Source organism: Zea mays, chromosome 3, assembly GCF_902167145.1.
Source record: "Zea mays cultivar B73 chromosome 3, Zm-B73-REFERENCE-NAM-5.0, whole genome shotgun sequence".
Lineage (NCBI taxonomy): Eukaryota > Viridiplantae > Streptophyta > Magnoliopsida > Poales > Poaceae > Zea > Zea mays.
The window spans coordinates 169,076,681-169,147,490 of NC_050098.1; the positions used below are offsets into that span (position 1 = coordinate 169,076,681).

A 70,810-nucleotide genomic window follows, 5' to 3' on the forward strand; every position below is an offset into this window, starting at 1 on the left:
AAGACTTAAGAAGTGCAAATCAAGAGTAAAGGTATGTTTCTAAGACTTAGTACATTGTTTTGGAGACTAATGTATTGTGTCTAAGTGCTAGAAATAGGAAAAGACCAATTTGGAAAAGACTTGGCTGAGCAGCCAAGACTCTGCACAGTCTGGGAGCACCGGACTGTCCGGTGGTGCACCGGACAGTGTCCGGTGCGCCAGGCTGGCGTCTGTCAACTGGCTGCTCTCGGGACTTCGAGGGCGGTGTACGGCTATAAATCACCGGACTGTCCGGTGAGCCAACAGTCGGCCGCGTAATCCGCGTGCGACGCGTGGCAGAGCCAACGATCAGAAGGGGGCACCGGACTGTCCGGTGTGCACCGGACAGTGTCCGGTGCGCCAACGGCTCTGAATCTCCAACGGTCGGCTGCGCCAAAATAGGAAAGAGATCCGTACCGGACAGTGTCCGGTGGTGCACCGGACTGTCCGGTGCGCTAGGCGACAGAAGGCAAGAATTGCCTTCCTAGAATGCTCTCAACGGCTCCTAGCTGCCTTGGGGCTATAAAAGGGACCCCTAGGCGCATAGAGGAGTACACCAAGCATTCTCTAAGCATTCCTAAGCACCAAGACTCCAATTCCGCACATTCGATTCTTTGTGATAGCAACTAGAGCTCCATTTGAGTAGAGAACTCTTTGGGTTGTGTTGTGAGCTCGAGTTGTGACTTGTGTGCGTGTTTGTGCTCTGATTTTGTGTCTTGTGTGTGTTGCTCATCCCAGCCTTACTTCTGTGCTTCTTTGTGAACATCAAATTGTAAGGACGAGAGGCTCCAAGTTGTGGAGATTCCTCGCAAGCGGGATATAGTAAAACAAAGCAAAACACCGTGGTATTCAAGTGGGTCTTTGGACCGCTTGAGAGGGGTTGATTGCAACCCTCGTCCGTTGGGACGCCACAGCGTGGAGTAGGCAAGTGTTGGACTTGGCCGAACCACGGGATAAACCACTGTGCCTATGTGTGTTGATCTTCTTGTGGTTATCGTGTCTTGCAAGAACTCCTCTCTAGCCACTTGGCTTTATTGTGCTAACTCCTAATTAAGTTTTGTGGCATTAAGTTTCAAGTTTTTACAGGATCACCTATTCACCCCCCCCTCTAGGTGCTCTCAATAATATGGGAAGTTAGTGCCGTCGAAGTGCGGTGGCCTATGGGTATCCATCCCTTCCTCTAAAAGGCGTCGGCTCTTTTAGCGGTGAAGCTAAAGCGTTTTAAATGAGCCAAACCAGCCTCTGATACCACTTGTAGGAAACAGGTGACGCCTAAGAGGGGGTGAATTAGGACTTCTAAAACTTTCGCTAAACTAGGCCACAAATAAATCCTTAGAGCGAAACCTATGCAAATAAACAAACTAGAATGTGCAAACTAGGTTTTGTCTAAGTGTTGTTATCTCTATGACAATGTCTAAGTTTCAATCTACACTATATAAGCATGAATACAAGATTGAAACTTAAATGCTTAATATAAATGCGGAAACTTAAAGAGCAAAGTAGAGAAGCAAACTCTCGTGGATGACGCCGGTATTTTTACCGAGGTATCCGGAACCGCGCAAGGTCCCGACTAATCCTCGTTGGTGCCCCTACGCAAAGGGAAGCCCACACGAGGGCCAAGCACCTCGGTCGAGTAACTCCGTAGAGAGCCGCAGGCCTTCTCCACGCGCAAGTGGTGCTCCGCTTCCGGCTCCTCTCGAACGCTCCCCGCCGTCTCCACTATCGAGCTTCCGGTCGAAACGTCGCGGGCCTCGTTCCCTCCGGTACACGCGGTTGTCACGGTCTCACAAGACACTCGCCCCACTCGGTACAATTATAATGGCTCACGCAAGAGCCGAGGGGTTGTGAGGTTTATCTAAACTCACTCAACAATCTAGGGTTCACCTAGAGCAAGCGCTAAAGCGGTCTAACTAACCTAAGCACTTCGCAAAGCACCTACGCTAATCACCGAGTGATTCTATTAAGCACTTGGGTGTTTGAGCACTTGGAAATGTCTACAATATGCCTTGATATGTTGCTTGGGCTCCCACACCTTCAAATGGCCGGTTGGGTGAAGTATATATAGGCCCCAACTCAAATATAGCCGTTGGAAAGCAGTTATGCAGCTTTCTGTGGCGCACCAGACAGGTGCACCGGACTGTCCGGTGGTGCACCGGACTGAAAGGGAAATGTGCCCTTGTGCCATTTCTAAGTATTTTGATGATTTAGTGTCCAACACAAGTGCCTAAGTGTAAAATGGTGGACAAAGTACAAATTAAGGATAAAGGTATGTTTCTCAGACTTAGTACATTGTTTTAGAGACTAATGTATTGTGTCTAAGTGCTGGAAACAGGAAAAATCAAATTGGAATTGTCTTGGCTCGAGCAGCCAAGACTCTGCTCAGTCTGGGAGCACCGGACTGTCCGGTGGTGCACCAGACAGTGTCCGGTGCGCCAAGCTGGCTCGAGCGAACTGGCCGCTCTCGGGAATTCACCGGCGACGTACGACTATAATTCACCGGACTGTCCGGTGTGCACCGGACTGTCCGGTGTGCACCGGACTGTCCGGTGGGCCAACGGTCGGCCGCGCAATCTGCGCGGGACACGTGGCCGAGCCAACGGCTAGAAGAAGGCACCGGACTGTCCGGTGTGCACCGGACATGTCCGGTGCGCCAACGGCTCCAAGACTGCCAACGGTCGGCTTCGCCATAGAAGGAAAGAAATCGGGCACCGGACAGTGTCCGGTGTGCACCGGACTGTCCGGTGCGCCAGACGACAGAAGGCAAGAATTGCCTTCCCAGATTGCTCTCAACGGCTCCTAGCTGCCTTGGGGCTATAAAAGGGACCCCTAGGCGCATGGAGGAGATAACCCAAGCATTCCTTGAGCACTCTTGATCACTCACACTTCATTCCTGCGCACTTGTTCGACATTCTAGTGATTTGAGCTCCGTCCTAGTGTGCTAGTCTTTTGAGCTCAAGTCTGGGTCTTGTGTGTGTGTATTTGCTGTGATCTTTGTGTCTTGTGTGAGTTGCTAATCCCTCCCTTGCTCCGTGCTTCTTTGTGAACTTCAAGTGTAAGGGCGAGAGGCTTCAAGTTGTGGAGATTCCTCGCAAACGGGATTAAGAAAAGCAAAGCAAAACACCGTGGTATTCAAGTGGGTCTTTGGACCGCTTGAGAGGGGTTGATTGCAATCCTCGTCCGTTGGGACGCCACAACGTGGAGTAGGCAAGCGTTGGTCTTGGCCGAACCACGGGATAACCACCGTGCCATCTCTGTGATTGATATCTTTGTGGTTATTGTGTTTTGTTGAGACTCCTCTCTAGCCACTTGGTGATTATTGTGCTAACACTTAACTAAGTTTTGTGGCTTAAGTTTTAAGTTTTACAGGATCATCTATTCACCCCCCCCTCTAGGTGCTCTCAATTGGTATCAGAGCCGTTCTCTTCAAGAAGGGACTAATCGCCCAAAGAGATGGATCCTAAGGGAAAGGGGATGGTGGTCAACAACGAGAAGGAGTCTATCTTCAATGAATCGAAAGATGACAAGCCCACCGACTCGGGCTCGGGTCACAAGCGCAAAGACGGGAAGAAGAAGAAGACAAGGCGCATCAAGGAGATCGTCTACTACGACAGCGACGAATCTTCCTCTTCCCAAAAGGATGACGACGACTACGAGAAAAAGAAAACGGTCATTTCGAACTTTTCTTTTGATTACTCTCGTATTCCTCAAAGTACAAATACTCATTTATTATCTATTCCACTTGGTAAACCTCCTCATTTTGATGGAGAAGACTACGGATTTTGGAGTCACAAAATGCGTAGTCACCTGTTCTCTCTCCATCCTAGTATATGGGAGATTGTAGAGAGTGGAATGCACTTTGATAGTACGGATAGTCCCATGTTCATTAATGAGCAAATTCATAAAAATGCACAAGCTACTACTGTTCTTCTAGCTTCATTGTGCAGGGATGAATACCACAAAGTAAGCGGCTTGGATAACGCCAAGCAAATCTGGAACACCCTCAAGATTTCTCATGAGGGGAATGACGTCACAATGCTCACCAAGATGGAGTTGGTGGAGGGCGAACTCGGGAGATTCGCTATGATAAGGGGAGAAGAGCCAACCCAAACGTACAACCGGCTCAAGACACTTGTCAACAAGATAAGAAGAACTATAAGAAGGCAAAGGGCGAGGCGCATCTAGGCAAGGAGTGGGATTCGGATTGCTCCTCTTCCGACTCCGACAATGAAGGACTCGCCGCCACCGCCTTCAACAAGTCATCCCTCTTCCCCAACGAGCGTCACACATGCCTTATGGCAAGGGAGAATAAGGTATGTACTTGAAACTCTACTTATGCTTCTTCAAGTGAGGACGAATCTAGTGATGAGGATGAAATAGATTATTCATGTTTATTTAAGGGCCTAGATAGAACCAAGGTAGATAAAATTAATGAATTGAGTGATGCCTTGAATGATAAGAATAGGCTTTTAGAAAAGCAAGAGGATTTGTTGTATGAAGAACATGACAAATTTGTAGAAGCACAAAAATCTCATGCTCTAGAAGTTAAAAGAAATGAAATGCTTTCTTGTGAATTATCTTCTTGCCATGAGACAATTTCTAACTTAAGGAGCATTAATGATGATTTGAATGCTAAGTTAGAAATAGCTAGTAAATCAACATCTTGTGTAGAAATTGTTGCAACTTGTGATAGGTGTAAAGATTTTGACATTGATGCTTGTAGTGAACACCTAGTTTCAATTTCCAAACTTAATGATGAATTGACTAGTCTTAGTGCTCAACTTAAGACTAGCAAGAGTGAATTTGATAAGCTAAAATTTGCGAGGGATGCCTACACGATTGGTAGACACCCCTCAATTAAGGATGGACTCGGCTTCAAGAGGGAAGCCAAGAACTTAACAAGCCATAAGGTTCCCATCCCCGCCAAGGAGAAAGGGAAGGCTCCTATGGCAAGTAGTACTAAAAAGAACCATGCTTTTATGTATCATAATAGGAGACATGCTAGAAATGACTATAGAAGTTATGATTCACATACTTATGATTCACATGCTATGTTTGCTTCTGGTTCTTCTTATATGCATGATAGAGATAGGTCTAGGAGTTATGTTCATCATGTGCCTAGAAAGAATATTGTTCATGTTTCTAGGAAAGTTATGGATGGTCCTTCTACACTATATCATGCTTTAAATGCTTCCTTTGCTATTTGTAGAAAAGATAAGAAGATAGTTGCTAGAAAATTAGGGGCAAAATGCAAGGGAGATAAAACTTGCATTTGGGTCCCTAAGACAATTGTGACTAACCTTGTAGGACCCAACACGAGTTGGGTACCTAAGACCCAAGCCTAAATTTGCCTTGCAGGTTTATGCATCCGGGGGTTCAAGCTGGATTATCGACAGCGGATGCACAAACCACATGACGGGGGAGAAGAAGATGTTTACCTCCTACGTCAAGAACAAGGATTCCCAAGATTCAATTATATTCGGTGATGGGAATCAAGGCAAGGTGAAAGGTTTAGGCAAAATTGCAATATCAAATGAGCACTCTATATCTAATGTGTTTTTAGTTGAGTCTCTTGGATATAATTTGTTATCTGTTAGTCAATTATGCAATATGGGATATAATTGTCTATTCACAAATGTAGATGTGTCTGTCTTTAGAAGAAGTGATGGTTCACTAGCTTTTAAAGGTGTATTAGACGGCAAACTCTACCTAGTTGATTTTGCAAAAGAGGAGGCCGGTCTAGATGCATGTTTAATTGCTAAGACTAGCATGGGCTGGCTATGGCATCGCCGCTTAGCACATGTAGGGATGAAGAACCTTCACAAGCTTCTAAAGGGAGAACATGTGATAGGTTTAACTAATGTGCAATTCGAAAAAGATAGACCTTGTGCAGCTTGTCAAGCAGGTAAACAAGTGGGAGGAGCACATCACAGCAAGAATGTGGTGACCACATCAAGACCCCTGGAGCTGCTACATATGGACCTCTTCGGACCTGTCACCTATCTAAGCATAGGAGGAAGTAAGTATGGTTTAGTTATTGTTGATGACTTTTCCCGCTTCACTTGGGTATTCTTTTTGCAGGATAAGTCTGAAACCCAAGGGACTCTCAAGCGCTTCCTAAGGAGAGCTCAAAACGAGTTTGAGCTCAAGGTGAAGAAGATAAGGAGCGACAATGGGTCTGAGTTCAAGAACCTTCAAGTGGAGGAGTACCTTGAGGAGGAAGGGATCAAGCACGAGTTCTCCGCTCCCTACACACCACAACAAAATGGTGTGGTAGAGAGGAAGAACAGGACGCTAATCGATATGGCGAGAACGATGCTTGGAGAGTTCAAGACCCCCGAGCGTTTTTGGTCGGAAGCCGTGAACACGGCTTGCCACGTCATCAACCGGGTCTACCTTCACCGCCTTCTCAAGAAGACTCCGTATGAGCTACTAACTGGTAACAAACCCAATGTTTCATATTTTCGAGTTTTTGGGAGCAAATGCTACATTCTAGTGAAGAAGGGTAGGAATTCCAAATTTGCTCCCAAAGCTGTAGAAGGGTTTTTGTTAGGTTATGACTCAAATACAAAGGCGTATAGGGTCTTCAACAAATCATCGGGTTTGGTTGAAGTCTCTAGCGACGTTGTATTTGATGAGACTAATGGCTCTCCAAGATAGCAAGTTGTTGATCTTGATGATGTAGATGAAGAAGATGTTCCGACGGCCGCTATACGAACCATGGCGATTGGTGATGTACGACCACAGGAACAAAAGGAGCAAGATCAACCTTCTTCCTCAACTATGGTGTATCCCCCAACTCAAGACGATGAACAGGTTCATCAAAAGGAGGCGTGTGATCAAGGGGGAGCACAAGATGATCATGTGATGGAGGAAGAAGCGCAACCGGCACCTCCAACCCAAGTTCGAGCGATGATTCAAAGGGATCATCCCGTCGACCAAATTCTGGGTGATATTAGCAAGGGAGTAACTACTCGATCTCGATTAGTTAATTTTTGTGAGCATTACTCCTTTGTCTCTTCTATTGAGCCTTTCAGGGTAGAAGAGGCCTTGCTAGATCCGGACTGGGTGTTGGCCATGCAGGAGGAGCTCAACAACTTCAAAAGGAATGAAGTTTGGACACTGGTGCCTCGTCCTAAGCAAAATGTCGTGGGAACCAAGTGGGTGTTCCGCAACAAACAAGACGAGCACGAAGTGGTGACGAGGAACAAGGCTCGACTTGTGGCAAAAGGTTATGCCCAAGTCGCAGGTTTGGAATTTGAGGAGACTTTTGCTCCTGTGGCCAGGCTAGAGTCCATTCGTATTTTGCTAGCATATGTCGCTCACCATTCTTTCAGGTTGTTCCAAATGGATGTGAAGAGCGCCTTCCTCAACGGGCCAATCAAGGAGGAGGTGTACGTAGAGCAACCCCCTAGCTTCGAGGATGAACGGTACCTCGACCACGTGTGTAAGCTCTCTAAGGCGCTCTATGAACTTAAGCAAGCCCCAAGAGCATGGTATGAATGCCTTAGAGACTTTTTAATTGTTAATGCTTTCAAGGTTGGGAAAGCCGATCCAACTCTTTTTACTAAGACTTGTGATGGTGATCTTTTTGTATGCCAAATTTATGTCGATGACATAATATTTGGTTCTACTAATAAAAAGTCGTGTGAAGAGTTTAGCAGGGTAATGACGCAGAAATTCGAGATGTCGATGATGGGCGAGTTGAACTACTTCCTTGGGTTCCAAGTGAAGCAACTCAAGGATGGCACCTTCATCTCTCAAACGAAGTACACGCAAGACTTGCTAAAGCGGTTTGGGATGAAGGACGCCAAACCCGCAAAGACTCCGATGGGGACCGACAGACACACCGACCTCAACAAAGGAGGTAAGTTCGTTGATCAAAAGGCATACCGGTCAATGATAGGGTCGTTACTTTACTTATGTGCTAGTAGACCGGATATTATGCTTAGCGTATGCATGTGTGCTAGATTTCAATCTGATCCTAAGGAGTGTCACTTAGTGGCAGTGAAGCGAATCCTTAGATATTTAGTTGCTACGCCTTGCTTCGGGCTCTGGTATCCAAAGGGGTCTACCTTTGACCTGATTGGATATTCAGATTCCGACTATGCTGGATGTAAGGTCGATAGGAAGAGTACATCGGGGACGTGCCAATTCTTAGGAAGGTCCCTGGTGTCATGGAATTCTAAGAAACAAACCTCTGTTGCCCTATCCACCGCTGAGGTCGAGTATGTTGCCGCAGGACAGTGTTGCGCGCAACTACTTTGGATGAGGCAAACCCTCAGGGACTTTGGCTACAATCTGAGCAAAGTCCCACTCCTATGTGATAATGAGAGTGCTATCCGCATGGCGGAAAATCCTGTTGAACACAGCCGCACTAAGCACATAGACATCCGACATCACTTTTTGAGAGACCACCAGCAAAAGGGAGATATTGAAGTGTTTCATGTTAGCACCGAGAACCAGCTAGCCGATATCTTTACCAAGCCTCTAGATGAGAAGACCTTTTGCAGGTTGCGTAGTGAGCTAAATGTCTTAGATTCGCGGAACTTGGATTGATTTATAGCATACATGTGTTTATGCCTTTGATCATGTTCCTTATGCATTTTGTTGCTTAATAATGGTGCTCAAGTTGTACAAACACTCCCTGGACCTCACAAGTCCGTTGCAAAGTGATGAACATGTTTAGGGGGAGATGTGTTACAACTTGACCCTTTGAGACTAACCATGTGCTTGAGTTTGCTTGATTTAGTCTCAAAGGAGAATTGAAAGGGAAAAGGTGGACTTGGACCATGCAAGACTTCCACTGCACTCCGATGAGAGGGTAACTTATTCCAAGTTCATCTTTATGACCTTATTGCCTTTGTACTCTTATTTGAAGATTTTGGTGAGGCAATGGGGTTTAAGGGGCCAAGATTAATCCTGTTTTGGTGCTTGATGCCAAAGGGGGAGAAAATAAAGGCCAAAGCGATAAATGGATCAGCTACCACTTGAGAGATTTTGAAAATAGTAGAATAGAGCTTTTCGTTTGTCAAAACTCTTTTATTGTCTCTCTTGTCAAAAGTTGGCTTCTTGTGGGGAGAAGTGTTGATTATGGGAAAAAGGGGAGTTTTTTGAAATCTTGAATCAATTTCTATTGGAATGACTCTCTTTATGTCTTAACATATGTGTTTGACTTAGAGATAGAAATTTGAGCTTGATTTGCAAAAACAAACCAAGTGGTGGCAAAGAGTGATCCATATATGTCAAATTCGAATCAAAACAATTTGAGTTCTTGTTTGAATTGATTTTGTATTTATTCTACTTGCTTTATATTGTGTTGGCATAAATCACCGAAAAGGGGGAGATTGAAAGGGAAATGTGCCCTTGGGCCATTTCTAAGTATTTTGGTGATTTAGTGTCCAACACAAGTGCCTAAGTGTAAAATGGTGGACAAAGTACAAATTAAGGATAAAAGTATGTTTCTCAGACTTAGTACATTGTTTTAGAGACTAATGTATTGTGTCTAAGTGCTGGAAACAGGAAAAACTAAATTGGAATTGTCTTGGCTCGAGCAGCCAAGACTCTGCTCAGTCTGGGAGCACCGGACTGTCCGGTGGTGCACCGGACAGTGTCCGGGGCGCCAAGCTGGCTCGAGCGAACTGGCCGCTCTCAGGAATTCGCCGGCGACGTACGGCTATAATTCACCGGACTGTCCGGTGTGCACCGGACTGTCCGGTGGGCCAACGGTCTGCCGGGCCAACGGTCGGCCGCGCGATCTGCGCGGGACACGTGGCCGAGCCAACGGCTAGAAGAAGGCACCGGACTGTCCGGTGTGCACCGGACTGTCCGGTGTGCACCGGACATGTCCGGTGCGCCAACGGCTCCAAGACTGCCAACGGTCGGCTTCGCCATAGAAGGAAAGAAATCGGGCACCGGACAGTGTCCGGTGTGCACCGGACTGTCCGGTGCGCCAGACGACAGAAGGCAAGAATTGCCTTCCCAGATTGCTCTCAACGACTCCTAGCTGCCTTGGGGCTATAAAAGGGACCCCTAGGCGCATGGAGGAGATAACCCAAGCATTCCTTGAGCACTCTTGATCACTCACACTTCATTCCTGCGCACTTGTTCGACATTCTAGTGATTTGAGCTCCGTCCTAGTGTCCTAGTCTTTTGAGCTCAAGTCTGGGTCTTGTGTGTGTGTATTTGCTGTGATCTTTGTGTCTTGTGTGAGTTGCTAATCCCTCCCTTGCTCCGTGCTTCTTTGTGAACTTCAAGTGTAAGGGCGAGATGCTTCAAGTTGTGGAGATTCCTCGCAAACGGGATTAAGAAAAGCAAAGCAAAACACCGTGGTATTCAAGTGGGTCTTTGGACCGCTTGAGAGGGGTTGATTGCAATCCTCGTCCGTTGGGACGCCACAACGTGGAGTAGGCAAGCGTTGGTCTTGGCCGAACCACGGGATAACCACCGTGCCATCTCTGTGATTGATATCTTTGTGGTTATTGTGTTTTGTTGAGACTCCTCTCTAGCCACTTGGTGATTATTGTGCTAACACTTAACCAAGTTTTGTGGCTTAAGTTTTAAGTTTTACAGGATCACCTATTCACCCCCCTCTAGGTGCTCTCACGGACACGCCACGTGTACTAGCCGTTAAAAGTAGCCGTTGGAGCTTCCAAAGATGGCGCACCGGATGGTCCGGTGTGCACCAGATAACCCATGTCCGCTTGTCGTATTTTGGCCATAACTTTTAGCTCCGAACTCCGATTTTGATGATCTTGTACTTTTTGGAAAGCTTATGAAATTTTCTACATCCCAGAGTTGAATCCATGTCAGTTTGAGCAAATTTGGCACACCGGGCAGGCCAGTGTGCACCGGACATCCTATATGCTACTGCAGTTTTTCAGCAATTCCGACTTCGTATTGTGGGCATAACGTTTAGCTCCGAACTTTGATTTTGATGATCTTGGACTTTTTGGAAAGCTTATAAAAATGTCTACATCTCAGAGTTGAAGCCATGTCAGTTTGAATAGATTTGATGTTGTGAAACACTTCCAATTCAGTCAGCCCTTCCTCTCAACTTTATCAACTTCACTTTTGTTTTGTAGCTTTGTATCTCACTTCTACTTCTTGATGTGTTGGACTCGTAGCATATATAAAGTGTCTTCAATATTAATTTGTAATGTCTTCTATGAGTCTTATAATGTCTTCTTTGAGGTGTTGCATCCTCAGAGCCTCAGTCCAATCCACTTCGCATCATGTGAACTACAACACACAAATACTTGGGAAATACATTAGTCCACAGGTTATGTTGATCATCAAACACTAAAACCTATTGAGCTAAATGGGTCGGGGTCATTTTCCTTACACCGGATTTATCGCTAGTTAAATAAAAAAACGTGAATGTCATTCTAAAATGCAAATCTTTACTACTTATTAAGGCTGCAAGAGTAGTCTACCATTTCCGTGTTCTGCCACCATTCCTGTTCTGCCATTCTCGTTCTGCCACCATTCCCATTTCTTGTTCTACGTTTTCCATTCCCATGTTCTGTCATTCTCATTCTTTATTTTGTCTTTCTCATTCCCCCTTCCCGCAAAACTCATTCTCATTCACATTCACCCGTACAGCTCATGCCTAGCTAAAATTCAAAAAACACACATGTCCTCAAGGGGATTTGAACCCGTGACCTCTCAAGCAAAGGCCAAGAGTAGCTACTGCTACACCATATGTGTGTTTATGTCTACATCTATGACAGTAAACACATCTACTACATTCTTCACCAAGCTCACTTGCTACCCTTGCACAATGCGTACTAGTAGATAAGTATCACCGAGATTCTTGAATTATATTTTTGGATGGAGGTAATATTATTTAAAGAAGAGCTTTGCATGCAATTTCTTTTGTTTGAATAATGTATTATACTTAAATTCTCTTTTTTTGCATGCGTGACATTTTTTCTTCGTAATATTTTGTCCATGGATCATACTCGTGAGTCATTTTCATAAACCAACGCCAAACATGAATCCATGTTTCTTACTTGAAACCCCGAACAAACACCATGAGCAGGAGGCACTCATGTTGGCGTCGCTCATCGATGACGAGAAGAAGTTTGGCGACTGTCAGTTCGACTTTTAAAAGCAGTCCTACGTGGTCGCATGCGCAGCTGTGTACGACAAGCTCACGCGAAGCCGCCGCTTGGACGCGGTCTAGAGCAGCTGCACCGCGCTGTCCATCGTTAAACAGGGGGGCTCATGGTTGTCGCCAACGTCGACAACTCTCGGGTTGTTCTGGACACCGCATCCGACGACGACGTCATCACGCCGTCCAACTCATCGTCCACCTGAAGCTCAACCTGCCACGTAAGTCGCTACTGACCGGACATGAATTCTTGTGCGCTGGGACGATGGACGTTAATGACGTTGTGTGAGTGTCCTCGAATATGATGTATGTAGTGGAGTAGCGCATCCGGTGATGCAACGGCCAGGGGTACTACCTCGCTGATGAGCCCGTGGTGCACTTCATTTGGCAGCCCAACCAAGAGACATCGGTACTCGCCATGTCGCGCGCGTTCGACGACTACTATATCGAGGATTGTGGCGTCATCTTGGCGCCGGAGGTGACACAGAGGAGGATCGACAACAGTGACCAGTTCGTCATCCTCGCCATCGTCAGGGTAGCTTTTGTGCCGGCTTGCCTTTAATTCTCTTCGCAAACATACACACTTACCTTTTTGTTTAAACAAGAACGTATGGTGGTGCGTGTCTGATGACTAACGATGTACGAGGAAATTTCTTCCGGCATGTGTGGAACGTGCTCTCCAATGCTGAGACCATACAAATCGTGACATATATCGAAGTCTGTATGATACTGATGGTTGCATTGTAGTGGTGAAATAATTAGATTAAAATAACAAAATTTATGTATGGCTATGATCACAAATTGATTATGAAACATTTTCTCATAACAATATAACACACATTTTGTATATAAGTTATCGTATTATACTGGTATTATATATTTCCGTTGCAACGCACAGGCACTCAACTAGTAAGATATAAAAATAAAAGTATTTTATGCAAATTACTATTTAAATAATAATTTATGGAGTGAAATTTTGCAAGACTCTTCAAGATACTCTAAATTTTCACAAAATATTGATATTATTATTTAAATAATAATAACAATATTATACTTCCATTTAATAACAATTTTCCTGATTTATATATATTGTTAGATGTAAAAAATCATTATTTGTACTACATTTATATAATAACTGATTTTTCATAAAATAATTATTTATTTTTAATATTAACTAGTATATGAAAATATCGTCATACGTAGGTTTAATTGTTCCGCGGGATTTATAAATTCCCCGATCGTCATCTCTACGTCAGCCAACGACAGCTTGCTCTCGCCCCTGCCTTCTCCTCTCCTCTGGGTGTTCCCGGCGGTTTCTTCGCCGCTCAAGCCGCCTCCACTCTCCCTGCCGCGCTAGCAACTACGTTTCGGACTTCCCCGCTCGACTTTCGACCTCCCCTGCCGCCAACACCGCCCAACCGCCGTCCTCCACCACCCTCGGCCGGCGGCGCCCCGCCTTGCCGGAGGCGGAGCAGACGACGCGTGGCAGCCGATTCCGCGATGGATGCATCCACTGCCGGCGATGGTACCCACCAGCTTTTTTAGGCGGTTTTTTTTCTTCTGGGTTTTGTGTCTGTTGTAATCCCTGGTGTCCCGTCGATTGGGCCATGGAGATTAGGGCGTGATGAGGCTGGGGCCATTGTAATGCATGCTCGATTCCAGTTGATACTGCTTCGATCGCGCTAATGCGGGTGAACTGGAGGTTTTGACCAACGGTTCCGGATATGGTGGTACTTGGATCGGGGATTACGGGGGTTCGTGCCTTGGGTTGATGGTTTTGGGAGGGTTTGGGAGCTAAAGCGCAGGAAAATTAGCTATGCCATTCGTAATGTAATTTTTTTATTCCCTCCTTTACCTGTATATGCTTTTGATTTTCGGACTACTAGTGATGTGTTTCTGTTGATCTCACTTGTAAATCGTTGTTGCATTATCATGAGACATACCCTCCCTTTACCCTGTGTACTTTGTGGGTTATCAACCCTTATCACCTTATGCATTTGGTTTTGGGGAGTACTGATGATGGATTTCTGTTGATCTCGCTTGACAAAGCATTGTTGCATTGGCAGGAGACACGAATACTTTGAAGAGGCCATGCAAAACATCGCCTCCAGAAGGCGAAACAGACAAGTATAAACGGCAGAAGAGGGAATGCCAGGATTTCTCTCCCAGAAGGTTCTGTACATTTGTCCTAGGAATTGTTATACATTCAGGGGTACATACTACAGAGCATCATATGATGGTTGTGCTTTGTGATGTCGAATTGATCAGGTACCAGCTTGATGTCTATGAGGTTGCTACGAGGCACAACACAATTGCGATGCTTGACACGGGAGCTGGGAAGACAATGATTGCTGTCATGCTCATCAAGCATTTTGGGAAGATCAACAAAGCAAACAATGATCGAAAGCTCATCATATTCCTTGCACCAACTGTTCAACTCGTCACACAGGTGGTTTCTACCAAAAGCTGATGATTCTAACTGAAATGAAACAAGTTTGTGCTGATATTTTCTGTAACAGCAATGCGAGGTTATTAAGAGCTACACTGATTTTGAGGTGGAGCATTATCATGGTGCAAAGGGTGTTGATCAATGGAAGGCTCATAGCTGGCAACAGCAACTCTTAAAGTATCAGGCAAATTTCATTGCTATCTTTTTCTCAATCATATTGATTCCTCATTTATTCTAAAGGAATGATCCTCCCAAATCTGTGGCAGTGCTGTTCTGCACTCTTCTGTTAATTAGATTAGATTTTCTGACAGCAGATGTTTAGCTCTTCATTTACCGTACTTGGGTTTGAAAGATCATGACATGTAATGTATATCATGATATAGTTATTCTAGATTATGTGCATAATGAAATTTTCTGATATTTTTTACTGCAAATTTGATCTAGAAAGCCTTTTTTGTGTCTGCGTATCCACTCTTATTTTTCCCCTTAGTAATTTTTGAAGATATGATTGTCCAATTTCCTTCACAGTACCTTTAATATTTTTGGTATCAAAAAATTATGTTCCTAGATTAAACATTAAAGAAAAGCACTGCAGCAAAGTCGCAGAATCCTAGTTTGTGATGCTCCATTTACTTGACAGCCCCCACAAAAAATTTGCAGGTTATGGTCATGACACCACAGGTGTTGCTAGACGCTTTACGCCAAGCTTTCTTGATCTTGGACATGGTTAGTCTCATGATATTTGATGAATGCCATCACGCAACTGGTAACCACCCATATACTAGGATAATGAAGGTATTCTGAATAAAACACTTGTAATACTTACAAAGTTACGGATTACTTTTCTTTTGTATTGCTCCTTTTTAATTAGCAGTTTCTGTTATTTTGCCCGTTTGAACAGGAGTTCTATCATGGATCAGAGCATAAGCCAAATGTGTTCGGTATGACAGCCTCTCCTATCATAAGAAAAGGCAAGTATTGATGATAAAAGATTTAATGTTCTTTTTGCTGTTATCTTTCAGACATCACAAAACTCCTTGATCTTTAAACTAACATCTCAAATGGCAAGCTAATGATATTTGTCAGAAATGTAATTGAGCAGCAATTATTACTGAATTGAATTGTGATTGCTTGTAATAAAATTATTGAGAAATATGACGATTATGTTGGTGGTGTTTTGGTTGTACCAAAATATCACAAATGGTGATATTGATATGTTGGTCACGTACTAAAACCTGTCATGGCCAAGTGAAATAAATATGACTGGTTATCTATCCATTGATAAAATACAATGACACATAGTTCTCCTATGTGGTCAATAAAAAAGTGAAAAACATAGAACTCCATAGAGGAATTCTGTGGGTATAATCTTTTATTTGTAATTCCACCACATGTTGTTAATTCTTGCAATTTTGTTTGTTTCCTACCATGGATTTTGTATCTTCACCATTTAAATATTTTCTTATGCTTTTCCATTTTACCTTTTCATCTTGCAGGGGTCTCCTCTGATTTGGATTGCAAAAATCAGCTATCTGAGCTGGAAAATATTTTAGATTCCAAGGTATGTCCCTTTTTTAACTACTTTATTTATACTGCTTATGTATACATGCTTTTTAGATTATCCAGGACACAGTAGCTGTGTGATTATTCCAATTTATCTATGGAACCTCAAGACATGGCCATATTAGTGGTGGCTTCCCCTGCTGTATTTCTCGTTCAAAAAATACATAGCCATATTGAAATGTGCGGTTTACAACTATACTTGTTTCAGGCTACAATATGAAAATTGTTTACTTGTATGCTCCTATTTAGATCTGTCTTTTTAGGTGAAATATGTCCACTTTGCCCTTACACTACAGGAAAATGCCATTAACTGCTCCTATTTACAATGTAACGCAGATACACTCTGTGGTGGATAGAGAAGAGATAGAACTTTGTGTTCCTTCTGCAAAAGAAGTGAATAGATACTATGAGCCAAGAACTGTTTCTTTTGACGATTTAAGTGAAGAACTGGAAATTTTGTGTTCCAAGGTTTCATACTCTTTAATTCCTGGCTCTGTTGTTGAAGTCTTTACCAAAGCTGTTAAGATCGATGTCTAAAATCATCATCTTTTTATGTGTGCAGTATGATGGGCTGATCATACAATTGCATAACAGATCGACCAATCAGTACAAAGATGCTGATGAAATAACAAAAGAATCACGGAAACGTCTCTCAAATTCTTTAGCAAAGATTTGCTATTGCCTAGAAGATGCTGGTCTTCTTTGTGCTAGTGAGGTATTAGTTACATTGGTTCTAAGCTATTAATGTTTGCCCTTCTTTGTCTTGAGTGTTAATTATTTTTTGGTCTTTAGTTTTCACAGTTCTATGGAATATATTTAGATAATTTATTTTTCTCTTAGGCTACTAAAATCTGCATTGAAAGGGGCCAGAGAAAAGGTTGGCTGAAGGGGGGCAGTGACACCACTGATCAGCAAAGTGGTCAAAATGGACCTATCCTGTTTGCAGAAATTTCAATGCTTCATATGGAGTTTTTTCAGGAAGTGTTGGATATAATCGGCAAACGCGTCCAACAGCAACAAGGTGTGACTGCTTAGATTTAGGGGTGGGCATTTTAAAACCGAAAACCGAACCCGAACCCGAACCGAACCCGAATAGACCGAATTGTGAGTCTATTCGGGTTTTCGGGTTCGGGTTCGGTTCCTATATGTGCTATATTTCGGGTTATGGGTTCGGGTTCGGTTCCTAACCTTTAAAACCCGAATAGACCTAATAACCCGAAATATAAAAAAACTCTTAATATGTGATGGTATTATTATATGATTTATGAACTTATTAGCTAGAAATAATGATATCATCTTAACAATAGTATATATATCTTTGTATGCTAATTTTTATAGTCACTTGTTGTAGTAATAGTACTTTCAATTAATTATTCATTGTATATATTTTAACAAAATATACTAGTCTCTCTACAATTCGGGTCTATTCGGTGGACCGAATAGACCGAACCGAAATTGTGAGTCTATTCGGGTTCGGTTCCTAAAATATTTTTGGAAATTTCGGTTCTCATTTTTCAGAACCCGAAATTTCACAAACCCGAATAGACCGAACCGAATTACCCTAATAGACCGAATGCCCAGCCCTACTTAGATTGAACTAATTAAATGAAGTACTAATTGCTAAGATGTAGCATTGCACCATCCTACATATTAACTATGATGCATCGGTGCTGACATCTCAGGAATTGATGCCCTTCTGAACTCAGAGCGTGGATGTGTGGAAGCAAAAAATATGGGCTATATTTCACCAAAGCTCTATGAGCTCATGCAAGTATTTCTCTCTTTCAGGTGAAGTGATATTTTGGTAACTTGGCCTGTTCATTTTCAACCATGTTCCTTTACACTGACATGACATACATCTGTTCCTAACAGTGACCCTGATAACGTTAGATGCCTTGTTTTTGTGGATCGAAAGATTAGTGCTAGAGTCATTGAGCGGACGATGAAGAAAATAGGCCAACTCTCCTGTTTCAGAGTCTCTTTTCTAACTGGAGGGAGTTCTTCAGTGGATGCACTCACCCCTAAAATGCAAAAGGATACACTGGATTCGTTCCGCTCTGGAAAGGTACTTAACATCTGTCAACATTTGTGTAAATTGAAACATAGTTCTTAATTTCTCATGATCTGGCATTGTTTTCTCCCCCCTCCCCCTTAAATATGTAGGTCAACTTACTGTTTACTACAGATGTTGCAGAAGAGGGTATACATATTCCAGACTGCTCGTGTGTAATAAGATTTGATTTGCCGAGAACTACCCGCAGCTATGTCCAATCACGTGGACGAGCCCGACAGAGGGACTCTCAGTACATACTAATGATTGAACAGTAAACCCTTTACTTTGTAGTGTTGTCTAAACTCTAAACTACTTATGCTTGTGATGGTACTATGATTGCCATGGCAATGACATGATTACAAGAAGCCATATTGTCAATGTTCTTTGCAGGGGAAATGTGAAACAAGATGATTTGATATCTGGGATTATGAGAAGTAAGGCCTCGATGACTGGGATTGCTTCAAACCGAGAGCCTGAGGATTCACACCCCAGTTTCTTACCCACTGAAGAAATAAATGAATACCATATAAGCAAAACAGGAGCCAAAATAACTACTGATTCTAGCATCAGTGTTCTCAACCAGTACTGTGATAAGCTCCCGAAGGACAAGTATGGTGACTACATTTCGTTTTTGTCCTTTTACATGGCTACACAGTACACCTATTCTATACATTCAGAAATTCTGCATACCAAGTTTCTGTTAGGTATTTTTTTATTTTCCTGTGCAGGGTTCTAACCCATTTTTCTGTCTTTCTTGCTCGTTTTGAAGGTACTACACCCCAAGGCCCAAGTTTCAGTTCACTCATTACGGTGATGGTTATGAGTGTACTGTAACACTACCATCCAGTGCCATGTTTCAACTTTTGGTAGGTCAAAAAGCAAGAAACATGCAGAAAGCAAAGCAGCTTGTTTGCCTTGATGCATGTAAGAGGCTGCATCAGCTCGGAGCACTTGATGACCATCTTTCTCCATCAGTTGAAGAGCCGCCTCCGGAAATTTCAAGCAAGTCTAGTATCTCGACACCTGGTGCAGGTTTAGGTATATGATGATTGTTAATTCCTAAAGAGATATCTTATATCACATACTCTTTATGTTCCAAATCATAGGTTACTTTAACATTTTCTGAGTCGAACTTCTCTAATTTTGACCATGTTTATAGAAAAATACATCATCTACATCATGAAATTAGTTTCATTAAATCCACCATGATATAGGTACGGATAGTGCATTCATTTGGTATTGTAGACGTTAATATATATTTTTTAAAAGTTTGGTTAGGACAGCTAAAACGACTTACAATTTGGAATGGGTGGAGTTCTTGTTTGTAGTCGTTATGCACAGTGAATCTGGTTTCATTCATTTATTGTTTATTTAATATATGATAAATAAACAAAAGTATCTCTAATGACACTGTCTTATTTCATTCTCAAAGGTACAACCAAACGGAAAGAACTGCATGGTACAACCAAAGTTCTTTCCATGTCTGGCTCTTGGGGTTCAGATAGAAGTGTGACTAAACTTCAAGGCTACAAGTTGAATTTTGTTTGTGATCAAGTTGGTCAAAAATACTCTGCCTTTGTCCTTTTAATTGATGCTAGTATAGCAAAAGAAGCTGCTACTTTAGATATTGATCTATATTTGCATGACAAGATGGTAAAAGCTTCAGTTTCCCCTTGTGGACCTCTTGAGTTGGATGCTTGGCAGGTTTGGTCAAGTACATTGTTCACCTACTCTGTTTTAGCTAATATTTTTTTCTTACCTGAAAGATTTCTTTTGGTTCTCTCTTAGATGGAACAAACAAAACTATTTCAAGCACTTCTCTTTAATAGTTTGTTTGGAAAACTGTTCATTGGATCAAAAGCATCAAAAACCCCAAGGGAGTTCATTCTCAAGAAAGATGATGTGTTCCTTTGGAACAAAGAAAATATGTATTTGCTTTTACCTGTGGATTCTACTCTGGATTCTCATAAAAGTGTTTGCATCAACTGGAGTGTAATTGATGTAGTGGCTACAGCTGTTGGATTCATGAGAAGCATTTATTCAGATGGCAAATGTAACCTAACTGATAAACTTAATTATGAAAAAAATGGTGAAGATCTTATTCATTTGGCCAACAAGTCATGCAAGGGTAATGATCTTAAAAATATGGTGGTTCTAGCAATTCACACTGGAAAGATCTATACTATTGTTGTTGTATCTGATTTATGTGCCAATAGTAAATTTGATGGTACAACTGACAAGAAAGAAGCAAAATTCCGGACATTTGCAGAATATTTTGAGAAGAAGTATGCTAAATCTTTCACATATTCATATGCTTATTCAAGAATACATAGCTAATAAACGGTAAACTAACACACTTCATTTACAGGTATAGTATATTTCTTTGTCATCCTTTACAACCATTGCTAGTGTTGAAACCCACCCATAATCCTCACAATCTTCTTTCCTCAAAGAATAGAGATGAAGGTATAAATTATAATCTTGAACTCTGTTATCCTTTTAACTGTAGCCAAGTAATAATTTTGTACAATGATACAAATTGGTTATGCTTTATTGTTTTTTGTAGACAATGTTGTGGAAAATAAAAATAGGGCGAACAGCCTTGTTCACATGCCTCCAGAGTTGCTGATTCCCCTTGATTTACCTATTGATGTTTTGAGAGTATTCTACTTGTTTCCATCTCTGATGCATCGTCTTGAGTCACTAATGCTAGCCAGCCAACTAAGAAGTGAAATTGCATACAGAGATTCTGATATATCAAGCTTCGTGGTATGATATTTATATTTTTAGACATAGTATTATGTTATTCCTTAAAATGTAATGTCACAATCCAATTCCCTACACTTCCTCAGATTTTGGAAGCTATGACAACACTTAGATGCTGTGAGGACTTCTCTATGGAGCGATTAGAGTTATTGGGGGACTCTGTTCTTAAGTATGCAGTGAGTGCCCATCTTTTCATGACATTTCTTAATAAGCATGAGGGACAGTTATCGTCCAGAAGGCAAGAAACAATATGTAATGCCACACTTTATAGGCTTGGTATTGAACGCAGGATACAGGTAATTTGCATCTCATCATTGGTAATATGAAGAAAAGAGGCTGCATTTTGCTTAAAAAAATGAGCTATATACTGTTTTAATTAACTTTGTAATTGATGGAATGTCATCCATAGGGTTACATACGTGATGCTGCATTTGATCCTCGTCGATGGCTTGCTCCTGGACAGCTGTCCAGACGTCCTTGTCCTTGTGAATGCCCAGTAAATTCTGAGGTTGTAACTGAGGATATTCATAGGATTGATGACAAGTCTATAATTATAGGCAAGGCGTGTGACAAGGGACACAGATGGATATGTTCGAAAACCATCTCTGATTGTGTTGAGGCTCTAATTGGGGCCTATTATGTCGAAGGGGGATTAAAAGCAGCTTTTGCTGTTCTCAAATGGTTCCAGATTGAGACTGAAATCGAGGAAGAGTTAATTATGGAAGCTCTGTCGAGTGCTTCAGTGCGAAACTATCTTCCAAAAGTTGATGTAGTTGAATTGCTTGAAGCAAAACTAGGCTACACTTTTCAAATGAAAGGTTTGTTAATAGAGGCTCTCACCCACTCATCACAGCAAGAATCTGGAGCAACATACTGCTACCAAGTATGGTTGATATTTATCTTGAACTTTGGCTAGTTTAAGCCTTTTTTATTCCATTTCTCATTTTCTCTAACGGAAGACGTTTTACTTTCAGCGCTTGGAGTTCCTTGGTGATGCAGTCTTGGATATTTTAATAACTCGCCATCTGTTCCTTAGTCATAAAGACACAGATGAGGGGGAGCTGACAGATTTACGGTCTGCATCAGTAAATAATGAGAATTTTGCACAAGTTGCGGTAAAGCACAATCTCCATCAGTTTCTACAACATTCTTCGGGGTTCTTACAAGACCAAATTACTGAATATGTGAATAGTCTTGAAAGTTCGTCCATGGACAGAGCCAGCCTTTTATCCAGTGGACCATGTAGGGGGCCAAAAGTATGTTTTCTCCTCTCTGTAGGCCAGTGCATACGAGATTCGAGATCCCATGAATGACATGTGCTTTACGAGTAGCATATTAGTGCACTATTTGTTAACATCCTTTACAGCCTATTGGACTCCTATGGTAGAAATTAGGATATATATCCGGTTCTACTTGTTTTTCATGTAGTTTGATATTGTCAACTATTGAAATCATGAAAGTAAAAGTGCAAAATGTGATTGGTAGGTCCATCACACTAATCGCCATTTTTGTCCGACCCCAAAGATACTGTTGAAACACAGTTTTTAAAACCTTGGTTTAAACATTGTTTTTATCCAGAATATGACATTTCACTGTCTTCTTTCGCATAGGTTTTAGGTGATATTGTAGAAAGTATAGCAGGTGCTATTCTTATTGACAGCAAACTTGATTTGGATTTAGTTTGGCGGGTTTTTAAACCTCTTCTTTCACCAATTGTCACACCTGAGAATTTGGAGTTGCCCCGATTCAGAGAACTTAATGAGTGGTCTGACAAGAATGGGTACTTTATTGGAATTAAGTGTGAAAATCGAGGAGACAGCACAATGGCTATCCTTAACTTACAACTCAAGGATTTGCTTCTTGTGAGGCAAGGTTGTGGGAAGAATAAAGTAGATGCGAAAGCACATGCAGCTTCCTTATTGCTTAGGGATCTAGAGGTACTTCCTTTTACGCCCCATTCTTTTGGTGAATCATGCTGCTGGTTGATTCGGGACATAGCATGTATTCTTGTTGTGTTAGCAGGAAAAAGGACTTATAATTCCAAGGAATGCAAGCAGAGTGGAACAACTTGAAAAGAATTCTGGTACTGTAAAACATTGCAACAACGTGCTTGATGTTATGGACACACAAAACGTAGCACCACCTAGGCAAAAGGAAGTAGCTGTGTTAAGTACCACCACTCCTGGCTCTGTTCTTGATAAGCCATGTACGTGTTTGTCTCAGTTGTTTTGTTTTGTTTTTCATCCAATATTTGTCGGGTCGACATCTATGCGTATCATGTACAAAACTTCACATTGGTTTAATCATTGATCTTATTTGTGCAGTGGTTGTGAAGGTTAAGTTGAGCAAAGGAGGACCTCGTATATCATTGTACGAGTCGTGTAAAAAGCTTCAGTGGCCAATGCCGACCTTTGAATTCGTGAAGGTCGAACCAAGGTACTAATGTTTCACATTGTGGGGTTGCAGTTGGCTTGTGTAAAGTACTACCTAATATTTCCTCTTTTGAAAATACCAGCGTGTGCTCCTCTTCCTGTGGTTCGTCACAAAAGGTTGCGCCCCAAGGATTCGCATTTGCTTCGACAATAACGTTGCATATACCGAACGGCGATGTCATCAGCCTCACAGGAGATGGGCGTGCGGATAAGAAGAGCTCACAGGATTCTGCTGCGTTGCTCATGCTCTATGAGCTGCAGCGGCAACGTAGATTCCAAGTTCAAGAAGTATGAGGAATCACCTCGTGGTTCCATCACCAAAGATGCAATGTTACCGCCACCGGCGATTATTGCTTGGGCATCTTGGAGTAATGTCACCGCCAAATCAGTCTTTAGTCGTCAGCCGCACGGGGGTGTAAGAAAATAATGTACTTCATTCTGATTCTAAATTATAAGACACCCCGAATTATGTAATCTAATTATCATAATGTCCTATAATTTGAAATGGAGCGGTGTTGGTTACTCTCGTTCCCGTCTGATGGATTCAGACATTTCATCTGTACACATTAGGTTCTGGTGCATGTTAAAAGAGCCTGGAAGGGCACTGCTTACGTCCGCCGTGGTCGTGATGTGTGTACACGTGCAGTAATAAGATTTTAACAGGAAATTGCTATCTTGGCGACCTCCTCTTCCCGCTTTATATAAAAACAAACTAAAATTGTGGGTTCAAATCTCGGTTATCCTGCCTAATATTTTATATAGAACTCGTAGCAATATACGGCTATCCATATATTTGGCGGTGCTCTGCAAACAATCCATATATTTGGCGATGCTCTCCAAACAGCTTCTCCTATGGCAACATTCACCTAAGACTTACGGCTATCCATATATTTGGCGGTGCTCTGCAAACAATCCATATATTTGGCGATGCTCTCCAAACAGCTTCTCCTATGGCAACATTCACCTAAGACTTACGGCTATCCATATATTTGGCGGTGCTCTGCAAACAATCCATATATTTGGCGATGCTCTCCAAACAGCTTCTCCTATGGCAACATTCACCTAAGACTCTAGCAGACTCTATTTCACTCCTTATTTTAAATTTCACTGTTTATAATCGTCTACAATACAAAACATTGTTTGGTATGTTCATATGCACGGTCCGGAGTCAGCCTAATAGCAACTCTTGTGATGTAATGTAAGAACGCAATCGTTAGAGCATTTGTACATGCAAAGCGATGGGCCCGAACTATAGATGTATAATTGTCCCGAAGCCTGGTCCAAAGCACGATTTTTTGGCTTGGAATTAGCCCGACCGAGCCTAAATAAGCGGGCCAAGAACGAACAATGATCTAAGCCCGACGGGCTGGTCCGGACCGGCTCATTTAGTGTCTGTCCCGTTTTTTTACACTAAACCCTGCTTTTGCACCAGTTCCGCCGGTGGAATGTCTTGAAGACCGAAAGTCCGGGCCTTTTAGTGTTTCTTTGCTTTTGCGCCAGTTCGAGACTCCATCCAGTACTGCCGGCGGAATGCTGAGGTGAGCCGGCTCGTCGTCGGTGCAAGTTGAGGTCCAAGCGCCGCCATCGCACTGCGAGGGATGTTGAGTGACGCCGCCTCTCAGTTCAAGCGCGAAATGAGGATGAGAAGAGAGAGGCGCCCACATGCAGGGCCGGTCCTAGCATTTTAGGGGCCTTAGGCGAAAACTAATTTAGAGGCCCCTATTATCTCTCTATATTATATATCTAATATGTATTTATATATAAAGTTTTTTAAAACATGATTGTTGGTCATAAATAGTTTTTCAATAATTCTAGTTTTCAAAAAAAATTACGGCTAAGATTCGATAGGCAATAGAGACATTAGGATAACAATTCACCTCTAAGATATTCTTGAAAATTCATGTAGCAGACAATACTCCATTCAAAAATCTCTTATCTTGGTGCCGAAATAAATAAGAGTTTGGGATAAAAATTTTGACTTTAAAATCCCATATAGAATATATCAATGAACAATCATTAGTTCATGAGATTGAAAAATACACACATATAACATATAATATAAGAATTAGTACACTATACGCTACGACTATAGTCATCTATCGAACACGCACTCAGGGTGTCACCACGTCGTGTTAGGAGTCTGCGATGATTTGTTTTCTCTATGACTGCAATAGACTCATCGATTTGTTTCTTAAATTTCCAACCAGCTACATCTAGCGAACAGACTATTGAATAATGTTTGATCAAGACCAATTACTAAATATTCATAACACACATTATATACTTATATTTAATACATATTTAAGGGGCCCGTAACTTCGGGGGCCTGAGCGGCCGCCAACTCTGCCCACCCCAAGGGCCGCCCTGCCCACAGGTAAAGAGCGAGGTGTTTTTTTTGTCAGGGGCAAAAGTGTCCAATGAAAAACTGACATCAAAATTAAATAGTTTTATGTTTTAAATAATCCTTTAAATAGCATTTTGTCTGTAAGCAGCATGTTTACATAATGATATTTGAGCGAATTCTAAGTCGGAAGAAATCCAAATTTGTCACGAATCTGATGGTATATGTATTCCCTGTTAATCCAAATTTCTCACGAATCAGATGGTATCCGTATTCCCTGTTGTTCCCTCTCCGAATTCGACCCCGCCGCTAAACCCCGCACCGGTTGCCGAGGCGTCTCCCGCTCCAGCTCCGACTCTCACGCGACTAGGGTTCTGTGCGTCCACTTCCCCGTCGGCGCAATGGAGGTCGGGGGTAACCACTTGCACTTCGTCCCTCTTTTTCCATCGCTACTATCTTTGTCTGCTCAGTGCGGTTTGCGGCTCGGTTTCTCAACCACTGCTCCCCTCTGGTGAGTGCGGGAGGGACCGATCGATTGTTATCGCGTGTTACGCGTTCCAGGTGGTTTTTCGTTTCTAGACGCCTCCGTGTCCCGTGTACCGTTAGTAGTCTCCGATTGTTTTTGTTCTGTGATACCAGGTCCCGATGCCAATTTATATATGCTTTATGCTACTTTTGGAATTCAACTGAGGTCGTCGCGATGGAGTTAGATTCAGCTCGTTGGGTTGGCAGTAGGCATCTATCATACAAGTACTGTCCTTTTTTAATTGCAAGCGAGAACCGTAGATATAATTGTGATTTGTTAGTTTTTTTAATAAATTTACGTGAGCTGGTGGTGGAAGTGGTTAAGTGTTAAACTTGACATACGGTTGGATCAGAAGGCTCGTTCGCATGCTTGCACATAAGATATGATTGTACAGTAGTCGTTGCCACACTCATGTTGAAAAGTAGTGTGTTGTGTTTGGATGTCACTTTCTACATTTGTTCCAAGAATTTCGGTCTAGGATATTTACGAGTCTGTTGTCTCCTTTGGCAGTTGTCATGGAAGTTCTATTTTTGCCCTCTCGAGAATGATTATATTCTGTGGATACATGTATGTACATTTATGGTACGCCAACGTGGGTACTGCTAAGGCTATATAATGACTTGGTTGGATATGTCACATGTTACTTAGTCACTATATTCATACTTGGCTAATCTGTTTGGTATGTGTGACATCTATGGTCAGATTTCTGTGGTTGTCCACCAGTATGGTGCATTTTGTTATGCCTCTTTGTTGATGTAAAACTACCATAAGCTGTATTTGTGGCATAACTGACCTATTTACAATTGTATTTTTTGATTTGGTAGAAAGTGCATCAAGTGGTTTTTTTTTCGTTTTTTTTTGTTTCTTCGCTTGCAATACTAAGTTACCGAATTGATTTTTATAATCATACAGGTCAAGAAGTGAAGCCAGGAGCCACGGTTTCTTGCAAAGTTGGTGATGGCTTGGTTATCCACCTTTCACAGGTTTATGCACTTTACCCTGATATATATATATATATATATATATATATATATATATATATATATATATATATATATATATATATATATATATATATATATATATGGGAAATTTGGATCCATACCATTAAAAGATCACCACTTTAGATCCATACCATTACTATCTCACTTACATGTGGGTCCACATGAGTCAATGACATGTGGGGTCTATGGTATATATCTAAAGTTTGGATCTTTTAATGGTATAGATCCAATTGTTCCTATATATATATATATATATCTTTTTTAGGTCCCTTGACTGATTTGATTTTACATTGTAATTGTAAATGTTATATAGATTTTTTAGGTCCTTCGGCTGATTTGATTATACATTCTAATTGTAATTTTTATGAGCTTTTTTAGTCCTTGTCTGAATTGTTGTTTTTCATCTATTTTTAGGCTGCACTGGGGGAATCAAAGAAAGCGAGTGAGAATGCCATTTTGTCTGTTAATATTGATGATAAGAAACTAGTGCTTGGAACCTTATCAGTTGAGAAGCATCCTCAGATCTCTTGTGATCTTGTATTTGATAAGGATTTTGAGCTACCACACAATTCAAAAACACGTAGCGTTTTCTTCCGTGGCTACAAGTCCCCTGTTCCTCTGTTTGAATATCCTTTCTTATGATTAAGATTTCTGTTCAAAACTGGACAATGTTTCATGGTAACTCTATTTTCCTTAACCGCCATTGGCTTTATTCACGTCTAATTCTGGTGAAGATAGTTCCGATGAAGAGCTAAAAACCGATCAAATTCCATTGCAGAATAATGAAATTAGTAAGTGGTTTTCTTTTGCTTTATGAACTCATGCATAAAGAGTGTACAAAAGAAGTTTTATTGCATGATTGTCACTTATTTTGTTTTTGGTTTTCCAAGAAATTTCTGCGGCAAAGGTTCCTGCGAAGGATGATGATGATGATGTTTTCATTATTCTAGCGATGATGATGATGATTTATAGCAGTGATGATGATGATGATGATTTCACTACTAGTGATAGTGATAATGAAATGTCTGAGGAAGATGACTCCAGTGATGAAGATGAAATGTCTGAGGAAGATGACTCCAGTGATGAAGATGAAATGTCAGGTGGTGCTGATCCTAGTGATGATTCCAGTGATGAATCTGGTTCAGAACATACTTCTGCCCCAAAGAAGGTGTGCACTAGATAATTGTTCTTTTCCTCTAGTACTTATTTTAGTCATGTCTCACCCTATTTATTCTTTATATTGTTATTCTTTACATTGGTAGACTGATGTAGTAGTTGGCAAGAAGAGAGCAATCAAAGCTGAGGCACCTTATGGTAAGAAGGCTAAGTCTGAACAATCTTCTCAGAAAACAGGTGAGCTACTACTTTTATGTTCTTATAAAGCCCAACTAAAAACAGGTGAGCTACTACTTTTATGTAGACTATCTTCAGTAGACGACCATATCTCACTCTCTATTTCAAACTTCACTCTGCAAACAGTGCAATCTACAGTATAAAACAATATTTTACACGGCCTGCTGGAGATGGCCTTAAAGCCCAACTAATGGATGTGTAACGTTAACATGTGAATTGAACTCTTTTTTGTCCTTACAAAGACCACTCTTTTTATGTTCTTATAAAGCCCAAACTCTAAGGGATGTGTAAGGTTAACATGTGAATGTTTAACTATATTTTCGTTTACCTAAGGTGACAAGGCTTCAACTTCTCATCCTGCAAAGCAGTCCATCAAGACTCCTGCAGACAAATCTAGGAAGACCCCCACAGCTGACAAGAAATCCCCCAAATCTGGGAGCCATGGCTGCAAGTAACGCAACAAGTATGTATAGTTTATAATTTTTCTTTTTCTTTTGGTGAACGATTATAATTTGGTATTATAGTTTGCTAATAGTATCCTGCTGGACCAGATCTTTCAGCAGTGCGTCAGCACTTTAGTCCCATCAGAAGCCAAAAAAGCATGAAGCCTAGAGGAGCATGTGCTGTACCTTATAGGTTGATCTACTTGAATTATCAAAATCAGTGGTCTTATTTTTGAACTTGAAAATATCAAGTTTGGAACTTGCCTAGTAGTTATGCGATTAGTGGTCTTACTATTTTTAAACTTAGGAAATCTCAAGTTTGGAACATACCTGGTATGTCTTGTTAATAACATGGGTGTGAGAGGAGAGAATTACAGAGTGCCAAACCCTAACCCTAACAGGTACAGTGATAAAGCCCCCTAGTGAGCTGCGGGCTAGGCCCATATACACAGACACATAGCTAGCTAACACCCCCCACAGTCGAAACTCTACCCACTGCAAATGTTGAGACTGGATCGAAACTCCGTGAAGACCACCGACGGAAGCCTCTTGGTGAAGACGTCGACGAACTGGGAGGTGGTCGGGACGTGAAGAATGCGAATAGCTCCACAGGCTACCCGTTCGCGGACGAAGTGGAGGTCGATTTCGACATGCTTCGTCTGTTGGTGTTGGACGAGGTTGGTGGAGAGGTAGACGGCGCTGACGTTGTCGCAGAAAACTAGGGTGCTCGTGGTCAGCGGATTGTGGAGCTCTTGGAGTAGCTGACGGAGCCAGACCGCCTTAGCCACGCCGTTGGCCACGACGCGGTACTCGGCCTCGGCGCTGGAGTGGGAGACAACCGGCTGGCGCTTCGACGACTAGGAGACAAGGCTGTCGTCAAGGAACACGGCGTAGCCCGAGGTGGACCGGCGCGTGTCGGGACAGCTCCCCAGTCGGCATCGGTGTAGACGCGAAGTTCCGTGGTGGAGGACCGGCGTAGAAAAAGCCCGAAGTCGAGAGTGCCCCGCAAGTACCGCATGATCTGCTTCAGCGCAGTGAGATGCGGCTCCCGAGGGTCGTGCATGTGAAGGCACACCTGCTGGACGGCGTAGGCAATGTCGGGCCTGGTGAAGAGGAGGTACTGAAGGGCCCCGGCAAGACTCCGGTAGCCGGTTGGATCGGCGACCGGGGGGCCGGCTGCAGGGAGTTTGCCCTGCGTATCCACAAGAGTCGCGAAGGGCTTGCATTCAACCATGCCAGCACGTTCAAGAATGTCGACGATGTACTGCCGTTGGTGGAGGAACAGGCCCTGGGGACGGCGCTCGACAGTGACCCCTAGGAAGTGGTGGAGCGTCCCGAGGTCCTTCATCGCAAACTCCCGCTGGAGGCAGGAGATGATGCGACGCAGAAGCTCAGGGGAGGAGGTGGTGAGGACGATGTCGTCGACGTAGAGCAGGAGGTACGCTGTATCTGAGCCGTGACGAAGGATGAACATGGACGTGTCTGACTTGGCCTCGACGAAACCCTGCGAACACAGGAAGGTGGCGAAGCGACTTTACCAAGCCTGGGGTGCCTGCTTGAGGCCATAGAGGGACTTATTGAGCTTGCAGACCAAGTCGGGTTGAGCAGGGTCGACAAACCCAATGGGCTGGGTGCAGTAGACCGTCTCCGTCAGGGTGCCGTGGAGGAAGGCGTTTGTCACGTCGAGTTGGTGGACCGACCAGTCCCGGGCCAGTGCCAGAGTCAGAACAGTCCGGATGGTGGCAGGCTTGACCACCGGACTGAAGGTCTCGTCGTAGTCGACCCCAGGGCACTAGGTGAAGCCCCGGAGCACATAACGGGCCTTGTAGCGCTCTAGGGACCCATCGACGTGCAACTTCAGCTTGAAGATCCATTTCCCAGTGACCACGTTGGCACCAGGGGGCAGGCACCAGGTCCCAGGTGTGGTTGGCCTGGAGAGCCTCGTACCTCGCTTCCATGGCGCGCCGCCACTGTGGGTCGGCAAGCGCACCACGGACAGTCGTGAGTACCGGCGGAAGAGCTGAAGGAGGGGTCGCGGAGAGAATCAGGCGATCAGGTGGCCGAAGGACACCGATCGCGCGATGGGTGACCATCGGGTGGATGTGTCGAGGATCACGGTGGACGACGTCGGGGTGATAGGTTGGGACCTCGGCGCGAGAACGAGCCGGGGTACCGCGTCGACCACGACACTGATATGTCTGGATAGGGTCGGTGTAGCGAGACGGTGGAGCGGGGAGTGAGGGAGCAGAAGGCGCCGATGCCGCACTGGGCTGTGCGGGAGATGGAGGAGACGTCGAGGCCGCACATGGCTGTGCGGGGGAGGGCGGTGCAGACAGGGCCGCGCGAGGCGACTCAGGGAACATCGAGGCCGCACGTGGCTATGCGGGAGAGGGTGTCCCATGCAGGGTCACACGAGGCGACTCCAGGAACGCCGAGGCCGCACATGGCTGTGCGAGGGAGGGCGGCGCAGAGGGCGTCGAGGTCGCACGTGGCAGTGCGGGGGCGGGCGGCGCAGGCAGGGCCACGCAAGGCGGTGAAGCGGACGATCCGATGGGGAAGGGAGGCACGATTGTGGGGGACATAGGGTCGAGGTCGAGGAACACGTCGAGGTCGGTGAGAGAGGCAGTGGGGGTGGAGGAAAAAGGGAAGTCCGACTCGTCGAAAATGACGTGACGAGAGATGAGGACTCTGTGGGAGGCGAGGTCAAGACACCGATATCCCTTATGATCGGGAGAGTAACCGAGGAAGACACAACGAGTGGAGCGAGGGGCGAGCTTATGAGGAGCAGTGGAAGCGATATTGGGATAGCAAGCGCACCCGAAGACACGAAGATGGTCGTAAGAGGGATGGACGCCGAAAAGAGCGAAGTAAGGGGTGGAGTGGGCAACCGCCTTGGTGGGGAGACAGTTGAGGAGATAGGTGGCAGTGCCGAGGGCCTCAGCCCAGTAAGGAGCAGGAAGGGAAGCCTGGAAAAGTAGAGAGCGCACGACATCGTTCGACGTGTGAATCATACGCTCAGCACGACCGTTCTGAGGAGACGTGTAGTGGCAGGACATGTGAAGGTGGACGCCGCGAGAGGAAGAAGTCACGTGACACATTGTTATAGAACTCACGCCCGTTGTCACACTTGATGCTCCGGATGGTGCGACTAAACTGAGTGGAGACCCAAGCGAAGAAGTGAGACAGGGTGGGAAAAGTGTCGGACTTCTGACGCAGAGGAAAAGTCCACAGATAATGCGAGAAGTCATCAAGAATAAGTAAATAATACTTATAGCCAGAAATGCTGATTACAGGGGATGTCCATACATCACTGTGTATCAGATCAAAAATGCCTGCTGCTCTAGAAGAGGAGATGGGGAATGGGAGCCTAATATGGCGACCTAACTGACAAGCATGACAGAGGTGCTCAAAAGATCCCCTATAATCGGAAACGGAGGTGTTGCTGGAGAGCTTAGACATCACATCACGACCGGGGTGACCGAGACGACGATGCCAAGTCACAGAAGAGGCGGCGACTGCAAGAACACGCGGGACAGAGGTCGGTGTAGTGGAAGCAAGCAGGCGAAGTGTGTAGAGCGGCCCGGGGCTGTCACACCGAGCGAGAAGGGTCCTGGTGGCAAGATCCTTCACAGAAAGACCAAACAGGTCAAACTCCATGGAACAAGAGTTGTCAATAGTAAACTGAAGGACGGAAAGAAGATTTTGAATAATGTGGGGAGCAACAAGAACGTTGGATAAATAGAAAGGACCGGGAAGGACCGCGTCACCGACTGAGGTGACGGGAAGGGCAGAGCTGTTTCCAACCACGATAGAGGACGGAAGGGAGGGGTGGGGGAGAGGTGGAAGACAGAATACCTGCGTCCGGGGTGGTGTGGTAGGAGGCACCGGAGTCAGCCACCCAGTCAGAGACTGAGGTGGGTGGGGCCAGTGTCATTGTGGAGAAGGAGTTGGCGAGAGACTGCGTGTCCCACCCATTGGTCCAGGGACCCCACACGGGTGGGGCCGAAGGCCCTGGGAGGGGAAGGAGCCCCTGCTGAGGCTGGGAAGGTGCCGAGGGCACCGCCGGAGGTGGAGCAGCAAAGAAAACCTGTTGAGGGGTGGCGGGGTGAGGGGCTGAGATGCCCGCGGACGGCCCGGGCCACATCTGGATGGTGCCAGTCCACGAGTTGTAGAAGGATGGCCACTGGGAGCCACCCGGTGAATGGCCTCGGCCGCCCGGCGTGCCACCGGGTCCACTCTTGCGACCACGGCCGCGACCACGACCGTGACCCCCCGGAGCCAGTAGGCTGCCGAAGAGCTCCAAGCGGCGGGGGACCGGAGTGCGGTGAAGAGGATCCCCCTTGGAGGCAGAGGGGGAGCCCGAGGAGCGCTGTGGCGGGAGCGGTGGTGGCAGTGGCGGAGAGGCGAAGCTCCTCGAGAATTAGATCGTTCTTGGTCTCCGCAAAGGTGGGAAAAGGCTTCATGCGGGTGAGGATGGGCGTCACACGATCGAAGCGAGGGCTCAAGCCGCGGAGGACGTTGAGCACGAGGCACTCGTCGGTGATGGGGGCCCCGAGGGTGCGAAGAGTGTCTGTCATCGTCTTCATCTAACGACAGTACTCGTCCACAGAGAGATCGCCCTGAGCAAGCTGACGAAAGGCGGTCTCGAGGTACAGAATCCGAGTCTGGCGGTGGCCAAGGAACTGAGCCTCAAGGGCACCCCAGATCCGGTGAGCAGTGTCGTCCGGTACGCGAACGATGTCCTGACGTTCGACCGTGAGGGTGCCATGAATCCAGGAGAGCACCACCTCGTTCATCAGAAGTCGATCCTCTGACGGGTCAGAGACCGCTGAGAGGACGTGGTCGGCGAGGGCGTACCGGCGGAGGGTCTGCAAGACCTGATCGCGCCACTGGGGGTACTGAGTGGAGTCCGGCGCAAGGACGTCTGTGACGGTTGCCCGGATGCTGGTGAGAGTCGTCGCCTGAGCATGAAGAGAAGCGCGAAGGGTTGAGGCTGGGGCGGTCGCGGGCTCGAAGGTGTCGGCGCTGTGGCGAGCGGATGTGGGGGAGCCATCCGACACGCCCTTGCCAGCGAGACGGCGGTAGGTCTCGGCGTACTGGCGCTCAATAGCGTCGACAACCGCCTGCTCCTGCTCAAGAGCACGAGCGGCGTCCTGGGCCCGCTGGTGAGCAGTCGTAACGGTCGTCCGGGTGGCAGCGAGAATGGTAGCAGCATCGTCCGAAGGAGCACGCAGGGAGGAGGTGATCACGGACGGATGACTGTAGACAGTAGCCGACAGGGGGCAGCCACGCACGGGGGCCCACCGGTCGTGTCGAGAAGAATATGTGGAAAGCCCGGCGCTAGCAGCTGGGAGCGAAGCAGAGCTGCGTCCGGCAGGGAGAATGCAAGAGCCGACTGGGACCCATCGGGGCCAGGGCGGCCGCGAGGGTGGTGGATTTTGTCGGGCGCCGGCGGGGGTGGCTCGGCAGTGGGGGGCAGCGCAACGGTGAGGACGAAGGCGTGCCCCGGCGGCGAGATGGAAGCAGCGACGGGGCGCGCAGGATCGGATGAGGAGGTCGGAGGTGCCGGCGGCACGTTGGCCAAGGAGGGGAGGGTCGGCAGTGCCCCTGCCGCAGGGGAAAGAGACACCAGAGGTGCAGCGGGCCCAGGCGGCACGCCGGCGAGGCCTGACGGCGCTCCTGCGCCGAGGGGGGTGGCGCCGGAGGGGCGGCAAGGGACGGCGGCGCGCCGGCCGTTGGAGAAGGAGCCGCCATGGGCGCTGGAAATCCCGGCGGCGCTCCGGCGACTGGATGGACGGGGGCAAGGGCGGCGCGGTGAGAGAGAGAGAGAGAGAGAGAGAGAGAGAGAGAGAGAGAGAGAGAGAGAGAGAGACCCTAACCCTAACAGCTACAGTGATAAAGCCCCCTAGTGGGCTGTGGGCTAGGCCCATATACACAGACACACAAATAGCTAACAATGGGAAACGTCAAAGGTTGGCCCAGTATTGGTCGTGGTTGAATGATGCTAATGTTTGAATTGAGTATGTGACCCGTAAGGGAGAATCTTTGCTATCTGGTAGTGGCCTAACGAAGACCAGAGCATATAAGGCTGCCCGCAGTGGAGGACTGGGTGCTGGACTCTATCCCATATAGCGTAAAGAAACACCTACAGCGGGTGACTGGGTGCTAGACTCTAAGCGTGATCGAGCTGCAAATATAGAGTTCGGACGCACATGCGCTAAACGAGGCATGCAAGCAAGCAGCCGGCGGAGGCAGATGCATGCATGCACGCGGAGGTGGGGAGGCGGGCCCACATGCATGCACGCGGCCGTTCACAGCACATGCATGCACGCGGAGTAGGAAAAAATATAATATAATATACGGTAGTTGGTATAGGGTTGGAATATAGAGTAAATATGAGTGCGGAGGATTGTGGTATAGAGTGCTGATCAGGACAGAATATTCCTTTTAGAGTAGAAATTTAGAGTAGAATGAGTGCGGATAGCCTAATACTAGGGGGCGTTTGAGATGGCTTTAAGTTCCAGTTCTAGTGTGGAGCTGGAACTTATAATATTAATTTAAATAGTTTTAAAAATATTTTTAATCTAAATAATAAATAAAATGATTTATCTAAATGTCTTCTAAATGATTACAGCTTTATGTCCACGATTTTTTGGAGCAACTAATGACCGACTCCACTAACTTTATCAAATTTCTTAAGTTAAAGTTGTCGCAAACAGTACCTAACTAAAGGAAAACAGTAATCTGAACCACAATGCTGCAATTCCATCCCCGTGGACTAAGAAGTAAGAACGGGTGGCAAGGCAACACAATTCTCGATCTCAGACAACGCTTTGTCCGCTCCTCTTCGACGCGCTGCTTGTGGTCGAAGAGGGTTTTGTGAGGGGGCGAAGTGGAGTTTGGCTCTTGTGCAGCGCTCATACACTACGTGCAGAACAAATGTTTTTGTGATACATGATAAATTAGATTAGCGTTCGTGTGTATAGATGAAATAAACCTGCTGGGTCTTGTAATTGTTGGATGATGAATCCGTCATTTCCATACTATGGACAAACTCGGCGAAGTGAGCCGACTGGCGAGGGACGGATCTAGTGGTGGGGTGGGTAGGGCTCGAGCCTGCTACCGCTTCAGATTTTATGGTGCCCGCTAGAGCCTCCTCTAATTTAAAATGTATATAATATAATATAGAAGGAGGTTATGTACTGCAGCAGTTTAGCTCAGTTTATCCTAAACTTTTTTTTGACTTCAACCCTGATGAGGACAAAGAGTAGAATGGAAATGGAAAGAGAAAGGGCGGCGAGACAGGACATCCACGTCCGTGTGGCCATGTGGGACATGAAGGACTAGATATTTAGGTTCAGCTTAGAGACGAAACATGAGCCCATTGGTATAGTGGGTAAACATGGTCTGAGGGAGCGTTTCATTGCACACACAGGAGCAGATACAAAGGGGGTTGTTGGGGTTGCAGCCCCACACGACGATGGGGTTAAAAGCAGTAAGAATATGTCTTCAGACCAGTTCAAATGTTCCACTCTGTATGTTACCACTTATCAGCTATGACAACATTTAATAGGACAATCTAATCTTTTGCCATTTTTATTGGATGGATGTCACATAAAATACCATATTAATGACTCGACTGTTAGTGTCATCCGTAAAGTCGATAAAAGATTAAGGGTCTGTTTGGTTGGTTTGTGGTTGTGAAAAAAAGTTATTTTGTGCTATGGGCTATGAAAAAGCTGTTGTAGGTTGTGATCTGTTAAAAAGCTAAAAAAAGTTCAGCGAAACCCACTAAAAACCGCTTAACATTGTTACATATATATTTCGCCACTAAAAGTAAGTTTAGAGGTGGTTTCAGTTTTGCACTGCGAGAAAGCCATTTTTAGAAAAAGCTGCTTTCCGGATCTAGCCCTTTGGTTTGGATTTTGTTTTTTTAGAGGGTAAAAGCCAAGCCAGACACACTCTAAATGTCCTCATCCAACACAAGTGTCACAGTCTGCGTCCTTAGACTGTCTCCAACAACCGGTACATTAAGTTTAGCGGATGGTAGCATCATGTACGCGTCCAACAACGAACGCCAAAGGGAGCGCTAAATTTTATTGGTTGCCAAGAAGATACTAAATGTGACGGATCTCAGACGTCCCCTATACGCCGACTCCTTCTCCCTCCCGCGTCGGGGCAGAAGCTTCCTCTCGGGCTCCTTTCCTGTTGCAACCGTCTCCCCACGGCGCTGGTTGTTCCCGGTGTTGTTTGTTGAAGGCGGTGGCGAAGCTGGCCCCAAGCAGCCAGACAGGTCCGAACAGAGGTCGTCACGAGCTCAAGCCAGCATTGAGGAGCACCTCCATCGTCCATTCGTTCCAAGTTTGATGTCGCCAAACGTCGCCCCTTCCCTCCTCGCAGGTCGGTGCTGAGAAAAGGAAGTAAAGTCCATCGTGTTCGTACTCTTCGTCTTCGATTCTGTCAAAGGTCGTCGATCCAAGCCATCGAAGGTGATTGGAGTCTCCTCCTTGCCATGTTGCATTTGATTTCTCTATTTCCCATAATGGTTCAGAGAAGAACACTAAGTGTAGAGGGATCGCATTATTTTGTCCCTTTTTTGCCTGCGTTCGATTCAGTCACCGGTACATTTTCTCCCCTAATTATTTCGTTCATTCACACAGATTAATCCAGATTTTGACACATAAAGCAAGGCATTATTTCGTTCTGTTTTCCCATAATGGTTCAGATTCAGTCATCTGTGTTCAAGGCATTATTTTGACACATAAAATGAGTTCAATTCATTTATTCGGTTTCCACCTGACTTAAGGAAATTTCCTATACAATAATTTATCTTTAGGCTTCTTGATAAAATAATCTAAATCATGACCCATTCTACTAGGGTATGTAATCACCGTGCTTCAGCTATGACCCTTTCTTGTCTGAATGTAGTTCCCTGCATTGGATGACCAAAGTTGCTTTAGGGTGGTCTAGTGATTATGGCAATGCAGATGACGTAATGTAATTATTTTCATTACTCCATAATTCTATTTTGGTACACACGAACAATTTTTTTGTTGTGTGTACGACATGGAAAAGTATATAATATAAATTTTCGATGTATTGTTTCCTATATAGGATCGAGGAGTAATTTCTACATTAAATGAAATATGGTTTTTTTGTGATAGGTGAAAAAAATAATGTAGATTATTGAAATCTGGTAACACTGTAGATATAGAGAACCAAATTTAGAGAATGTTGCTAGAGATGGAGAAAATATAGAGAATATAATCGTTTAGAGGGTGTTGTAAAGGACAGATAATATTTCTTTAGAGGATGAAGTTTAGAGGATGCTGCTGAAGACTGCCTTAGTCGTCCAATGTTTGCAACCGCACTATCGTGTCATCGGCTCGTCGTTATATGTTTGGTGATTGTTGTGTATTTCCTCTATGGCATGGTCGTAATTACGCGCGCCAATGCTCAGGCACATCGACAAGCCACTTCGGCTAGATTGTCCACTGTAAAGTACCAGCCGTATATCATCAATTCACCAGCGTCACAATTAGCTGGCTTAATAGCCCCTCTTTTCGTCCATTCCGACCGCTGTGCACACACCAACGGCAGCGAATGCGTCACGTACATTCATATATACAGAAACAAGAACCTTTGCTTTGCGTCCCAAACACAAGAGGACAACCTTAACCGTCAAGCAAAGACCGCGAAGAAAAACGGCATCAAAACATCAGAAAAAGCCGTAGGATTTTCACGGATTATAGTGATCCCGTAGCCGTCAGCTCGTCACTCGACAGAAATCGCTTTTGCAACCGTCTTGGTTGCAAGCAGAGTGCTCAGCTCATGTGGAGCAAGGTTTTTTTTTTTCGGCGGTGGCAATGGCAAGGAAGCTCTCTTGCCAAGCCAACGCAAAATTCCTGGCTACCGGTGGTGGTGCTTGTAGTATAATAGTAACAGCAGCAGTTGCTTGCCCTGGTTATAAATCAAATGATTCCTTGCTTGCTACCGTTTCCCTCCAAAATTCTTGCTCCCGACCTCGTCTTCCTCCTCTGCTCCTTGTAAGCGCCAAGTGCCAACTGTATCCTCGCTCACTCGGAACACCACTCCTTGATTCCTTCCCGTTCCATCACTCCCTTCTCGCATAGTGCCGGTACTTCTCCGTTTGCTTGCTAGCTACTGCTCTCGCCCAGCTATAGCCATGAGCAAGCAGCCGGCCGTGATACCGCATGCGCAGACAGGAAGCGGTGATCCTCCCAGCTCCAGCGGTGCTCGTGGAGCCGATGTGGCGCCGTCCCAGCCGGAGACTGGACGCATTCGCTATGCTAAAGCGCAGAGCGACGCCGCCGGGGACCGGCCCAGGCGTCGTGTTACCTATATGGAAGGCAGTTTTGAAGCGGCGGAGCAGCCGCCAAGCCATGACGACGGTGCCGGGGACACTGCCCGGCCCCAGGCGCGCACACAGCGCGTCGGGCCGACCTACACGCCTGTGTCACAGAGGAGACGAGAGCCGGCGGCCGATCAGCAGCCGCAGGTGTACGGAGAGTACCCGCGCGCAGGCGGCCGGGAGGAACCGCCTGCGGCGTCAGCAGCATCGTCGCGGCGCAGGGGCCGTGCCGTGCCGGGACCGGGAGAAGCTACGCCGCCGCAGGCAACAGGTCACTCCGCAGCAGCGGGAGGGGCGCTGCCACCGGTGGGCAGCCTCCCCAGTCCCGGAACAGCTGCATCGACATCTGGTGGGATCCCCGAGTCGTCGGGAGGAGCGCCACCGGTGCAGGCCCGGTGGGGGTGGGGTGGGCTGAAGACCAATAAGACCATCGAGCGCGTAAGCACGCTGCAGGACGAGCCGGTACTACCCTCCTCGGGGGGAGCACTGGCACTGCCCCGGCGCGGTGGCCTGAAGACCAATAAGACCATCGAGCGCGTCAGCACGCTGCAGAACGAGCCGACACCCTCGTCCGGAGGAGCACCGGCACCGGCACTGCCCCGGCGCGGTGGCCTGAAGACCAAGAAGACCATCGAGCGCGTCAGCACGCTGCAGAACGAGCCGGTGGGACTGGGTCTGGATGGGAGTGGGGGTCCAGAGCCGCCGGCGACGCAAGCGCATGATGTGCCTCAGCATCCGCAACCGGAGCCGGAGCCACGTCTGCCTCAGCAGCCCGAGGGGCCATATGTCTATCAGCCGCCGAAGCAGTCCTCGTCGTCGTCGTCAGGGACGAAGAGGCCAGCTGGAGCGTCGCCGACGCTCATCAGGAGGAAGGAGAAGGCGAAGAAGCTGCTGGCGGTCTGCTTAACCCTGTGCTGCATCCTGTTCTGGCTTCTGGTGGTCTGCATCGGGCTCGCCATCCTGGTGGTGTACCTCCTGTACCACCCCAAGGGGCCCCGGATCCACGTGAGCACCGCCACGCTCAACGCCGGGTACATCGACGAGCTCCCGCCGCCGCACCTGGGGAAGGCGCTCAACTCCGACCTCTACGTGCTGGCGGCCATCTACAACCCGAACGCCAAGGTGGACGTCGCCCTGCGCTACATGCAGCTGGACCTCTACTTCCAGGGGAGGCTGATCGGGACGCAGGCGGTGTGGCCGCCGCTGTACCAGAAGCCCGGCGACTCGGCGCTCCGGAGCGTGCACCTGGTGGTCAGTGAGGTGGTGATGACGCAGGAGGACGCCGAGGTGTGGAAGAACGTCACCACCGGCGGCGGCCTCGTGGAGATGCACCTCCAGGGCAAGTTCTACGTCCAGCTCAACTTCGGCCGATGGCTCCCGTTCAGGTACACTGTCAGGCCGACCTGCGCGCTCTGGCTCGACCCGCCGCCGGCGGGCGCGCTGCGCAGGGCGCGCTGTTCGAATCGTTGATTAGAGCTTTTTTTTTTAAAAAAAATTGATGCTTCGCGCATGCTCCTAACATTATATAGAAGATTATTATTAGAAGAACCCGACATGTATTCTGGCTTCTACAGTACTAGCTATTTTTTGGGGTGTGCTAGAAGAAACACATTTGTGAGTTGGGATTCTTGCAGTTTTATTTATTTTATTTTGTAAAGAAAGTCGAATGGAACCAGAGATCGAGCCAGTGACATGTGTGTCGTATGATAAAGGGAGAGGGATTTTTGAACCAATGGTAATTGCTTTCTAACACTGGTTGATGACAAATACAATGATAACATCGAGGGTATCATCGTCACTAGAGAAACCACCGATGTGCATTCGGAGACACTGATAAATTGTTGTACATATGGATATGGTAGAGCCAACAAGATCAAAATAATGGACAGAATGCAATAAAAATAATGTTATGTGCAATAGGAGCGCATGATCAAAACAATACATCATTTCAAACGGCACCTTATATTCGTGCAGCTACCTACACCGGTATCAGGCATCTCCACATAGCGCCACCCAGCAAAATACTTTCAGTCTGCTGCTTTCACATGTCCCGAGAAGCTCTTTTATAATCGGGGGAGAATCCACAAAACAACACTGGTTTGAGAGGACGTTCAGGAAATAACATCCTTTTTAAGCAATTCGTAAGCAGCACCCGTTCACCAAATTAATTCAGAAAACAACACTTCATCTATGTTTTGCATTCGGGAGAGAGGATGTGACGTAGGAAAAAAAGAAATGGCGACCGAAAGTGCTCTTGTCGTCTTCCTCCCTTGGCGTTGTGGACCGGCGGCCTCTTGGGCCGACATCTCCCGCTCCGTGCGCTCTCCGCTCTTTCCCGTGTTCGCACGTTTCATGGGCGAGCGGCTCTCCGCGCGAAAATCTCCCTGGCGCGGCCCAGAAGGCTTCGCTTCTCTCACCCCACGGTGCGGTGAGTTCTTCTAGTACTACGTTAGGGTTTCCTCCGGATTTCGTTGGCTCGTATTCCTTTCTGCATCTCGCTTCTTTGCTCTCTCGGCTTTGGTCGCTCCCGTCGTCGGTCCGCTCCAGTTTTCATGGTGGTTGGTTCGAGTCCCCGATTCGTCCGCCGCTTGTGGAAGAAGAGTGGCCGCCTTTGCCTCGCTCGGTGTCCGTGTTGAATATGGATCCAAAAGGTCGAAACCCTAACTGGGGTCGATGGGGTCAGAAGGATGCGCCTCAAGGATCCCAATCGTAGAACAAGAATCAGAACCTGAGTTGGAGATTGAAGCCAAATCTTGGCAAATCTGATGTCAAGGAGGACATCGTGACTTCGTCTTCTGGCGATGGGGGTCAATCAGGTATTCTCAAAACCCCTCCTGCTGCTCTAAAAAAGAGATTGAGAATGTGCGTTGTCCTTTCTGTCAAAAATGTGGGGTGGAGGGTCATCATGCTAGAGATTGTTTCAGATCTCTGTGGTGCGATATTTGTCGAAAAGAAACCCATATGACTGCTCGCTGTGTCCTGCCCAAACAAAACAAGCCATGCATGCCTATTGTTGGTATGGCAGCTGATGGGTTAGGGTTTTATTCTTCTCATTTCGCAAAACCCTTGTCCAGAAAACAAAAAAGAAGTTTCATCGGTTTGGTGAAGATTGTTGAGGGTCTGATTTCTGCTGAAGACTTTGTGAAGGATTTTGGTTTTCATTTTCCATGGGGCAAAACTTGGAAAACAACCAAGTGTCATGCCGGGTTCTTGATGCAATTTCCTTCTCAAGAAAAGCTTGATGAGATGATTAATTTTCCTGAATTTAAAATGAAAATGCCTAGAGCAAAAATTTCTGTCTCCTATTGGAGCTCTCAGGCTAAACCTAGATCCAAGCTTCATGTTGTGTGGATTGTGGCTGAAAATGTTCCTGAGGAACTTCAAAACTACCAGGCTATTTGTGAATTGGGGTCAACAATTGGGGCTGTTGAAGAGGTGGATATCTTATCTTTAGACTCTAAGGATATTGTGAGATTCAAGGTTCACGTCAAAAGTGTTGCTATGATTCCTCATATTATAGAGGTTGGTGTCAAACCCTTCCTCTATGACATTTTCTTTAAAATTGATGATATCACTGATGAGGGATGGAATGATGAGTCTATAAATCTTGGCAAAAGAGCATCGGTGGACAGGCAAGGTCTTGATGACCCCTCTTATGAAAAAACTGGCAAAAAGGCTAGAAATGTAGGGGAAAAGTCTGTTAAAGAAGAGATGAGACTCGAAAACATTGGAGATATGATGTCTCAAGGCAAATCTTCTGGTCGGGGACCTGAATTGGGTGACAACAATGAGGACTTGAACCCGATTTCTGAAGATCCTATAAATGAAGATGAAGAGTTTCATGAGAGTGAAGATGACCTCTTAAGTTCTCAAGATTTGGAGGAGTTTGCTAAAGATGATGAGGGGGTAATACCTCCTTGCCAAGGAAAAATCAGCAAATCTCCTTTGGGTGCTCAAGCTGAAGGTTCTGGAAAAACTGAAGCTGAAAAACAAGTTATGAATATGGAAGTGGAGCATGGTGAAGGCATTAGGAGGAGCAACAGACTTGAATCCAATGATGATATGAAGATCCCTGATAAAGCTGTGGCGAGAGCTATGGCTAAAGATGCTTTCATGAACAAAGGTATGAATTCTAATACTTTTTCTGTTCTTAATACTGAAAATCCTGTGCTTATGTCTATTGCTTCAGATTTAGGAATAGATTTAGGTAATTCTATTAATGAATCTATAGCAAATTTGGAATTGATCAAATCTTTAGAATTGTCCAGAAATGTTCTTGCCATTCGATCTGTCAAAAATTCTGTTGAACATAATCTCCAAGTTGGTTCTGACTCTGAGATGGATAAGTCTATCCAAGATGAGAATGGAAACAATCAGTTGACTGACTTGGATGATGTTATGGTCTTAAGAAAAGGCAGGAAAATTCGTTATAAAAAAAATTAGTCAAGAAAAAGAAGAAAAAATCTTACTCCAAAATTAGGTATTCTCCTAATAAAGGGAAAAGGATCCCTTATGTCTCCAACCTTAACTATTCAGAGTGATTGGTCTTATCTGGAATTGTCAGGGGTTTGGAAAAGGAATAAAAATTGAATTCTTAAAAGAATTGATTAGAAAAGAAAGAATTGATTTTATTGGTTTACAAGAAACTAATAAAAAAAATCCTTTGAGGATACTTGGCTGAACTCTATTAGTGGTAATAGAAATTTTGCCTGGTTTTGGACACCTGCTAATGGTAGATCTGGTGGCCTTCTTGTTGGTTTTAATGCTGAGGTTTTTGATGTCAGAGAAACTGAAAAGGGGGATTTCATGATAAAGGTTCTTTTGGTTCATAAAGAAAATGGTTTTATTTGGAATTTTATTAACGTTTATGGTGCTGCTCAGAATGATCAGAAACAAAAATTTCTTGTTGAGCTATCTTCTTTCTGTTCCAAATGTAAATATCCTATGTTGGTTGGGGGTGATTTCAACATTTTAAGGAAGGAGTCTGATAAAAACAAGCCTGGGGAACTAACAGTTGGAGTTCCCTGTTCAATTCTATCATTGACATTCATAGCCTTATTGAACTTGATTTGAGTGGTAGATTATATACTTGGTCCAATAACAAGGATCCTCCCACATTTGAAAAATTGGATAGATTTCTGGCTAGTCCAGAATGGATCCTTCAATTCAAAAATGTGGTGGTCATTGGTCTTAACAGGACCTTATCTGATCATGTTCCTTTGTGCCTCAAAACTGACTCTCCTTCTATCTTGAAGAGAGATTTTAGATATGAGCTTTGCTAGAAATTTAGACCGGATTTCAAAGATATTATCTGGAACAATTGGTCTCTTCCGGTTAGAAGTCGATCAAGTATCGATATTTGGAAGGAAAAAACTAAGAGATTGAAAAAAACATTGAAGGGGTGGAATATCAATGTAGAAGGAAAATATTCTAGACTTAAAAAAGATTTACTACAAAAAATTGATAACTTAGATAAAAAAGTGAAAGTACTGGTATTTCGAACTCGGAAAGACTTGAAAAGTTGGATATGGAGTGGAACTTAAAAAATTTGATGGTTGAAGAGTGTTGTAAGAGAAAACAAATGGCGAGAGAAAAATTTATTAATGAGGGTGATGAAAATTCTAGATATTTTCATCTTATCGCCAAAGGGAAAAGAAGGAAAGTTAAAATTCTCTCCTTAGTTCACGAGGAAAACACTGTTGTTGATGACAATGATATTAATAAAGTGGCTACCGCTTTTTATAAAGATTTATTTGGTCCTTCTGTTCTTTCCAATATCAATATGTCGAATTTACATATGAATAAATTAAGTGATGAAGATCGTGCTTTGCTCACTGTACCTTTTTCTATTGAGTAAATTAAGAAGGTCGTGTTTGGTTTAAAACACAATAGCGCCCCTGGTCCTGATGGTTTTCTAGCTGAATTTTTTCAAGAATTTTGGGATCTCATTCACATTGATCTGTGGAATTTATTCAAGGATTTTTATGATGGGGTGCTTGACATTAAAAGGCTTAACTTTGGTTTTGTGACTCTATTACCTAAAGTAGATAACCCTGTTGATATGAGAAATTTTAGACCTATCTGTCTCCTTAATGTCTGCTATAAGATCATTACTAAAGTCCTGACTAATAGACTTGCTTCCTGCATTACTAAAGTGATTAGTGAGTATCAGTATGGCTTTATTAAAGGGAGGTACATTATGGATGGTGTGGTTTCTCTGAATAAAATTCTTCATGAAGTGAGGAAAAAAAGCAAAGTGGGGTGATTCTTAAAATTGACTTTGAAAAAGCTTATGATAAAGTTAATTGGCAATTTCTTCATTATATGATGGAAAAAGGGTTTTGGAGATATTTGGTGTGATTGGGTTATGAAGACTATCAGAGGTGGTAAAGTGGCCATCAAAACTAATGATATGATTGGTCCCTATTTTGCTACTCATAAAGGTGTTAGATAGGGTGATCCTTTTTCGCCCCTTTTGTTTAATCTTGTTGCAGATGGCCTGGCCTGTATTATTCAAAAAGCTCAAGAAAGAGGTCTGATCCGTGGCCTTATTCCTCACATCATTCAAAATGGTTGTTGTTGCCTTCAATATGCTGATGATACTATTTTCTTAATCAAGATTGTTTGGAAGGTGCTAGAAATCTTAAATTTATTCTTTATCTCTTTGAGCACATGTCTGGTCTGAAAATTAATTTTCACAAAAGTGAAATTTTCTGCTTAGGGGAAGCTAATGAGTTTGTTAATTTATATGCGGACATTTTTACTTGTCCCGTGGGGCGTCTTCTGATGAAATATCTTGGTGTTCCAATTGATAACAAGAAAATCAGTAAGTCTCTTTGGTGTCCCATGATGGAAAAAATGGATAAAAGGCTTGCTAGTTGGCAAGGAAGATTTTTGAGCCTGGGGGAAGATTGACTTTATTGAATAGATGTCTTTCTAATGTTCCTTTGTATATGTTATCGATTTATCCGGCTCCTAAATCTGTTATTAGGAAATTGGATTTATACAGGAAGAGACTTTTATGGCAAGGTGGCTCGCAAACAAAAAAAATTCATTTGGTTAACTGGAATTCTGTTTGCACTCCTAAAAGTCAAGGAGGATTAGGGGTTTTGAATTTGGGTTATATGAATGATGCCTTGTTGACAAAGTGGCTTTGAAATTTGGAAAATTCAAATGGTTTATGGCAAAAGATTATTACTAAAAAATTATTAAGGGAAAACCTCTTATCTCAGTTAAGCAAAGACATAATGATTCTCAGTTTTGGAAAAAGCTTCTAAGTCTCAGAGAGTTTTTTAAGTATTGTAAAGTTGCTGTTGGTAATGACTGTAAAACTAGTTTCTGGAAAAATTCTTGGATTGGTGATGGTCCTTTAGCTGTTAAATTTCCTGTTCTATTTGACTTGGCTCTGGATAAAGACATCTCGGTAAATAAGGTCTTGTCATCAAATTTTGATGCCCTTTCTTTCAGAAGAAGAATGATGGGTAGTCTTCAAGTGCTCTATGATGAATTAGTTGCTTTATGTGCTAATTATACTTTGTCAGATCAAGAGGATAGAGTGAATTGGTGTATGGGTAACAAAGGTTTTACTGTTAATTCTTTATATAAGAAAAATTCGATTGATCAGATGACTGTTCCCTATATATTCTTGTGGAAATCTAAGTTACCACAAAAAATCAAAGTCTTCATTTGGCTTGTGATAAGAAATAAAATTCTTACAAAAGATAGCCTGAAAAAAAAAGAAATTGGCATGGCTCTAGTGAGTGCTGTTTTTGTGGTGGTCTGGAATCGTTTGAGCATTTGTTTTTTAAATGTTCTATTGCTAGATTTGTTTGAAGAGTGATTCAAATTGCCTTAAATCTTGATTTCATTCCAAAAAGCATTGGGGAACTTTGTGACAGATGGCTGAACAAATCTAAAGACAGAATCTCAAATTTAATGATATTTGGATGTGGAGCTATGTTTTGGGCTATATGGAGAACCAGAAATGATTGGTTTTTTTGTGAAAAAATTCTCCTTGATCCTGCTAACATAATATTTCTCTGTTGCTTTTGGCTGGATTCTTGGGCTATTTGTTAGAGAGAGAAGGAAAAAAAGATGGTGGTCCAAGGAAGTCGACTAATCAGAAAGATAGCAAGTGAAGTGATGAGCCGGTCGTTTGGGTGGTGTCCGAGAGACCGCCGTATTTCTGGTTGAAGGGTGATTTTGGCGCATGTCTGTAGTTGGTTGCCGCTCAAGTGCTGGAATGTCCTTTTGGTGAACTAGGTTTATCTGACGTGTTAGCTTCGTAGCTGCTCGTTTGCCTTTAGCTGTTGTATATAAGCTCTGCTTAAAAACTGTGGGTTCGCCTGGACTGATGTTAGTGGAGGCTGATCCTTGCTTATCTAGTATGATAGTATGTAGGGGTTAGTTCCACTAGGTGCTCTTTTGTTGATGGTTGTATCTCATCGTTTCGGATTGTAATGACTCTTATCCTATTTCCTAATGAAATAGGGGGCTCTGCCCCTTCGTCAAAAAATATATGCTTTGCATTCTTTTATTGCTTACATCACATGCAACTGTATTAAATTACCCCTATTTATTTCACAACCATCTTTTTTTATCTCTTCTATCCATAAGAAAACGTAAATAGATAAAATATATGAGATCCAATTTTTATAGCGTTAAACATACAAATAGGCACATGTTTTTACAAAGGAAGATGTTTAGATTTAACTGTTGAACTTCAAACCAAGGTATCTTCAGCATCGAACTATTAAAATTAGACATACTTCGTTCATCGAAAATATTGTACTTCCTCCGTTCTTTTTTTTTATTTGACATGTTTTTTTCAAACACTTCAATCATTCGTCTTATTAAAAAATTGGTATGTTCCATAAAAACTACTCCCTCCATTCCTAAATATAGTTTTGAAGTTTAATGGTTAAATCTAGACTTCATCCTTTATAGAACATTTGTGTTTATTTGTATGTTTAACACTATGCTTAACAATATAAAAAATAGAGTTCATATATTGTTTTTATGCATTTATGTTGTTTTTATGGACAGAATAGATAAACATAAGGCTGGAAAAATGATAGGGGCAATTTGGCCTATTTACTTGTAAGGTAAGAAATAAAAGAATGATAAATATAGATGAAGTGTTGTTTTCTGAATTCATTTGATGAAACCAATGTTTTCCTTTGAATTGCACAAAAACAAGTGCTATTTCCTGAACTTAAACTAGTGTTGTTTAATGAATTCCCCCTTGTAATTGTAACCACAAAGATCTTCACTTAGGGTGCGTTTGGTTGGGGAGCCAACTGAGATGGAGCAGCTCCATTCCAGTTTCTAAGAATTGAGCCATTTCATTCTGTGTTTGGCAAGCAGAACGAAACCGCTCCATTTTTTGTTTGGTTGAAGAGTAGAATAGAGCGGAGCCGCTCCGTTTATTGCTTGGTTGGAGAGCCATATGACTGTTGCGTGGAGGAGAGGGATGAGAGCGCTCGCGTCCGGTCGTTTTGGTGGAGCGAGAGCATCCCAAATATTTGCTATTTATAGACTCCAGGAGCCGCTCCACTCTCCTCCATGGTAACCAAACATTAAAAAAATAAGGATGGAGTATGTTGGTACCCTGAAACAGGGGTACCCCTTACTACAGTATGAAGACACGGTGCCCATGCGGCTATCTCTGGTCGTGTTGTAAACAGCGCCCGACCCCACCACGTGGACGGCACCGGGGCCGCCACGTGGCCGGAGAAGATGATATACTCCAAGGTATCAGCAGCGAGTCCGGACCTCCATGGGAAAGTGCCAGACCCCTGTATATACAGGTCGAACCTCCGGGTAAGGTCTAGGACCTCCAAGGGTGCAAACTGGACCCCTAAGATGGGTTCCGGACCCCTCTATGTGGGGTCCGGGCCACTCAGAGCAGGGTCCCGGGATTCTGGGACAAAGGATACCCAGGCCTTAATCAAGGCTAGGTGGGGGTCCGGAGCCGACACGCGTCCGCACCATGCCGTGTACGCTTCTGCTCCCCGCTAAGGCGGAGACCCGATGCTGCCACGTGGCCTACTGCCCGTGACGTAAGCCAGCGGGCGAAGCCTGATGTAAGGCCTCTGAGCCACGCGACCTCTGCATTTATTGCGGATAAGGCGCGCCACCTGTCCATTCCACTGGCAGGTGATGTGCCGCCTCGGCATTTAATGAGCCCTGTCCACTCCGTTGGCAGGCGATGTGCCACCTCAGCATTTAATGTGCCCTGTCCACTCCGCTGGCAGGCGGCGACTAGGCCGCCCCGCAGGCGGCGTGCCTGTCCATTCCATTGGCAGGCAGTACGCCCGTGCTGCAGCGTACACGATGCTCATCATCACTCGCGCGTTACCGAGGAAGCAGCCGCGACATATCAATACTATATGCACTACAGACATTATGGCGCTCGGAGATCGCCCAGGCGTTACAGGCGTTCGTTACTTCCCTCCATTTTGCCCCTGGGCCCACATGTCGGGGCTCAGTATCCTTGTATGTGCCTCCCTTGAGCTATAAAAGGGAAGGCACACTACGTTACAAGGCAGGCTCACAGATTCACACACACGCTCACTTAAACTCCCAGACTCACAAGTTCATACAAACTCTCAAGCTCAATACTATACACAGTGGAGTAGGGTATTACACTCCGGCGGTCTGAACCACTCTAAACCCTTGTGTGTTCTTGTGTTCATCCTGAATCCATCTAGCAGGCAAAACGCTTAGGCCCCTCCTCATCTTAGGATTTAGGGCGGGTGTGTTTCGCCACCCGGCCGAGGAATTTCCTCTCCGACATTTGGCGCGCCAGGTAGGGGGTTAGGCTTTAGGTTTTTGCTTGTTTTCCTGCTTGACACCATGGTTCAGATCGTCGAGCACCATGATTTCATGCCCGAGGACTTCCCGGTGGAGGAAGAGGTTGTATCTTCCACACCTCGGGCCACCAACCGCCCTGCGCCTGGTGTTGCTGAAAGGGAAATGTACCCTTGGGACATTTCTATAAGATTTTGGTGATTAAGTGCTCCACACAAATGCTTTGAGTAATATTTGTGCCAAAGACTTAAGAAGTGCAAATCAATAGTAAAGGTATGTTTCTAAGACTTAGTACATTGTTTTGGAGACTAATGTATTGTGTCTAAGTGCTAGAAACAGGAAAAGACCGATTTGGAAAAGACTTGGCTGAGCAGCCAAGACTCTGCGCAGTCTGGGAGCACCGGACTGTCCGGTGGTGCACCGGACAGTGTCCGGTGCGCCAGGCTGGCGTCTGTCAACTGGCTGCTCTCGGGACTTCGACGGCGGTGTACGGCTATAAATCACCGGACTGTCCGGTGGTGCACCAGACTATCCGGTGAGCCATTCACAGGCGAAGTCGCCGCTCTCGGGTTTCGTCGGCGGCGTACTGCTATAAATCACCGGACTGTTCGGTGGTGCACCGGACTATCCGGTGAGCCATCAGTCGGCCGGGCCAACGGTCGGCCGAGTAATCCGCGCGTGACGCGTGGCAGAGCCAACGGTCAGAAGGGGGCACCTGACTGTCCGGTGTGCACCGGACAGTGTCTGGTGCGCCAACGGCTCTGAATCTCCAACGGTCGGCTGTGCCAAAATAGGAAAGAAATCCGCACCGGATAGTGTCCGATGGTGCACCGGACTGTCCGGTGCGCCAGTCGACAGAAGGCAAGATTTGCCTTCCTGGAATGCTCTCAACAGCTCCTAGCTGCCTTAGGGCTATAAAAGGGACCCCTAGGCACATGGAGGATAAAAACCAAGCATTCTCTAAGCATTCCTGAGCACCAAGACTCCAATTCCGCGCATTCGATTCTTTGTGATAGCAACTAGAGCTCCATTTGAGTAGAGAACTCTTTGGGTTGTGTTGTGAGCTCGAGTTGTGACTTGTGTGCGTGTTTGTGCTCTGATTTTGTGTCTTGTGTGCATTGCTCATCCCAGCCTTACTTCCGTGCTTCTTTGTGAACATCAAATTGTAAGGGCGAGAGGCTCCAAGTTGTGGAGATTCCTCGCAAGCGGGATATAGTGAAACAAAGCAAAACACCGTGGTATTCAAGTGGGTCTTTGGACCGCTTGAGAGGGGTTGATTGCAATCCTCGTCCATTGGGACGCTACAACGTGGAGTAGGAAAGTGTTGGACTTGGCCGAACCACGGGATAAACCACTGTTCCTATCTGTGTTGATCTTCTTGTGGTTATCGTGTCTTGCAAGAACTCCTCTCTAGCCATTTGGCTTTATTGTGCTAACTCCTAATCAAGTTTGTGGCATTAAGTTTCAAGTTTTACAGGATCACCTATTCACCCCCCTCTAGGTGCTCTCAATTGGTATCAGAGCTGTTCTCTTCAAGAAAGGGACTAATCGCCCGAAGAGATGGATCCTAAGGGAAAGGGGATGGTGGTCAACGACAAGGAGAAGGAAACCATCTTCAACGAGCCGAGGGACGACAAAGCAAATGACTCTGGCTCGAGTCAAAAGAAGAAGGAAGGGAAGAAGAAGAGGCGGATCAATAAGATTGTCTACTACGACGACAGCGACGAGTCCTCTTCTTCCCAAAAGGACGACGACGACTACGAGAAAAAGAAAACGGTCAATTCAAACTTTTCTTTTGATTATTCTCGTATTCTGCAAAGTACAAATGCTCATTTACTCTCCATTCCACTTGGTAAACCTCCTCACTTTGATGGAGAGGACTACGGATTTTGGAGTCACAAAATGCGTAGTCACTTGTTCTCTCTCCATCCAAGCATATGGGAGATAGTAGAGAGTGGAATGCAATTTTATAGTACGGATAGTCCTTTGTTTATTAATGAACAAATTCATAAAAATGCACAAGCTACTACTGTGTTGTTAGCCTCATTGTGCAGGGATGAATATCATAAAGTGAGCGGCTTGGATAATGCCAAGCAGATTTGGGACACCCTCAAGATCTCACATGAGGGGAACAATGTCACCATGCTCACCAAGATGGAGTTGGTGGAGGGCGAACTTGGGAGATTCGCAATGATCAGGGGAGAAGAGCCAACCCAAACGTACAACCGGCTCAAGACCCTCGTCAACAAAATAAGAAGCTATGGAAGCACGTGATGGACGGATCACGACGTCGTCCGCCTAATGCTAAGGTCCTTCACTGTCCTTGATCCACATCTTGTAAACAATATTCGTGAAAATCCTAGGTACATCAAGATGTCGCCCGAAGAAATACTTGGAAAGTTCATAAGCGGGCGGATGATGATCAAGGAGGCAAGATACGTCGATGATGCGTTGAATGGCCCAATCCACGAGCCTCAAACCGTGGCTCTCATAGCAACGAGGAGCAAGGAGGCACTACCTAGCAAGGTGGCGCAAGTTGAGGCGGCCGGGCTTAACGAAGAAGAAATGGCCCTCATCATCAAGCGATTCAAGACAGCACTAAAGGGTCGCAAGGAGCATCCCAACAAGAACAAGACGAAGGGGAAGCGCTCATGCTTCAAATGTGATAAGGTTGGTCATTTTATCGCTAATTGTCCCGATAATGATAGTGACCAGAAACAAGAAAAGAAGAGGGAAAAGAAGAAGGCTTACAAAAAGGCTAAGGGCGAGGCACACCTTGGCAAGGAGTGGGACTCGGATTGTTCGTCGTCCGACTCCGACAACGAAGGACTCGCCGCCTCGGCCTTCAACAAGTCGTCCCTCTTCCCCAACGAGCATCACACATGCCTAATGGCAAAGGAGAAGAAGGTAAACACTCGAAAGTCTACTTATGCTTCTAGTGATGATGAATCTAGCGATGATGAAATAGATTACGCTAGTTTGTTCAAGGGCTTAGATAGAACTAAGATTGATAAGATCAATGAGTTGATTGATGCCTTGAATGATAAGAATAAATTATTAGAAAAGCAAGAGGATCTTTTGTATGAAGAACATGATAAGTTTGTAGAAGCACAAAATTCTCTTGCTTTAGAAGTTAAAAGAAATGAAATGCTTTCATGTGAATTGTCTACATGCCATGAATCTATCTCTAGCCTAAAAAGTGTTAATGATGATTTGAATGCTAAGTTAGAAATAGCTAGTAAATCAACCTCTCGTGAAGAACATGTTATGATTTGCAATAGGTGCAAAGATTTTAATGTTGATGCTTGTAGTGAACACCTAGTTTGCATTTCTAAACTAAATGATGAAGTGGCTAGTCTTAATGCTCAACTTAAGACTAGCAAAAATGATTTTGATAAACTAAAATTTGCAAGGGATGCCTACACGGTTGGTAGACACCCCTCAATTAAGGATGGGCTTGGCTTCAAGAGGGAAGCCAAGAACTTGACAAGTCATAAGGCTCCCATCTCCGCCAAGGAGAAAGGGAAGGCCCCTATGGAAAATAGTATTCAAAAGATCCATGCTTTCTTATACCATGATAGGAGATATTCTAGGAATGTTCATCATGATAGAAGTTGCAATGATGTTGTTTCACATGCTTATGATTCAAATGCAATGTTTGCTTCAAGTTCTTCTATTATGCATGATAGAAGTTTGGCTAGGAAAAATGTCATTCATCATGTGCCTAGGAGAAATGCTCATGTACCTAGGAAAACAAGTAATGAACCTTCTACAATTTATCATGCTTTAAATGCTTCCTTTGCTATTTGTAGAAAGGATAAGAAGGTGATTGCTAGGAAATTAGGGGCAAAATGCAAAGGAGATAAAACTTGAATTTGGGTCCCTAAGGCTATTGTTACTAACCTTGTAGGACCCAACAAGAGTTGGGTACCTAAGACCCAAGCCTAATTTGCCTTGCAGGTTTATGCATCCGGGGAATCAAGCTGGATTATCGACAGCGGATGCACAAACCACATGACGGGGGAGAAGAAGATGTTCACCTCCTACGTCAAGAACAAGGATTCCCAAGATTCAATCATATTCGGTGATGGGAACCAAGGCAAGGTGAAAGGACTAGGAAAAATTGCTATTTCATCCGAGCACTCTATTTCTAATGTATTCTTAGTTGAGTCGCTTGGATATAACTTGTTGTCTGTGAGTCAACTTTGTAATATGGGATACAATTGTTTATTCACAAACGTAGATGTGTCTGTCTTTAGAAGGAGTGATGGTTCATTAGCTTTTAAGGGTGTATTAGACGGCAAACTCTACTTAGTTGATTTTGCAAAAGAGGAGGCCGGTCTAGATGCATGCTTAATTGCTAAGACTAGCATGGGCTGGCTGTGGCATCTCCGTTTAGCACATGTGGGGATGAAGAACCTTCACAAGCTTCTAAAGGGAGAACACGTGATAGGTCTAACAAATGTTACTTTCGAAAAAGATAGACCTTGTGCAGCTTGTCAAGCAGGTAAACAGGTGGGAAGCTCTCATCATACCAAAAATGTGATGACCACATCAAGACCTTTGGAGTTGCTTCATATGGATCTCTTCGGACCCGTCGCCTATCTAAGCATAGGAGGAAGTAAGTATGGTCTTGTTATAGTTGATGATTTTTCCCGCTTCACTTGGGTATTCTTTTTGCAGGATAAATCTGAAACCCAAGGGACCCTCAAGCGCTTCCTAAGGAGAGCTCAAGGTGAAGAAGATAAGGAGCAACAACGGGTCCGAGTTCAAGAACCTTCAAGTGGAGGAGTACCTTGAGGAGGAAGGGATCAAGCACGAGTTCTCCGCTCCCTACACACCACAGCAAAACGGTGTGGTAGAGAGGAAGAACAGGACGCTCATAGACATGGTGAGGACAATGCTTGGAGAATTCAAGACACCCGAGCGGTTTTGGCCGGAAGCCGTGAACACGGCTTGCCACGCCATAAACTGGGTGTACCTTCATCGCCTCCTCAAGAAGACTTCGTATGAGCTTCTAACCGGTAACAAACCCAATGTTTCATACTTTCATGTATTTGGGAGTAAATGCTACATTCTAGTGAAGAAAGGTAGAAATTCTAAGTTTGCTCCCAAAGTTGTAGAAGGGTTTTTGTTAGGTTATGACTCAAATACAAAGGCATATAGGGTCTTCAACAAATCATCGGGTTTGGTTGAAGTCTCTAGCGACATTGTATTTGATGAGACTAATGGCTCTCCAAGAGAGCAAGTTGTTGATCTTGATGATGTAGATGAAGAAGACGTTCCAACGGCCGCAATACGCACCATGGCGATTGGAGATGTGCGGCCACAGGAACAAAAAGAGCAAGATCAACCATCTTCCTCAACAATGGTGCATCCCCCAACTCAAGACGATGAACAGGTTCATCAAGAGGAGGCATGTGATCAAGGGGGAGCACAAGATGATCATGTAATGGAGGAAGAAGCACAACCGACACCTCCAACTCAAGTTCGAGCGACGATTCAAAGGAATCATCCCGTCGACCAAATTTTGGGTGATATTAGCAAGGGAGTAACTACTCGCTCTAGATTAGTTAATTTTTGTGAGCATTACTCTTTTGTCTCTTCTATTGAGCCTTTCAGGGTAGAAGAGGCCTTGCTAGATCCGGACTGGGTGTTGGCCATGCAGGAAGAGCTCAACAACTTCAAGAGAAATGAAGTTTGGACACTGGTGCATCGTCCCAAGCAAAACGTTGTGGGAACCAAGTGGGTGTTCCGCAACAAACAAGACGAGCACGGAGTGGTGACAAGGAACAAGGCTAGACTTGTGGCAAAAGGTTATGCCCAAGTAGCAGGTTTGGACTTTGAGGAGACTTTTGCTCCTGTGGCTAGGCTAGAGTCAATTCGCATATTGTTAGCCTATTGTTGGGGCGAAGGCAGAAACGCCACCCTTCGCTCGAAGTCTCCGCTGCTTAGCCGCTGCTCTGACAGACAAAGCAGGCAGGGACACCCTTCGCTTGATCGGCACCAGACGAAGACCGGCGACGAAGGCATCCCACAGTGCGGCCTCGTCCAGCTCAGAGGCCCACGTGCGATCCGGCCCATTGTAACGGGCCCTGCGTAGCCGCCGCGTGTTACGGGCCTAATTTGTAAAGGCATCCCTGTAATTACAGTCTGTAACCCTGCTTTATGGGAATATTCTGGGGATAACCTAGGTAGCTGAGGGCACATGCGTCCTTGACACAAGGCGCTGGGCGTTCAGGTACCTATAAATACCCCTGTACAGTGCCCGTGGGAGGCCAGATCCACAGAGCTATTGCCTTCTAGCACGTAACCCTGTTGCCACCACCGTTCACCCTTGTTGGCCTCCTTGCGATTGAGTGCAAGTTCCAACATTTGGCGCCCACCGTTCGTGCTACGACAAAACCACTCGCGATGGCACCCAAGAGAGCTAACCCGAAGGCTGACGAGGCTGCGAAGGCAGCACTGCTTGCCGCAAGAAAGGGCAAGGCCCTCGCCCTCACCCAATCCACCCACCAAGAGCCCACTGAAGACAATGTTCCCCGCACCTGCGAAGACGACACCTTCCGCACCTGCGGGCCCCAAGGACAATCGCAGCCGCCCCCAGGCTTCGCCCCACTGGAAGGCGCGGACCTCACCGAGGACGGTGAAGTCCTCGGCGTCTCAGCGGAAGAACAGCTACAGCTGCGCGCCCTGCGCCTCAAGAACCGCAATCTCCAGAGGCAGAAAGAGATACTGGAGGCCAAGCGCCAGCGTGTGTCTGCACTAGCCAAAGTGCGGCAAATGATACGCGACGAGGAGCAGAAGGCCCAAGACCTCGAGCGTGAAATCGCGCTGATGCAGCGCGAAGGCCACCTTGGCCTGTAGCAAGAGCCACCCCTCCAGCAGCGCGCACAACCGGAAGACACGCGCGAAGGCCACCTCGGCCTGCAGCATGGGCCACCCCTACAACACCGAGCACAGCCGGAAGACCCGCGTTTCCCCCAGCGTGACTACGCCTTCCAGCACGGCGCACCATTCCAAGGGATCAACTACCTCGACGAGCGAAGTCCCCTGGCGCCACACCTGCAAGTGACGCCTTGGCCAGCTAACTTCCGAGCAGGGACCTATCCCAAGTACAATGACAGCACCGACCCGGCGCAATACATAATGAGTTATCAGGTCGCCGTTGCATCCGCCGGAGGGGACGACGCCACAATGGCGAAATCTTTCATCATCGCCCTAGAGGGCCCAACACTCACCTGGTTCACCAGATTGCCTCCGCTGTCCATTGATTCATGGAGAAGTCTCAGGGACAAGTTCCTGCTCAACTTCCAAGGATACCGCCCAGACACCGATGCCTTGGTCGAGCTCTCGCTTTGCAAGCAGCTGGAAAAGGAGACTCTGCGGGAGTATTACCGCAAATTCTTAACACTCAAGTCACAGCTGCCCTCCGTTGATGATCAGATCGCTATCCACTACGCCATCAGCGGCCTTCGTGCCGGTGTCCTCTACAACCACTGTATCAGAGATCCGCCCAAGAACCTCCAGGAGCTATATCAGCTCTTTGAAAAATATGCCAAATCCGAAGAACTCCACCAGCGCAAGGTTGAGTCACAGCGGAAACCCAAAGATGCCCCGCAGTCCAGCCGCACGTGGACGAGGACTCCGCAGCCAGACTCCGGTCGAGACGGTCGCAGTCAGCAGCAAGTGCACAACATCGCCAACCAGCATCCCGCTGCTGACCCCCCTCGTCGCCAGGAATATCCCCCAGGGCCGCGGAAATGGAACTCGTGGCAGGGGCCGAGGGCGCGCGCAGCCGCCGCGCCGATTCTACTGCCTTTTCCACGGCGAAGACTGCGCCCACCAAACCAAAGACTGCCCTGAAACGAAGGCCACCAGAGACAGAATGGCGAGGGCGCAGCCAACCGACAATCCCAGAATTGTCGCGCATAATTACCAGCCACCCCCTCCACCATATATCCACGCTCCCGCCCCGCATCCACCGCACCACGCTTACCAACACCATCAGGAAGTACAAATCATACCTCCTCCACTCCCACCACCACACCAGCAACATCAAAACATCCCCCATGCCCCAAAGCAGGAAGACTTCGCCGATCAACCATATCGCGGAGTCATTCACATGACAACAGGGGGGTCAAGCACTGACTTCGACACCAAGCGGCAGAAGCGGGACAACTACCGCAGCATCAACCATGTCGCCGTCACTGGCCCAGTCGTGCAGACAAAGTGGTCCCACATACCGCTAACCTTCGACGCACGAGACGTCGACCTGCGCAGCGCCCCCCACATCGACGCTATGGTCATCAATTGCAGCGTGGCAGGCTGGGACTTACACAAAGTCCTAGTCGACAACGGCAGTCAAGCGGACATCATCTTCCTCCACGCCTTCGACCGCATGGGTATAAGCCACAGCCTGCTCAAGCCTTCGGACAAACCGCTGTATGGCTTCGGCGGCAAGGGCACCTTTCCCGTTGGCAAAATAGAGTTGCCCCTCTCCTTCGGTGTAGCACCCAATGCCCGAAGTGAGCAAGTAACCTTTGATATCGTGGACATGGTATATCCATACAACGCCATCATGGGCCGGGGCTCCATCAATAAGTTCGAAGCTGCCATCCACGGACTGTACCTATGTATGAAGATACCAGGTCCGCTAGGCGCTATTACGATCTACGGCAACCAGCAGACGGCGCGCAACATAGAGCGGGACTTCGTGCCTGGTCAGAGGAACGTGCACTGTCTCACGACCCAACGTGAGGTCCCTGCGCTCGCCAGCTCAACCGATAAACAGCACGACAAGGCACAGTTGCAGAGCCAAGACGGGACCAAGACTGTCCCCCTCGATCAGGCCACGCCCAAGCAGACAGTCACTATCAGCGAAGACCTTACCTCACATGACGAAGAGAAGCTTCTCTGCTGCCTGGCCAAGAATAAAGATGTCTTCGCCTGGTCCACCCTCGACCTGGTCGGAGTCAGCCGATCCATAATTGAGCACAGCTTGGGAATTGACCCTTCGGTGCGACCAAAAAAGCAAAGGCTTCGCAAAATGTCCGACGAAAAGACAGAAGCCGCCAAGGCGGAGGTGCACCGCCTCCTAGAGGCTAAATTCATCGAGCCAGTGGCTTACCCCACGTGGCTCTCCAATGTTGTAATGGTGCAGAAAAAGCGGGAAATGGCGAATGTGCATAGACTTCACCAGTCTCAATAAGGCCTGCCCAAAGGACAATTTCCCGTTGCCACGGATCGACAAAATAGTCGATAGCGCGGCCGGATGCGAGGTCATGTCACTCCTCGACTGCTTCTCCGGCTATCACCAGATATACATGAAGGAGGAAGACAAGGCTAGCACCAGCTTTATAACACCCTTCGACACTTATTGCTTCATCAGAATGCCGGAGGGACTCAAGAATGCCGGGTCCACCTTCTCCAGACTCACCAAAACAGTACTCGAAGGGCAGGTTGGCAGAAATATATTTACATATGTGGACGACATCGTCGTCGCCAGCAAGAATAAGGAGGACCATCTCGCCGACCTCGCCGAGACATTTGCGAACATGCGAGATGCACGACTCCGCCTAAACCCGGAAAAGTGCGTCTTCGGTGTTCGCCAGGGCAAGATATTGGGCTACCTGGTATCGCACCGTGGCATCGAGGCCAACCCAACCAAGATCCAGGCCATCGTAGACATGTTGCCTCCGCAGTCCGCCAGGGACGTCCAACGTCTGACAGGCAGATTGGCCGCTCTCAACAGATTCATCTCCAGGTCCGCCGAGCGAAGTCTCCCCTTCCTCAAAACACTCCGCGGTGCAAAAGACTTCGCCTGGGGACCGGAGCAAGCAGCGGCCTTCGCCTCACTAAAACAGTACCTGTCGGAGCTGGCCATCCTCACAAGCCCCGACTCCTCGCTCCCCCTGTTGCTCTATGTCGCGGCTTCGCCGCACGCGGTCAGCGCGACACTAGTGCAGGAGCAGATAGTTGAGGGTGCGATCAGACAGTGCCCTGTTTATTATGTCTCCGAGGTACTGACACCGTCCAAGTGCAACATGACAGAGCTGGAGAAGATCGCCTACGCAGTCGTCATGTCTTCGCGCAAACTGCGCCATTACTTTGAAGCATTCAAGGTCCGAGTCACCTCAGACAGGGGGCTCGGCGAACTATTCAGAAACCCGGAGGCATCGGTGAGGATTGCCAAGTGGGCAGCCGAACTATCCGGCTACCACATCAGCTTCGAGCCCAGGACAGCCATCAAGTCATAAGTCCTGGCAGACTTCGTCGTCGACTGGACTGGGCCAATAACACAGCCAGACCCGTCCACAGAGAAGGTTTGGACTATCCATTGCGACGGCGCATGGTGCCATGCGGGGGCAGGCGTCGCTGCAGTCGTCACCTCACCAGCCGGAATCAAACACAGATATGCAGCACGCCTCAGCTTCGCTCTGGAATCCGACAGATGCACAAACAATATAGCAGAGTATGAAGCGGTTATCCTTGGCCTCCGCAAGCTAAGGGCCCTCGGAGTCACCACATGTATCATCAAAACAGACTCCAAGATAGTTGCCGGCCAGGTCGAGAAAGACTATGCAGCAAAAGACCCCGCGCTCATGCAATACCTCGCGGCCATCCGAAGTCTCGAGAGACAGTTCAAGGGATTCACTTTGCAGCATGTGGATAGGGCCAAGAACGAGGAGGCCGACGCATTGGCCAAGGCCGCCGCCAGGGGCGATTCCTTGCCCTCCGACGTGTTCTTTCACATCATCGGCACGCCAGCCGTCCGGAGCCCCGAAGGGCTCCAAATAACTAATGATAGCGAGGGCCACCGCATAGTCAACCTAATCATGACCGAGGACTGGCGGGCTCCAATAACCCTGTTCCTGCAAGGGTACTATCATCCAACCGACGTCAGCGAGGCCAAGCGCCTCAGACATCAAAGCCGGGACTTTGCACTGATTGAGGGCCAACTCTACAAGAAAGGGGTCAGTCAGCCAATGCTTAAGTGCGTCACCAAAACCGAAGGCATGCAGATCCTACGTGAAGTCCACAGTGGCACGTGCGGCTCACACACTGGGCCAAGGGCCTTGGCCGCCAAAGTGATCCACCAGGGTTTTTACTGGCCCGCAATGATCTGCGCCGCAAACCGGGTCTCAAGGTCCTGCGAAGCCTGCCAGAAATTTTCTCCTCGGTCAGGCAGCCCCTCGCAGTATACAAAGCTGATCGCCCATACATGGCCTCTCCAGCGCTGGGGCCTGGACATCGTCGGGCCCCTGCCCACCGCTCAGGGGAACCTTAAGTTCGCCTTCGTCGCCGTCGAATACTTCACCAAATGGATCGAGGCAAGGGCTGTTTCTACAATAACGTCAAAGACTGCCCAGAAATTTTTCTGGCAAAACATTGTTTGCCGCTTCGGAGTGCCGTCCGAACTAACAGTCGACAACGGCAAGCAGTTTGACAACCAAGACTTCAAGGATTTTTGTTTTTCCATCGGCACCAAGCTTGCCTTCGCTTCTGTTTATCATCCGCAGTCCAACGGAGTCATGGAACGCACCAATGGGAAAATCTTCACAACTGTCAAGAAGATGCTCCTTGATGAAAAAAGGGGAAATGGACCGATTTGTTACCTGAGGCAGTCTGGGCACTAAACACGACTGAGTGCAGAGCGACCGGGTTTACTCCCTTCCGCCTTCTATACGGATCGGAGGCCATGACCCCGCAAGAAATAAAGCACGGGTCCCCGTGAACAGTTCCGTCAGCCGTCCCCGACGTGGACGAGCCGACTTCAAAGGACCTCATTGACGGAGACCGAGTCTTCGCCCTACAGGCCCTAAACAAATACCAAGCCCAGACCAAGGCATGGCGCGACCACACAGTCATCCCGAGGGAGTTCAGCGAGGGGGACCTCGTACTCGTCCGAACAGCTCGGACGGAGTCTAAGGGCAAGCTTGAGCCCAAGTGGGAGGGCCCCTTTATAGTCAAGACGAAAGCTTCCCCCAGCGCTTACAGGCTCACAACGCCAAACGGCGAGGACCTGGAGCACTCCTGGAACATCGACAACCTCCGCAAATTTTTTGTTTGACTCATCAGGGCCGATTCTGCCCTTGTAATTCGCCAAGAACAATCTTGTACCGGCCCGCACTCTTTTCCTCCCGGGGGGTGAGGTTTTTAACGAGGCGGAGCCATGTAATATATGTGTGAAAAATCCCCCGCAAAGACATGTGTCGAAAGTAGACCGCGACAACGGTCTTTGACATTCGACCAATTCGAGGTCACCGCGAGGCTAAGCGCTAGCCACCCTCGCGTGCGACAAATCCGCGCAGAAGTCGCCTAAGGGTGCAGCCGGACTTGCACAACAAGTGCGCAAAAACCGAAGTCCACCGCGAGGACTATCCATGCAGAAGTCGCCTAAGGGTGCAACCGGACTAGCACAACAAGTGCGCAAAAACCGAAGTCCACCGCGAGGACTATCCGTGCAGAAGTCGCCTAAGGGTGCAGCCGGACTAGCACAACAAGTGCGCAAAAACCGAAGTCCACCGCGAGGACTATCCGTGCAGAAGTCGCCTAAGGGTGCAGCCGGACTAGCACAACAAGTGCGCAAAAACCGAAGTCCACCGCGAGGACTATCCGTGCAGAAGTCGCCTAAGGGTGCAGCCGGACTAGCACAACAAGTGCACAAAAACCAAAGTCCACCGCGAGGACTACCCGCGCAGAAGTCGCCTAAGGGTGCAGCCGGACTAGCACAACAAGTGCGAAAAGACCGAAGTCTACAGCGAAGACTATCTGCGCAAAAGTCGCCTAAGGGCGCAGCAGGATTAAGCACAACAAATACGGAAAAGCCGAAGCCTACCGCGAAGACTGTCGCACCAGCACAGCATAACAAAACATACCAGACAAAGCACACAACGCCTTCGCAGGCACAGGCAAGCGAGAGCACACAACTTCATCGTACAAGCCTTTACACATATACAAGCGGGGGCGCCACACTCTACATCGGCTCAACCTTAGGAATAATTCCCATCTCCCTATAATTAAATAACATAATCCTAAGCTCTTCACCCGCAAAAAGACTTCGCAATTCCCCCTCACCTGTACTCCCGGCGGCTGGCAAAGACAATAGTTCCTGCCGACCAGCCCTACTCACACGAAGCCGACCTCCCTCCGCTTCACTCACTCTGCGTTTCGCAACTGCCCTTCGTTGCCGACGCCCAGTACTGGGACCAGGCACATCTTCCGTGTCCACAGCGTGCGGCGAGGTCTCCGCCCCAGCCACATCCAAAGCCGCAAAATAGTCCAAATCCTCCTCCGACGACTCCTCAGTCCACTCAACCGAGCTCCCAGAGTCAGCAAAATCAAAAAACTCAGAAAATTCAGATGCAGATCCACCACATTCATTACCACCTTCCGCGGTCGAAGCCGCCAAAAATTTAGCAGTAGCGGTTGCGTGTGCAGGCCCAAAATCTTGAACCTGCGCAGCAACCAAAATTCAGTAACATATCCAAAATTCCCTAACCCTCTACACCCACTACGCCACCTGCGAAGGCCCTGACGTTGCGGGAGCCTCCGCCGTTGGCTCCGCCGTTGCCTCCGCTGTTGTTTCCGCAGCCACCACCGCGGGATCTTCAACACTCGGCGCAGCGGCTGCGGGGGCATCAGGCGCGCCTTCGTCCACCTTTGGGGGCCGGTCTTCGCCGGCCGCAGCGGATGCGGGGGCATCCGGTGCGTCTTCCGCGGTCCCCGGGGTTCGCTCCAGGGGGACCCCAGTCGCGGCCTCCGCCGGGGTCGGCTCCGGGTCAGGCAGCACGCTGTTCAACGACCCGAAGTCGTCCACCCGCTCGCCACGCAACGCCTAAGACAAAACACGCAAAATTCAGCAAACACACGCACACCCCACATCCAACAAACGCCAAACAAACAAAAATGTTACCTGAGCCATCGCTGTCTCCGCCCGCTCCCTGACCACCTCGCGACCGTGCGGACCCCACATCCGGTCGTAGAGGGCCCCGGCAGATTCCTTCACCACGAGGTCTTCAACTTTATAAACATCTCGATCAAAATCTTCATCCGCTTGGTCGAAGACCTCGAAGTGCCGGCACCCTTCGCGGGAGAGCGCGTTCATCGCCCCCTCGCATGTGACCAGGGAGGCGTACGACATGAACCCCCCCATGACAGTGGGGAGTTCCTGCAGTTCTTCCTGCACCCATTCCAGACAGCGAAGCCCGGGCTCTCGGTCCGGCACTTCGAAGTCACCGGTCCGCGCACTTAGCTCACGATATGTGTTCACAAGCTGTGTGCGCGTCCGTTCGGCCTCCACGCGCATCGCGGCCTCGGCCCGCTCCACGCGGCTCTCCAGGGCGATGAGCCGCTCCTGCAGCTGCTCGGCGCGCTCCCTGGCAATATTTCCCTCTGCCCGGGCCAGCTTGGCCTCCGCCTGTGAAGCTTGCGCCTTGACGAGGGCCTCGTTGGTCTCCCTTCTCTCCCCCGCCAACTGGCGCCGGAGGTCAGCCTTCTCTCCCTCCAGCGCGGCCACCTTGTCCGCCAGCTTGCGGCACTTGCTGTCGGCGGCCGATTTCTCTCGAACGGCGTCAGCATGTTGCGTCCGAAGTCTCTCGACTTCGGCAGACACAACTGCCGTAAAGGCCCCCGACGCTGTGCGGTTGGCGAAGTCAGCCACCTGCACAACACACATAAGACCGCGGTGCCGTTAAAAAAAAGAAGAAGAGGGGGGAGAGAGAGAGCGAAGTCCGGCTCAGCGGACCTGACTTAGCGACTCCACCACCTCCTTCAGCCGGCGGGACGCAGCGCCCGCCTCATCCCTCACAGCCGCGAGGGCCGCCACCTCGCCTCCGGCGCTAAGAGCCCCGCCCTTCGCCTTCGGCGCTGCGGCAGCAACCGCTGTCGCCGCGACAGGCGCAACTATAACAAGTTGGCCTTCGTCCGACCCTGCAACGTATCAACGAAAAAATAATAATACATTAAAAAAAAGAAAAAAAAACGAGGGGAGCCAGCGACTTACCACCAAGATAGTCCTCCACACAAATGTCGGTGGCGAAGTCGGCGACACGCTTGCCAGCCGACGGCAACGCTCGGGCCGCCTTCGCGGCCTCCGCCACCCTGCTGGGCGGCGGCACAGCCTTCGCCGGTTTGGAGCCCCCGGCGCCTGCCGCTGTCTCTGGCGCCTTGCTAGATGCAGGGACGCCCGACTTCGCCGGCAGCGGCGGCTTGCCTCCGCCGAGGGCCGCAGCCTTCGCCGACCCCCGTTGCCTCTTCGGCCTGGCTTCAACAAGCCTGACAGCCGCCTGGCGCTTTTGTGCAGCCCCCTAGCGATCCTTGTCCATCACTGCCGACACAACAGCAGCAATATTCCGCCCGTAAGGAAAAACTCTCCATTTGCGAACCATGCGAGATGTAAAAACGTCCCCGTTGGCCGCGCGGGGGATAGGAACATTCCTAGGCCAGCAACCCCCGGTAACCTTCAGCATCCGAGCCGAAGACTCCCGGAGCTCGGGCGAAGACATCCTTTCCCCCGGGGCCGCGCATGTCCTCATCAACTCTCTAGCAAAGCCATCGGAAACCCCAAGTCCTCACATGGCAGTACCTAGCTTCCTCTTCTTAGAGGATGGGGCGGCCGCCGGCGCAGGGTCGTCTTTAGTCTCCACCACCGGCTTCTTCCCTCGGCGGTCCGCATCGTCTTGACCAGGATAGCCGTCATACGGCAGTTGGTTCAATTCGAAGACCCTGTTCAGACGGTCATTCGACCCGCGGATCTCCCAGCTGCGCTGGCCCTCTGTCCTCGGCACATAACGTCCAACAAGCCGCACCGCCCCATCCTCCGCCTCACGCACAAAGGCGGTCGGATCACGGTTTTGCAGATTTAGCGCAAAGGCGGGACTCCGCACCACCTCTCCACCGCGGAAAGGCATCTGGCGAGGGCATACTTCGCCCAACGCCCAACCATGCGCCAAGGGCCACACCCCGTACGCCACAAACTCTTCAACCAAGTCGCGCCCACTGCTCTGGCCGGCGGCACACCGAAGGGCCCCTTCATCCACATCATCCTCCGCCACTTCAAAGGGCGGGTACGCCGAGTAAAAATGAGAGCACATCTCGGACACGGGAAGTCCCTCATGGCCTTCGACGGTACCCTCAGCAACGTAAAACCAAAATTCATTCCAGTTGCCCCACTTGTTGCGGGTGCAAGGAACCAACTCGACTACCTGCATTGTGGTCTTGCCGGTCTTCGGCGTGAATGTGCAGGACCCAAACTGAGCAACTTCGTCCCCGATCATCCTCTTCTGCCAGTGTAAACAATAATGCTTCGCAAAAACTTCGACCGATGGCTGTCCGCCGTATGAAGTCGTCGCCCAGACATACTTCGACAGGGCCACCACGGCATTCGGCGTCAGCTGATGTATTTGAACGTTGAACCTGCGCAGGACTTCGCTAACAAACCGGTGTGCAGGCAAGCGGAGACCGACGGCGAAGAACGCCTCGAAAACAACCAACTCGCCCTCCGGCTCGGGGACTTCCTCCGTCCCCGGGGCACGTGCAACTCCGCCGCCGAAGTAGCCCAACCGCTGCATATCCTCCACGCGGGCCAACGACATTCGCGACACGCCGAAATCAACAGAATCGCCGGCGCGCAACTCCTCCGCCACCAAACTACTCAGCGTCTCCTCCGACGAGGCGGCGGCCGGCGGCAAGGAACCGGCCGGCGGCGTAGCGGCAGCGGAAGAAGAGGAGGACGGCATCGCTACGTACCGTCGGCGGCGGCGGGCAGTCTGCTTCACTCGCGCCAGATCTCCGGCGGGCAAGAGCACGACGAGCAGACGAGCAGCAAGACGGCGGGTGGCTAGGGTTTTCGCGGAGCGCGGAAAGTAAAGTTCAAAAAGCGCCGGCACCCGCCCCACTTTTATAGGCAGGGCGCGGCTCTTCGGGAAACCCGCAATCCAACAGGGCGCGGCGCTTCGGGAAACCCGCAACCCAACAGTACGCCGTCAATCAACGGTCACATCAAAAACCCCCGCGGAACCACTTCGAGCGAGGGCAGCGTCTCCACCATCTAGCGACGTCTTCGGCACCAGGTGACTTTGTCGAACTGGTCCCTCGGAGGGCAAATGTTGGGGGGAAGGCAGAAACGCCACCCTTCGCTCGAAGTCTCCGCTGCTTAGCCGCTGCTCTGACAGACAAAGCAGGCAGGGACACCCTTCGCTTGATCGGCACCAGACGAAGACCGGCGACGAAGGCATCCCACAGTGCGGCCTCGTCCAGCTCAGAGGCCCACGTGCGATCCGGTCCATTGTAACGGGCCCTGCGTAGCCGCCGCATGTTACGGGCCTAATTTGTAAAGGCATCCCTGTAATTACAGTCTGTAACCCTGCTTTATGGGAATATTCTGGGGATAACCTAGGTAGCTGAGGGCACATGCGTCCTTGACACAAGGCACTGGGCGTTCAGGTACCTATAAATACCCCTGTACAGTGCCCGTGGGAGGCCAGATCCACAGAGCTATTGCCTTCTAGCACGTAACCCTGTTGCCACCACCGTTCACCCTTGTTGGCCTCCTTGCGATTGAGTGCAAGTTCCAACACCTATGCTGCTCACCATTCTTTCAGGTTGTTCCAAATGGACGTGAAGAGCGCTTTCCTCAACGGGCCAATCAAGGAGGAGGTGTACGTGGAGCAACCCCCTGGCTTTGAGGATGAACGGTACCCCGACCACGTGTCAGGGTGATGACTCAGAAATTCGAGATGTCGATGATGGGCGAGTTGAACTACTTCCTTGGGTTCCAAGTGAAGCAACTCAAGGATGGCACCTTCATCTCACAAATGAAGTATACACAAGACTTGCTCAAGAGGTTTGGGATGAAGGACGCCAAGCCCGCAAAGACTCCAATGGGAACCAACGAACATGTCTACCTCAACAAAGGAGGTAAGTCCATTGATCAAAAGGCATACCGGTCTATGATAGGGTCTTTACTTTATTTATGTGCTAGTAGACCGGATATTATGCTTAGTGTATGCATGTGTGCTAGATTTCAATCTGATCCAAAGGAGTGTCACTTAGTGGCTGTGAAGCGAATTCTTAGATATTTAGTCGCTATGCCTTGCTTCGGGATCTGGTATCCAAAGGGGTCTACCTTTGACTTGATTGGATATTCAGACTCCGACTATGCTGGATGTAAGGTCGATAGGAAGAGTACATCGGGGACGTGCCAATTCTTAGGAAGGTCCCTGGTGTCGTGGAGTTCTAAGAAACAAACTTCCATTGCCCTATCCACCGCTGAGGCCGATTATGTTGCCGCAGGACAGTGTTGCGCGCAACTACTTTGGATGAGGCAAACCCTCAGGGACTTTGGCTACAATCTGAGCAAAGTCCCACTCCTATGTGATAATGGGAGTGCTATCCGCATGGCGGATAATCCTGTTGAACACAGCCGCACAAAGCACATAGACATCCGGCATCACTTTTTGAGAGACCACCAGCAAAAGGGAGATATCGAAGTGTTTCATGTTAGCACCGAGAACCAGCTAGCCGATATCTTTACCAAGCCTCTAGATGAGTCGACCTTTTGCAGGCTGCGTAGTGAGTTAAATGTCTTAGATTCGCGGAACTTGGATTGATTTATAGCATACATGTGTTTATGCCTTTGATCATGTTCCTTTATGCATATTGTTGTTTATTTATGGTGTTCAAGTTGTACAAACACTCCCCGGACCTCAAAAGTCCATGTGTGAATGATGCACATATTTAGGGGGAGATGTGCTACAACTTGACCCCTTGAGACTAACCATGTGCTTGAGTTTTCTTAATTTAGTCTCAAAGGAGGTTTGAAAGGGAAAAGGTGGACTTGGACCATGCAATACTTCCACTGCACTCCGATGAGAGGGTAACTTATTCCAAGTTCATCTCCATGCTCTTATTGCCTTTTTATTCTTAATTGAAGATTTTGGTGAGGCAATGGGGTTCTAGGGCCAAGATTGATCCCGTTTTGGTGCTTGATGCCAAAGGGGGAGAAAATAAGGCCAAAGCAATAAATGGATCAACTACCACTTGAGAAATTTGAAAATAGTAGAATAGAGCTTTTGGTTTGTCAAAAATCTCTTATTGTCTCTTTTGTCAAAAGTTGGCCTCTTGTGGGGAGAATGGTTGATTATGGGAAAAAGGGGGAGTTTTTGAAATCTTTGATCAATTTCTCTTGGAACAACTTTCTTTATGTCTCAACAAGTGTGTTTGACTTAGAGATAGGAAATTGAGGTTGATTTGCAAAAACAAAACCAAGTGGTGGCAAAGAATGATCCAAATATGCCAAATTTGATTCAAAACAAATCTGTGTTCTTATTTGCATTGATATTGCACTTCTTTTAGTTGCTTTTTGTTGTGTTGCCATTAATCACCAAAAAGGGGGAGATTGAAAGGGAAATGTACCCTTGGGACATTTCTATAAGATTTTGGTGATTAAGTGCTCCACACAAATGCTTTGAGTAATATTTGTGCCAAAGACTTAAGAAGTGCAAATCAAGAGTAAAGGTATGTTTCTAAGACTTAGTACATTGTTTTGGAGACTAATGTATTGTGTCTAAGTGCTAGAAACAGGAAAAAGACCGATTTGGAAAAGACTTGGCTGAGCAGCCAAGACTCTGCGCAGTCTGGGAGCACCAGACTGTCCGGTGGTGCACCGGACAGTGTCCGGTGCGCCAGGCTGGCGTCTGTCAACTGGCTGCTCTCGGGACTTCGACGGCGGTGTATGGCTATAAATCACCGGACTGTCCGGTGGTGCACCGGACTGTCCGGTGAGCCATTCACAGGTGAAGTCGTCGCTCTCAGGTTTCGTCGGCGGCGTACGGCTATAAATCACCGGACTGTCCGGTGGTGCACCGGACTGTCCGGTGAGCCATCAGTCGGCCGGGCCAACGGTCGGCCGAGTAATCCGCGTGCGACGCGTGGTAGAGCCAACGGTCAGAAGGGGGCACCGGACTGTCCGGTGCGCCAACGGCTCTGAATCTCCAACGGTCGGCTGCGCCAAAATAGGAAAGAAATCCGCACCGGACAATGTCCGGTGGTGCACCGGACTGTCCGGTGCGCCAGTCGACAGAAGGCAAGATTTGCCTTCCTGGAATGCTCTCAATGGCTCCTAGCTGCCTTAGGGCTATAAAAGGGACCCCTAGGCGCATGGAGGATAAAAACCAAGCATTCTCTAAGCATTCCTGAGCACCAAGACTCCAATTCCGCGCATTCGATTCTTTGTGATAGCAACTAGAGCTCCATTTGAGTAGAGAACTCTTTGGGTTGTGTTGTGAGCTCGAGTTGTGACTTGTGTGCATGTTTGTGCTCTGATTTTGTGTCTTGTGTGCGTTGCTCATCCCAGCCTTACTTCCGTGCTTCTTTGTGAACATCAAATTGTAAGGGCGAGAGGCTCCAAGTTGTGGAGATTCCTCGCAAGCGGGATATAGTGAAACAAAGCAAAACACCATGGTATTCAAGTGGGTCTTTGGACCGCTTGAGAGGGGTTGATTGCAACCCTCGTCCGTTGGGACGCCACAACATGGAGTAGGCAAGTGTTGGACTTGGCCGA

General features: G+C 47.1%; 2 protein-coding genes and 1 pseudogene across 5 annotated transcripts; all 3 read left to right on the forward strand.

The window, feature by feature from the left end:
- The first annotated feature begins 13,383 nt into the window (after window positions 1-13,383).
- Window positions 13,384-23,920, forward strand: LOC100279204 (dicer-like 104). 3 transcript variants are annotated; one of them, XM_020549664.3, is made up of 26 exons: window positions 13,384-13,655; window positions 14,197-14,302; window positions 14,399-14,579; window positions 14,650-14,756; window positions 15,240-15,374; window positions 15,481-15,550; window positions 16,076-16,140; window positions 16,479-16,610; window positions 16,705-16,857; window positions 16,983-17,163; window positions 17,825-17,930; window positions 18,015-18,207; window positions 18,306-18,466; window positions 18,586-18,804; window positions 18,965-19,233; window positions 19,628-19,899; window positions 19,984-20,480; window positions 20,564-20,661; window positions 20,762-20,964; window positions 21,048-21,257; window positions 21,371-21,844; window positions 21,936-22,217; window positions 22,572-22,898; window positions 22,984-23,167; window positions 23,286-23,397; window positions 23,477-23,920. In XM_020549664.3, exons 5-26 carry the CDS (start codon window positions 15,243-15,245, stop codon window positions 23,685-23,687), a joined length of 4,551 nt encoding a protein of 1,516 aa, XP_020405253.1. In that variant the 5' UTR covers window positions 13,384-13,655; window positions 14,197-14,302; window positions 14,399-14,579; window positions 14,650-14,756; window positions 15,240-15,242; the 3' UTR covers window positions 23,688-23,920. The 3 variants fall into 3 exon arrangements, 2 of the variants coding, with proteins under 2 accessions (XP_020405253.1, NP_001335225.1); NM_001348296.1 differs by having other exon boundaries at window positions 13,393-13,655; window positions 14,650-14,763; window positions 23,477-23,914; XR_004856919.1 differs by lacking the exons at window positions 22,572-22,898; window positions 22,984-23,167 and having other exon boundaries at window positions 13,391-13,655; window positions 14,650-14,763.
- Window positions 23,921-25,900: 1,980 nt separating this feature from the next.
- LOC541932 (uncharacterized) lies at window positions 25,901-29,304 on the forward strand. 2 transcript variants are annotated; one of them, NM_001111595.1, is made up of 8 exons: window positions 26,017-26,148; window positions 27,173-27,243; window positions 27,679-27,890; window positions 27,982-28,055; window positions 28,155-28,432; window positions 28,527-28,617; window positions 28,951-29,080; window positions 29,169-29,304. In NM_001111595.1, exons 1-7 carry the CDS (start codon window positions 26,136-26,138, stop codon window positions 29,070-29,072), a joined length of 861 nt encoding a protein of 286 aa, NP_001105065.1. In that variant the 5' UTR covers window positions 26,017-26,135; the 3' UTR covers window positions 29,073-29,080; window positions 29,169-29,304. The 2 variants fall into 2 exon arrangements, with proteins under 2 accessions (XP_020405639.1, NP_001105065.1); XM_020550050.3 differs by lacking the exon at window positions 29,169-29,304 and having other exon boundaries at window positions 25,901-26,148; window positions 28,527-29,072.
- A 5,557-nt stretch (window positions 29,305-34,861) lies between these two features.
- Window positions 34,862-41,173, forward strand: LOC103650865 (uncharacterized; annotated as a pseudogene).
- Window positions 41,174-70,810: the final 29,637 nt, after the last annotated feature.

What these genes read in the sequence shown, in the direction of transcription:
- LOC100279204 (NM_001348296.1), top strand. Translation starts at nt 13,631, where the DNA reads ATGGATGCATCCACTGCCGGCGATG. An exon ending in GACACCTGGTGCAGGTTTAG is followed by an intron (nt 19,234 to 19,627) that starts GTATATGATGAT and finishes TCATTCTCAAAG; the next exon opens with GTACAACCAAACGGAAAGAA. An exon ending in CTCAAAGAATAGAGATGAAG is followed by an intron (nt 20,662 to 20,761) that starts GTATAAATTATA and finishes TGTTTTTTGTAG; the next exon opens with ACAATGTTGTGGAAAATAAA.
- LOC541932 (XM_020550050.3), top strand. Translation starts at nt 25,959, where the DNA reads ATGTATTCCCTGTTAATCCAAATTTCTCACGAATCAGATGGTATCCGT. An exon ending in TGGTTATCCACCTTTCACAG is followed by an intron (nt 27,244 to 27,678) that starts GTTTATGCACTT and finishes ATCTATTTTTAG; the next exon opens with GCTGCACTGGGGGAATCAAA. An exon ending in ATACTTCTGCCCCAAAGAAG is followed by an intron (nt 28,433 to 28,526) that starts GTGTGCACTAGA and finishes TTACATTGGTAG; the next exon opens with ACTGATGTAGTAGTTGGCAA.